General features: G+C 40.1%; 4 protein-coding genes across 8 annotated transcripts in view; 1 reads left to right on the top strand and 3 right to left on the bottom strand.

Annotated features, from left to right (window-relative positions):
- Positions 1–2,639: 2,639 nt before the first annotated feature.
- LOC115776420 (uncharacterized protein K02A2.6-like) lies at positions 2,640–8,105 on the bottom strand. Its single transcript, XM_030724087.1, has 2 exons — positions 5,080–8,105; positions 2,640–2,750 (listed from the first exon to the last, which is right to left on the bottom strand). Exons 1-2 carry the CDS (start codon positions 7,966–7,968, stop codon positions 2,640–2,642), a joined length of 3,000 nt encoding a protein of 999 aa, XP_030579947.1. The 5' UTR covers positions 7,969–8,105.
- Positions 8,106–19,062: 10,957 nt separating this feature from the next.
- On the bottom strand, positions 19,063–36,235 carry LOC115776464 (uncharacterized). Its single transcript, XM_030724179.1, has 13 exons — positions 36,099–36,235; positions 34,437–34,639; positions 30,814–30,951; positions 30,503–30,614; positions 29,026–29,212; positions 26,633–26,774; positions 26,363–26,518; positions 24,404–24,459; positions 22,402–22,577; positions 21,783–22,183; positions 21,405–21,501; positions 20,847–21,075; positions 19,063–20,749 (listed from the first exon to the last, which is right to left on the bottom strand). The coding sequence occupies exons 1-13, from the start codon at positions 36,219–36,221 to the stop codon at positions 20,541–20,543; spliced, it is 2,229 nt and encodes a 742-aa protein (XP_030580039.1). The 5' UTR covers positions 36,222–36,235; the 3' UTR covers positions 19,063–20,540.
- A 6,983-nt stretch (positions 36,236–43,218) lies between these two features.
- Positions 43,219–59,529, top strand: arfgap2 (ADP-ribosylation factor GTPase activating protein 2). 5 transcript variants are annotated; one of them, XM_030724152.1, is made up of 17 exons: positions 43,219–43,329; positions 46,078–46,196; positions 47,172–47,244; positions 47,355–47,486; positions 49,399–49,479; positions 50,612–50,717; positions 52,271–52,327; positions 53,807–53,860; positions 54,739–54,791; positions 54,992–55,128; positions 55,486–55,617; positions 56,147–56,293; positions 56,398–56,550; positions 56,670–56,787; positions 56,954–57,041; positions 58,011–58,135; positions 58,227–59,529. In XM_030724152.1, the coding sequence occupies exons 1-17, from the start codon at positions 43,225–43,227 to the stop codon at positions 58,245–58,247; spliced, it is 1,701 nt and encodes a 566-aa protein (XP_030580012.1). In that variant the 5' UTR covers positions 43,219–43,224; the 3' UTR covers positions 58,248–59,529. The 5 variants fall into 5 exon arrangements, with proteins under 5 accessions (XP_030580012.1, XP_030580013.1, XP_030580014.1 ...); XM_030724153.1 differs by having other exon boundaries at positions 56,673–56,787; XM_030724154.1 differs by having other exon boundaries at positions 56,147–56,275.
- A 2,530-nt stretch (positions 59,530–62,059) lies between these two features.
- Positions 62,060–71,256, bottom strand: part of pex16 (peroxisomal biogenesis factor 16) — a 10,658-nt gene continuing 1,461 nt past the window's right edge. Inside the window, exons 3-11 of the mRNA XM_030724181.1 lie at positions 70,633–70,709; positions 69,821–69,954; positions 69,472–69,572; positions 68,706–68,786; positions 68,047–68,193; positions 66,967–67,039; positions 66,487–66,606; positions 63,680–63,744; positions 62,060–62,606 (exon numbers count right to left, since the gene is read on the bottom strand). Of these exons, the coding sequence (XP_030580041.1) occupies positions 62,548–62,606; positions 63,680–63,744; positions 66,487–66,606; positions 66,967–67,039; positions 68,047–68,193; positions 68,706–68,786; positions 69,472–69,572; positions 69,821–69,954; positions 70,633–70,709 (857 nt within the window). The 3' untranslated portion in view covers positions 62,060–62,547. The remainder of the gene's footprint in view (positions 62,607–63,679; positions 63,745–66,486; positions 66,607–66,966; positions 67,040–68,046; positions 68,194–68,705; positions 68,787–69,471; positions 69,573–69,820; positions 69,955–70,632; positions 70,710–71,256) is intronic.

Consider the following 71,256-nt stretch of genomic DNA (forward strand, 5'->3'; position numbering starts at 1 on the left):
AGATATTTTTTTGTTGCCTAGGAGCAACGTTGTGCAACAATGGTATCAAACTACAGAGAAAATTATTAACTCATAGATCATAAGGCAACTGTTACAGAGCAATAAAAACACCAGAAGTGTTTCCAAAAATGTCAACAAATGATGAAACAAAGAACTAAAAAACACTTGAAACACATAGGCTCAGGTTTGTATGGCCCATTGTCATGCCATGTTGATACTCATGTTGTGAGACATTATTGTCATTCTGTGTGTGAAGCTTCACAAAACAGTTCTTGTATGCTGTAAAACAGGTGCACATTATATTTTATATACATTGCTTTTGGTGTTCCTGTGCACCCAGGAACTCTTCATCTTTCTTTGTGCAGTGAGAGTGGTCGTGGTAGGTGCTCACCTCGCAACCAGAGGGTTGCTGGTTCGAGTCCCTGTCTGAGCACATGCTGTGAAGAAAAATGGTTTTCACTTTTTACCCCAATTTACTTCTTTTCTGACTGCGCTCAGAGAAAGCCTGCATGTATCATCTTTTCCTGTGGATGTCGATTATGAGGTAAAATTAAATCATTAATAATTTTTGCTTGTACTATTATGGATGTGCAATGTAAGATGTCAATAACCTCTAAAAAGATATTAACATTTAAACTAGAGGGTGAGACATTTTGAAGAAGTTTTGCATTTTCTTTGAGTGAATGTAAAATTTACTCTAAATATTTAGATATTTGTTTTACTGCAAATGTAACATTATTTTTGACCATTAATTTATTTAAAGGTCACCTTTCATTGCAGCAGCGACCCCTGTCGAAGGCAAGAAAGAACTACAGCGTCTGGTGTTCCCAGGCGGTCTCCTGACCAAGATCAGGAAATTCCAAACACAAAATGCGGTCTCACAGAGCCAGGACCATGACACAATCATCTGCAACATTCACAGTTTGAATTTTGATATTTGTGGATCATGCTCAGGATCATAGAAAATACAATTTGTCATCATGTGCCCAAGCACAGCAGGCTCCCATGCTTTGCTTTTCATATGGTCACAGTTTTTCCATTGTTTTTTGACTTGAGCTGAAAAGTCTTATAGTAAACTTTGAATGTCTAAAATGAGAAGTGTGACAAACTAATAACAGAGGAAACTGGAAGGATAAAAGACAAGAATTACAGCAGACTGGTAAAGTTAAAGCTTGATAAAAGGTACGCGTCTGCATAACTTCTGTGCCACACACACACACACACACACACACACACACACACACACACACACACACACACACACACACACACACGTGAGAGGATCAGGAGGGAACATTTTCAGATTTGATTGATTTTATATGGAATGACACACTTGGAAACACACTGTGTAAAAACTGCAGTTGTGTGTGACTGAAATGTGCTTAGTGGATTCATTGGGGTTTAGTAGTACAGAAGTTATGAAGCAAGCAGCTGTTCACTTGCTCATTACTTTTATAGTGAATATCAAGTCAGACTACACTTCTGTACTCGTGTACTGTAGTAGTAGTTATAGTAATATAGTAATCATTTTTATAGTTATAGTAATCATTTTTAGTATCATTTATTAGTAATAATAGTGGTCATATATACAATGGATTGATGATCACTGTATGTTTTTGGTTAGTAGTTAAGGGTTGAGGCCTGTAATACTTACATTTATATTATGCATCAGGCCTCATATTCATTCATGTTCATGTTCACATTACATCATATCACCTCATATGTTTAATCTCACTCTGTGCCTATGTATCCTCTGGAATATGACTCAGCAGACTACCTATATTTGGATAATGTAAATTATTATGGGGATAAATTCTAATTAGGTGGCTTCTGTCTAAAAAAAGGCAGTGTAACAAAGACTTTAATTGGAGGAGGATTTATTATTTACTGTGCCTCTCAGATTTGTCATAGTGTAAGGGGTACTTTGGGGACAGGTGTATATTTTTTATTAGGCTTATTAGGCATTATTAGGCTTATTAGGCAACCCAGTGGCTGCCAAACATGAAATCCAGAATCACTTGATCAAACTCACAATAAATACCTGGTTAGACATCATGAAACAGTTTAACCTCCAAAACGAAATTTGTGTATTGAGGTGGCCAGCACATGATCCTGACTTTGAGCCAGCTCAAATGGACAGAAGTTTCACCCAATGGGAGAAGCAAGGGATCACTACGATATGCCTTCTAATTGATAATCTTGAGCTTACTGATTTTAAAACCATATGTGAAAGATACACTTTAAATCGTCAGCTCCAGCTCCGTCATTACTACGCTAAAGATATTAAAGGTTCTCTTAAAGAGAATAGCTCAACCATCACACAAATGTTTATTAAGGCTTATAAATCAAAACTGAACAAGAAAATAATTGGAGGACTTTACCAAAACATTATTAAGTTATGAGGCCACTCAACAAGTTATATTTAGGAGAAATGGGAGAAAGAATTGGACATTATAATCACATATGAGGATTGGGCCACTATAATTGACACACAAAACACTACAATAAATTCACAAGTGTGGAGAGACTTCTCCTGGAAAAACAGTGTCAGATACTTTATAACCCCAATACAAAAATCTAAACAGACTGACCTTCCACCTGAATGCTGGCGGGAGTGCGGCTACTGCCCGGCTGGCCACTCACACATCTTCTGGAGTTGTCCTGTTCTTAAATATTTCTGGGAAGGCATTTGCAGCTCTGTTAAAGAAATCTTGGGCTATGATATTGAATTCACCTGTCTGTCCTTCTACCTGGGAAGTATAGATCCATCATTATCAAAAAGTGATAGATACCTCTTAAAAATCTTTATGACGGTGAGCAAAAAGCCATAACAAAGCGGTGGCTTAGTAGGGACCCACCCACCATTAGCCAGTGGATTTCAGTTGTTAATAACATTCGATGCATGGAACGTCTGACTTTTAACCTAAGGCTGCAAAAAGAAAAGGGCGATGCCCTTTGGGAAAAATGGGACACATACCTTTCAGGAAAGGATGAATACTTTTGTAGCTGATTTTCTTTCCCCTTTTTCTTTTTTTTTCTCCTCTTTTCTCCTTTACTCCTTTCCTTTTCGCTCTCCTAACCCTTGCTGAATGGACATTTATATTGTTTGGTACCTCTCATCATTTGTTTAAAACCCCCAAACACTGTCCTGTTTGCATTCATATAAGATTCCTTATATTATGTAAAAGTTTGAATGAAAAAATAAAGTACAAAAAAAAAAAAAAAGGTTAGTTGTGCACTCTGTGCTGGTGACAAAGTGCTATTTAGCTTCAAAAACACTACATCAGATTTGAAGAAACATCTGGAGTCACAGCACGGCACAGTCACACTAACAGAGCGAGTCCCAGCAGGTGGTGAAGCAGAGCTGCGGCTAATGCAGGAGACCCCCAGCACCCAAACAACAAAAGCTGGACTTCGGTACAAACCAGTAAGTGTCGGAGAGCTGAAGAAGTTGGTCGGACAGTAGTAGAGGAAATGCTGCCCTTAAACACGGCTATCTTTATATCTTTATAGAACTGTGATGTTATATTTGTTGTGATTTCTCCACCCCTCTTAGACAGATTTGTGTTTAAAAAGACATTTTTAATGTCAATGACAGTTTTTACCTTGATAAAAACCAAATATATAAAAATCACTTTGCCAAAAACTGAGTGCAGCTTCTGTTATGTTTTCATTTCCTTTTGAGCTGTTTCTCGCTCAAAATGACCTGATATAATTCATGAGAGATATGTTTGACACGTGTCACAGATTATAGGTCAACACAGTGGCGGTCCTAGCCTGTTTGGCGCCCTGATCGAGCACCCCTCCCATAGCGATTGCCGCAGCAGCGCCTACTGCGCTACTCCACTTGGGAGGTAATGAGCGCCCTCTGCCTGCTGTGTGGTGCATGTAGCTTTCTGCCATGGTCTGAAGCCCCCCCCCCATCACAGGCACACTCAGAATTTCTTTTAAATTTTATTTTAAAAAACATGGGAGAAACTGAAATATTACTATAAACAAACTGTAATACTGGGTAAGTTCAAAGTATAACAACAACTAAAAAAATAAATAATGTAGAATCTGGCCCAATCGGGCAACACTGCACATCCACCAACATTTTGTCCGAACCGTCTAGATTCATATTTGTGTTATTTTTTCATCAGGTTCACACAAATACTGTGAATTAATGACCATATTTACAGTATTATAAATAGGGATGGGAATTGATAAGAATTTAGCAATTCCCATTCCATTATTGATATCACTTATCAATTCGATTCCTTATCCATTCTCTTATCGATTGGGTTAGTGAATAAAATATACCACAAATGGGTTGGTTTGCATTAACTCTTTTACATGTGTTATGTTATAGTGTCACTAAGTAAACATTATTACTCGACACACAGAGCATGGAGGACAACTTCTTGCTGGTTCACTCATTTGTTTATTATGCTACTGTTGCTATCAGAACCCCTGTATGCCCTAGTGGCGGTCTGCCCCCCTGTGGTAAGTATTGGTAGGACATCTCTAGGTTCATACATCACATATCTCCTCCCCACTAAGATTTGTTGTCAGTAACAAAAACATTTCTTCGTAAACAAACGTAAGACATTATATCCCCTTTTAAACTACATGAGATTATTTCTTTCTTTACTTCTCCACAACATTACCAGAAAATAGGAGAGTTATGTCACAGCTTATAATCACTTCAAATATCAAAACTCAGAACCATTTAACAACATTCTACAAAAGCAAACATTCTTAAACATTCTTCAACTTTTTCTTTTCTTTTTTTTTTTTTACATCTTGGAATGTCAACATTGTTCAACTCTTTTTTTTTTTTTTTTTTCGTGGTTGTTAAGTTTACTGATCCCTGTAACGTACCGGCGGACGTGTGATCCTCACAGGATATCGTCGTACAGTCCCTGTTGTCTCTGAATGTTCTGTGTGTGTCATTTCTGTGGACTGTGGTGTCTTGAGTGTTTTGGGTGTTTTTGGTGGTGCATGTGGTGTGTGTGGCACTGTATCAGTATCCTCCTTCTGTTGAGGTGTATTTGGGTCAGGTGTGGTTGTCTGAGGAAGTGACAGCGGACAACTCACAGGAAAACTCCCTGCAGTCTCTGGTGGGTCTGACTCGGGCCGAGTCAGCATCTGGTCCACATGACGCTTCCAGACCCCTTGTGTTCCCACATGTACCTTGTAGGACACTGGTCCGGTCTTCTCGATCACCACAGCTTGCGTCCACTTATCCTCCCCCCTCCTATAATCACGCACGAGCACTGGCTCACCAAGTTCAAACTGTCTCTGTTTAGAGTGTAGCTGGCGTCGTTGCTGTTGAGTCTCTTGTGACTGGTGCACTGTTCCAGCCATACTTGGTTTCAGGAAATCCAGTCGAGAACGCAGCTTGCGTCCGATGAACAGCATTGCAGGGCTTTCCTTGGTTGTTGCATGGGGGGTGTTACGGTAGGTCAGGAGGAACGTATCCAGACGCTGCTGCACTGGTGTAGTTCCTCTGGAAGATCTCAGAGCGTGCTTGAAGGTTTGCACAAATCGCTCTGCCAAGCCATTGGAGGCAGGGTGGTATGGTGCTGAGCGAATGTGTTTGACTCCATTGGCTTTCAGAAACGTGCTGAATTCTTCAGAGCAGAACTGAGGGCCGTTGTCGCTTACAAGACTGTGTGGAATGCCATAGCGACTAAAAAGTCCCCTAAGCACTTGGATGGTTTTGCTGGATGTGGTGCTATCCATGATGTGCACCTCAGGCCATTTGGAGTGTGCGTCCACTATGACCAGGTACATGTGCCCTTCAAATGGACCTGCAAAGTCCACATGAATCCGTTCCCAAGGACTGGATGGCCACATCCACGGGTGTAAGGGTGCTAGGCCAGGGTCTTTCTGCACTCGTTGACATGAGTGGCATGATTTTGCTTGGTGCTCGATCTGGGAGTCGATGCTGGGCCACCAAACGTAGCTACGAGCTAAGCTCTTCATCCTTACTACACCTGGGTGTGCTGAGTGTAGCTCTGTCAGCACCCGGGGGCGCAGTTTGGGTGGCACAATCACTCTCAACCCCCACATAAGGCATCCGTGCTGCACAGTGAGATCATGGCGGCGCTGGAGATAGGGAGACAGCTCACCTGCGTCCTTTGCAGCTGGAAAACGACCAGTTGTGACCATTTCCATGACACGGGACTGGGTGGAATCCGACATGGTGTGACGCTTGATCTCGGCGTTGCTGACTGGCAATGTGTCCAACTGTGACGTGTAGAACACCTCCACTGCACCTTGTTTCTCACTGGGGGCATGAGGGAGCGGTAACCTTGACAGTCCATCAGCGTTGGCATGTAGGGCCCCCTTTCGGTACTCAATGGTGTAATTGTGAGCGGAAAGCATGAGCGCCCAGCGTTGCATGCGAGCTGCAGCCATGGATGGTGTGCTTTTCACTGGACTGAAGATGGTTGCAAGCGGGCGATGGTCAGTGAGTAGCGTGAATGTATTGCCATACAGGTACTGGTGGAACTTGCGTACTCCAAAGACTATCGCTAACGCCTCCCTCTCAATCTGAGCGTAGTTTTGTTCTGCTTTGCTGAGAGTTCTGGATGCATAGGCGATGGGTTTTTCATCGCCATCCGGCATGACATGCGAGAGAACAGCTCCGACCCCATAGGGTGAAGCATCGCAAGCGAGACGGAGAGGCAACTCAGGGTTGTAGTGTGTGAGCACCTCTTGTGATACCAGGAGTGCTTTGGCTTTCTGGAACGCTGATGCACAGGCTGACGTCCACTGCCATTTCTTTTCTTTGTTCAGCAGTTCATTCAACGGCTTTAGCACAGTGGCCAGATCAGGGATAAAGCGTCCATAATAGTTAAGCATTCCTAGGAAAGATCGAAGTTTACTTACATCGCCTGGTGCTGGTGCTTCCACGATGGCACGTACCTTCTCCGGTGACTTGTGGAGCCCAGCAGCATTGATGATGTGGCCCAGGTATTCCACGGATTCCTGGAAGAAGAGACATTTCTCTTGCTTGAGGTGCAGGCCGTATTCCTCTAGCCTGCTGAGTACTGCATCCAGAGTTTTCAGGTGTGTCTGCTTGTCAGGACCACTGGACAGTATGTCGTCCAGGTAGCAGTGAGTGTGTGGCAGTCCGAGGAGCACCTGGTCCATTGCCTTCTGGAACAAGGCGGGCGATGACGCTACACCAAACGGCAAGCGGTTGAAGCAGAACAGTCCTTTCTGTGTTGAGATGGTCAGCAACTTCTTGGAGCTCTCTTCTACTTCCATCTGTAGATATGCATTAGATAGATCCAGTTTACTGAAGCGTTGACCTCCAGCGAGAGAAGCAAACAAGTCCTCAATACGTGGAATTGGGTACTTGTCGATGCAGAGAGCTGGGTTGATGGTGACTTTGAAGTCCCCGCAGAGTCTCACGGCGCCGTCCTTCTTGTTCACGGGCACCACTGGCGTAGCCCAGTCACTATGCGCCACAGGTGAGATGACGCCAAGCTCAGTGAGGCGTGTCAGCTCAGCTTCCACTCGCGGTCGAAGAGCATATGGCACATTGCGTGGTGGGCAGAATTTGGGTACACTGTTTGGTCTTAGAGTGAGCCTGGCTTTCACTCCTCTCATGGTGCCTAACTTATCGGAGAAAACAGCGGAGTGTCTCTTTAACACTGTCTCTAAGCTGTCTGTCTGTCTGTACTCAATTGCATGTACAGTCTTTAAGTCTCTCCAATTTAGTTGAATGGCTCTCAGCCACTCCCTGCCAAATAATGGTGGAGCATCCGCCTTCACCACATACAGTGGCAAGACAGCGTGTTGCTTGTTCAATGCCACTTGCACTTTAACAACTCCTTCTGGTGCCAAAGGCTCTCCTGTGTATGTCTTTAGTATGATATCAGTGGGTTGCAGAGGAAACTTATACAGCTTTCGTTTGTACAGTTCCCAAGGAATCAATGACACTGCAGCCCCTGTATCCAATTCCATCTCCATTTTCTTTCCGTTAACTGTTGGCACTACTGATATGCGTGAATATTTCCCTTTCTGAGACACTGCATACAGTCCCAAGTCACTGTCACTATCCGATTTCGTTCCTTCACTTTCACTTTCATTCGCCTCAACGTGATGGATCTTTTTCTTTCTATCTTTCACGCTGCGTTTGTGTGCATGGCTTTTCTGTTCAGGCTTAATATCTTTGTGTTTATGTTCTCTTTCATGACTGCTTTTTGATTTACTCCTGCACATTCGTTTCGTGTGGCCCTTCCTCCCGCACTGGTGACATTCGCGGTCTTTGTACCAGCAGTCATCATCACTATGATTTCCCTTCCCACAGCGGCGGCATTTTTCACCTTGCGAAAACACTGCGTTTACTTTCAGGGAATTACTTAACTGCTGTACGTCGCGTGCTGCTGTCTCTGCTGACACTGCATGTTCAACAGCTTTCTTGAACGTGAGGTTTTCCTCAGTCAGAAGGCGTTTCTGCACAGCTTCGCGTTTCAATCCGCAAACAAATCTGTCCCTCAGAGCGTCCTCTAGGTAAGCCCCGAACTCACAGTGTTCCGATAGCTTCTTGAGCACTGCTACATACTGTGCTACCGTTTCTCCTTCCCCCTGATTTCGCTTGTGGAACCTGAACCTCTCGGCTATAACGAGCGGTTTCGGTGTGAAGTGATCTTTAAGCACAGTCACAGCCTGTTTGTAAGTCATTGTGCCAGGTGCCACGGGAGCTACTAAGCTACGAAGCAGTCCATACGTTTTAGGTCCCATCACACTGAACAGTACTGAAACTTTCTTAGCCTCATGAATGTCATTAGCCACCACGTAATGCTCAAAACGTTCAATATACGTTGCCCATTGCTCACCAGACTCATCGAAAATGTCCATATGTCCATATATTCCAGCCATCATACTTCTTTCTGGGATTACGTGCACTGTAGATGAACTCGAAGCACTCGATGTCCTTGTATCCGCAGATGTAACACTAGCTGCACTCGGGTCCTCCGATGATGGTTGGCTCATAGTTGATCAGCACATTAGCTATCCAAAAACGCGGGTGTTCATTTCGGTCCAAAAACTTGCACAAAGCTGACTTAACTTTCACAGCCAGTCGATGAAAAGTATTCCGAAATACACGACTCGTCGCCAATTTATGTTATGTTGCTCCCTTATAGTGTCACTAAGTAAACATTATTACTCGACACACAGAGCATGGAGGACAACTTCTTGCTGGTTCACTCATTTGTTTATTATGCTACTGTTGCTATCAGAACCCCTGTATGCCCTAGTGGCGGTCTGCCCCCCTGTGGTAAGTATTGGTAGGACATCTCTAGGTTCATACATCACAACATGTAAAGTAGAACAAAATTAAAACTGGTATAAAAAACCCAAGAATTCCTCTTTCAAAATTAATACTAATAATATTTTAACATAAAATACAACTGCAAGGTGTGTGAGAACCTCTGAGCCAGCCAGACTCTAGCAGCTCACCAACTAAATGTTACATTATTCATACAGTATAGTATAGCAGTACAGCCAAATAGGGTTGCACCTATCGATTATTCCATTGATTGAGTGATCAGATTAGAAATACTTTTCCCGTATTAACAATTCATCTGCATATTTTAACTTCCATACTACAGTTTTTTTTTTTTTTTAGCGGTGGATGGAGCAGCTACAAAGTTCTCTGTTCTTCACTTACTGATCAGGTGATTGATGAAGGACCTCCAGCTGTTTCAAAGTAAAGGTTTTAACGGTGGTTACAGGAAAAAGCGCTGCTGCTTTGGACGCCGGAAAAAACGTTTCCTTTCGCTCATCGGTAAAGGCTCCGCCTTTTTGGCACTTGCTGCGTGTGCACAGACTGCACGTAAAACATAATTTTGTAATGCTTTTTATCTTGAGCTTCTGTTGAATATATTCCAAACCAAATAAGGCGCGTGTGTGACGTAATCACGCAAATGCGTCCTCATGTTAGTGGAATCGATGAGCGGAATCATTAAGCAAGCAGACTAACGATTTCAAGGAACTGAATTACTGGGAACCGGTTCTCGATTCCCATCCCTAATTATAAATGAAATGTGCTTTGTGTTCTATCAGTTCTATCAGCGAGAAAATAGTATTTGATGAAGCACTTTGTTTTTAACAGTCTCAGTATTTTTCTTACCTTTTTGTTTGAACTGGGATTTCTTCAAAAAATGTGACTGTAATTACTGATATTAGCTGTTACTGTTTGGAATTGTACAGGACCTTCTTGTCATGGTTTTACAGAATAACATCATCAAGACGTGGCGATAATCAAATTGGCCAGCAGGTGTCACTGTGGAGATGGGTTTCAGATTGTTTAGAAACTATGGTACAATTCCGGTGTTGTGCCAAAAAGTGATCGTCTGCCATTAAGTGATTTCCAATGTTTCTATGTGCTTTTATGCGTAATATCTTTGCTTATATTAGTAAAAAGAGTGCAGTCAACAGGATTTATGAATGACTTCTATATAAAATGAAGAAATGACCTGCTTTGCAAGTGTCTTTATGACTCTGTTATTGTACCTACATTATAATAAATCCAGTCCTTTTTGGGCACTTAAAATATCTTTATAGAACCAGCTTTGTCTTTAAAAATACATTTTCAATGTCAATGACAGTTTTTAACCCTTATAAATAAAAAATAAATGTTAGTCACTTTGCCAAAAAGTGAGTGCAGCTTCTACCTTGTGTCTGAAATGATGTTTCTCACTCAAAATGACCTGATATAATTCATGAGGGACATTTTTTACATGTTTCACAGATTACACTGGTCAACAAAAAAAACTTTTTGTCTGCTACCTGAGGAAAAACGACTGATCTTTACGAATGTGGGTACGCTGATTCCAAATATGCAAACAGAATTTCTCTAGCACATCAGGATCTTGAGTTATATAACTATGCCACTAAATGGCAATCGCCAGCTTCAACGGCAATGATTTTTTTTTTTTTTATAGAAAAGTTCACCATGAACGTACAACTGGTGAAAAAAAGACACAGATACCAAAATCAATCATATGAGGAATCTCAAACTAATGCAGTCCACAGTTAGTCTGCCTAAACAGGTGAAACGTGTGACAAACACTTGAGCTTGTGCTTCACAGAAGTTTCACGCTGTAGAAAGCAGCAGTAGTCACCCATCATGTTTACGTTATAGCGCCCCTGGTACCTGGTCTCCATTTCAGAGATATCTTGATGGAACCTTTCACCATGCTCATCGCTCACATCGCCCAAATTGGGTGGAAAGAAGTCAAGATGAGAGTGAAGGAAGTGAATCTTCAGGTGACATTCTGCAACCCATGAGTTTGAATGATATGAGCATGTCGTCAACTAGTTCTTCATAGTTTGTGGCTTTGTGGTTGCCCAAGAAATTCTGTACCAAAGGAGAGATGGCAAGCAATAACATTTTCTAGGCTTATCATTCTTTCCTTCCACTGAGGGGAGATTGTCTTTTGTCCGTTTCTCTGCAAAGTCAAGCAAGAACAAAATAAAATAAAAATAACCAATTCAAGTGATTATATTTACAATTATGAGGGCATTTTTTGGCCTAGGATGCACTCTTTCAATCTAGTTCAGCTCCATGCTGTCATATTAAATGTCCATGTAATCTTTCATATAAGATATAACAAAGTGTACAAGTGATCTCTTGCACACAGTGTGCTAAGAGAAATAATAATTAGGACAACTGTCATCTATAAAGACTTGCTGGAAATCTACAAGTGCAAACAAAGTAGAAGAACAATGCCAAGGAATATTTCTCATAACACAGCTTCTACAGACTGAAGTCACAACTAATCCAACATCACATGTAGGCTCAGCAGCAGCACTGCACAGGAAAACAATGAAAGACTCAGCAGGAGAGCAAAGTATGATTCAAGTTACAAAAACCAAACCAAAACCAAGAGAAACAAACAAAAACCCCTCAGCTAAACTCTGCATGCTCACTTTTGTCATCTATAGAGACTATCACGATCGTTGATGATTCTCTTTGTGTTAATATACAAGACCTGTTTATGTAGATACTTTACTGATGACATTAAAGAAACATGGATTGCTCTAAACCTGCATGTACAAAGAACAGTAACAAAGAATATTTCTTATAACAGGGTTGGGCTTAATAAAAGTGCACGTTCTACAGACTGAAGTCACACTTTCCATGTTGGCTCAGCAGCAGGATTGGCCATTAAAGCTACTGAAGACTCAACGAGAAACGAAAGTGTGATTCAAGCTCTAAAAGCAACACAAACAAAGAAAAAGCCCATCAGTACTGTATTTTCAACTTGATGTGAAGATCAAGAATTGTTGTCTTTGCATATTTACTTTTGCCATCCATAAAGGCTGTCGCCATAGTTGATGAATACCTTTGTGTGTTGTGTGAATATACAGAACCTCAGTACAGACTTTACTGAGGAGATTAAAGAAGTCAGGTGGTTCTCAGGCACCTGTGCGCATTGTTTATAGCTTCATGACAAAGACTCAGACATTCACACTCCCACGCTTCTCACTCACACACAAAACAGGAATGTTGGTTTTTGGATCCAAGTTTTATTTTTTTTCCAGGTGCTGTTTGTTTTCAGGGTGTTTTCTTTTTTTTGGTGAACCATTGTGCTTTTCTGATAGTGCTCTGCCCCCTTAATTTGATCTTTTCTTCTATTTTCTTCCCTTTTCTTTTCTTTTCTTTTTTTACACATGCACTTGTAAATGTACTAGCTCTTAGACAGCACTTTTTATGTAAAAATGTAAAATGAGTGCCACCTTGAAGGCCTGTGGTACGTAGCCCGTTAATGGAGATAGATTGATCATATTTAAGACTGACACATTAATTAATGATAGGACTTCTTTGAGCAGTCTAGTAGGAATGGGGTCTAATAGACATGTTGACAGTATGAAGAAGTAACAACTGAAGTTAACTCAGAAACATTAATCAGAGGGACAGTCTAAATACATATCAGTAGTACTGAAAGCAGCTATATGTAATGCTACGTCTCTGAGACGGTTGTCGAATTGTTTTTTCTTTAATAGTTAAAAGTTTATTTGAGAAGAAATCCATGAAGTCATTACTAGTTAAAGTTAAAGGATTATTCAGCTCTACAGAGCTCTGACTCTTTGTCAGCCTGGCTACAGTGCTGAAAACAAACCTGGGGTTTCTGATGAATAGTAAGGGCTTGAGAGTAAGATCTTCTAAATTTGTGGGGGTTCATTTCCTCTCCAGCTTATGGGTCATCTGCTTTAAGAGGAATACTGTTATATGTTTAGTTTATATGCTGCTCTTTCTCTATGGGATGGGGTTCTGGGGATGACAGGAAGAGAGAAACTGCAGAGAGGTTTACAAAGCTGCATTTCTGCTTCCTGGTCTGCACTTCAGATATTCATGTTTTTGGGGGTTTAGTAATTATTATTTTTTTTAAGCCTGTCATGTCTGGCAGTTTTCGCATTTGGAATGATGATCCGAATGCAGTGATGTACCAAACACATTTGCTTTTACATGAAGAGCTCTATAAGTTTTCTATAGGCTATTCTTGTTAATGTTTGTGTTTTTATTTTTTTATTTAGTTATTTATGCCAGGTCTGACAGGCAACAAGGAAGGGGATAGAAAAGAGGCATAAAAAAGAGAGAAACAAAGGGGAGAAAGGAAAAAAAAAATAATCAAAGAAAAGTAGATATACATACATGCATACATACACACATTCATATATCTATACATATGCATATACATATATAAATCAAGACTGAAAACTCTAATTAGTAGTCCACAAACAAATCCAGGTGAAAGCTGCTCTAAACAAAATATCTTATTACACATTGACCATGATGATTATCATGTGGATGGTTTAATGATTTTGTGTGATGATTCTTTACTGTGATTGATGTTTTTAATGCTTTTAATGATTTTACTGCACATTTGTTTGATACACTTATGATGCAAAGCACTTGCTTTGCCGCTGAAATGTGCTATACAAATAAATTTTTAACTTTACTTTTACTTTACATATACACACACACACACACACACACACACACACACACACACACACACACACACACACACACACACACACACACACACAGTTTTGCTGTTTGCAGTAATGTGTGTGTATACGCCTCTGTCATGGAATGTACTCAATAATGAAGGTAAGAAACTGCAACCCTGCCCTCCACGACCCAGAGGAGAATAAGGAAGGACCCAGGGGACCCAGGCCATCCACAGCCCACTAGGAGCTCAGAAGACCTGAGGCCACACATCCCGACGGCAACCGCGTGCACACCCCAGAGGAGGAAGGAGGGATACAGAGAGGCAGATGCAATGAGCAGCCCACCATCTCCTCAATAAGTTTGGCTAGAAATGAGAACTGCTCCATCCAAAGTGGAATGGATGCCATCTCAATCTAACAAGACCAGATTTTCCCAAGAAAGTTTGGGGTCCTGGGGTCAATGGCAGGCTTCCTCTTATTGTTGCAATTGATGGCACTGCAAAATCAAGCACCTTTGGTGGTCATTCTTGCAGACATTCAGGAAACATTCGGACACTCAGTACAAAACACAGTGAGCCTAAGGCCACGCAACAGACAAATACACGTGGCGGCCTCGTAGTCACATGATTTGCAGGGGCCACATCAAAGCATGCCTTGGTCAGCTTCCCTTAATCCTCTCTGGAAGGGACAACAGAAAAATAGCATAAAAATATGTAGGACTGCTTTCTAACATTTATGCATTAACTCTAAATTAGAAACATCCTGTCTCAGGGAGATGCTGAAAAACTAGTTCATGCATTTTTTTAAAAACTTTTTTTACCGGACTATTGTAATTATTATCATGTTGCCCCCCCCCCCCTTCCCCCCCCCTCCCTCGAAAAAAAAAACAAAAAAAAAACTGAAAAGCCTTCAGCTGATCCAAAGTGTTGCAGCTAGAGTGCTGTTCCTAGCCTATTTAAAAGTACAATAGGAGGCAGAGCCTTCAGCTATCAGGGCCCTCTTCTGTGGAACAAGTTTCCACTTTGGAATCAGGAGACAGACACCTTCTCTGTTTTTAAGAAGGGTTTAAAATGTTCCTTTTTGACAAAGCTTATAGTTAAGGCTGGATCAGGTGACCCTGAACCCTCCCACTACACTGCACAAGGCCTAGGCTGCTGGAGACTTCCCATGATCCACAGAGTGTTTCTGTGTCATTTGCCTCTTTTCGCTCTCTGTGTTTATACACCACTCTGTATTTTATCATTAGTTTTATTCAATTCTGGCTCTGGTCTTGACTCCCTTCAGCCCCAGCCAGTCACAGCAGATTGCTGCCCCTCCCTGAGCCTGGTTCTGCTGGAGGTTTCTTCTTGTTAAAACGGAGTTTTTCTTTCCCACTGTTGCTGGACGCTTGCTTATAAGGGTCATTTGATTGTTGGGGTTTATCTGATTATTGTAGGGCCTTTACCTTACAATATAAAGCACCTTGAGGTGAATGTTTGTTGTGATTTGGTGCTAAATAGATGAAACTGAATTGAACTGAAATCAAAGTATGATAACGGTTCAAAAAACAAACAAAGCAAAAGAAAGAAATAAAAAAGCCCTCTCAGTTAATGTATTTTCAACTAGATGTAAAGATTAATGACTGTTGACTGGGAAATACTATTTATTGTCATCTTTAAAAACTATCACTATGGTTGATGATCACCTTTGTGTTGATATACAAGACCTGTTTTTCTAGGAGATTAAAGGAACACATGACTTGCTGGAAGCCTGCATGCACAAATGAAGAGCAACAATGCCAAGGAATATTTCTCATAACACGGCTTGGCTTAAAAGAAGGCAGATTCCACTTTGGCTCACCCAGTATCACTTGTTGGCTCAGCAGCAGCACTGCACATCAAAACACTTAAAGACTCAACAAAAGTATGTGTTGTGGCTGAAGGGAGGGGTGTTGGGCTTCTGTAATAGCCTTTGCATTACAGTGTGATTTTTAAGTTCCAAAAACAAAACAAAACAAACAAGAAGCACTCAGAGAGTGCAAACCTCTGCCCAGTCAGCTTAGTCTCTGGGCAGTATTTATTTTAAAGGGAATAGTATTGTATTTTGTATACAGGTGCTGGTCATAAAATTAGAACATCATGAAAAATTTGATTTATTTCAGTAAATCCATTCAAAAAGTGAAACTTGTATATTATATTCATTGATTACACACAGACGGATATATTTTAAATGTTTTTTTCTTTTAATTTTGATGATTATAACTGACAACTAATGAAAACCCCAAATTCAGTATCTCAGAAAATTAGAATATTGTGAAAAGGTTCAATATTGAAGACACCTGGTGCCGCACTCTAATCAGCTAATTAACTCCAAACACCTGCAAAGGCCTTTAAATGGTCTCTCAGTCTAGATCTGTAGGCTACACAATCATGGGGAAGACTGCTGAGTTGACAGTTGTCCAAAAGATGACCTTTGACACCTTCCACAAGGAGAGGAAGACAAAAAAGGTCATTGGTAAAGAGGCTGCTGTTCACAGAGCTCTGTGTCCAAGCACATTAATAGAGAGGCGAAGGGAAGGAAAAGATGTGGTAGAAAAAAGTGTACAACAACAGGGATAACTGCACCCTGGAGAGGATTGTGAAACAAAACCCATTCAAAAATGTGGGGGAGATTCACAAAGAGTGGACTGCAGCTGGAGTCAGAGCTTCAAGAACCACCACACACAGACGTATGCAGACATGGTTTCAGCTGTCACAGTCCTCGTGTCGAGCCACTCTTGAACAGAGACGGTGTCAGAAGCGTCTCGCCTGGAGTAAAGACAAAAAGGACTGGACTGCTGCTGAGTGCTCCAAAGTTATGTTCTCTGATCAAAGTCAATGTTGCATTTCCTTTGGAAATCAAGGTCCCAGAGTCTGGAGGAAGAGAGGAGAGGCACAGAATCCACGCTGGCTGAGGTCCAGTGTAAAGTTTCCACAGTCAGTGATGGTTTGGGGTGCCATGTCATCTGCTGGTGTTGGTCCACTGTGTTTTCTGAGGTCCAAGGTCAACGCGGCCGTCTACCAGGAAGTTTTAGAGCACTTCAAGCTTCCTGCTGCTGACCAACTTTATGGCGATGCAGATTTCATTTTCCAACAGGACTTGGCACCTGCACACAGTGCCAAAGCTACCAGTACCTGCTTTAAGGACCATGGTATCCCTGTTCTTCATTGGCCAGCAAACTCACCTGACCTTTAACCCCATAGAAAATCTATGGGCTATTGTGAAGAGGAAGATGTGATACACCAGACCCAACAATTCAGAAGAGCTGAAGGCCACTATCAGAGCAACCTGGGCTCTCATAACACCTGAGCAGTGCCACAGACTGATCGACTCCATGCCACGCCGCATTACTGCAGTAATCCAGGGAAAAGGAGCCTCAACTAAGTACTGAGTGCTGTACATGCTCATACTTTGTATACTCATACTTTTCTGTTGGCCAACATTTCTAAAAATCCTTTTTTTGTATTGGTCTTAAGTAATATTCTAATTTTTTGAGATACTGAATTTGGGGTTTTCATTAGTTGTCAGTTATAATCATCAAAATTAAAAGAAACAAACATTTGAAATATATCAGTCTGTGTGTAATGACTGAATATAATATACAAGTTTCACTTTTTGAATGGAATTACTGAAATAAATCAACTTTTTCATGATATTCTAATTTTATGACCAGCACCTGGTCAGCAGTCTTCACAACGATCTTCAACCTTTCCTTGACACACGCCACAGTCCCACCCTGCCTCAAGACAGCCACCTAATCCCCATCCCAAAAAACTTACGCGCCAAACATCTAAGTGACTACAGGCCTATTGCATTAACACCAATGATTACAAAATGCTTTGAGAGGCTTGTGTTACAACATATCAAAGCTTGCCTTCCTCCTGACTTTGACCCCCATAAATTTGCATTCAGAGCAAACAGATCCACTGATGATGCCATATCCATTGCCCTCCATTCCACACTAAACCACCCAGAGCTCCCAGGAACCTCAGCCAGAATGCTCTTCATTGACTATAGCTCCACATTTAATATGATCGTCCCTGACATCCTTATAAACATGATGGCTGCTCTAGACACCGTCCCCCTCCCATACTGTTTTTCTTCTTTTTTATTTTGGGTGGTGGTGGTGGGGTATGTACTAAGCTTACCAGCTCTTCCAATACCATTGTATGCCTGTGCCTACAATGACACTAAATTTTATCTTATCTTCATTCACCCTTTCATCCAAGCACTTTTTTCTACACCTAAATGCTTTCTACCTAACATCTATCTATCCACCCCATCTGTGCTATCGTTCAGTCCAGCTACATCCAGCCATTTGTAGGATTTTTTTGAGGGGCCTGTCCTTCCGTGATGGTTCCTGTTCTTGCTCCTTTTCTTTCTCAGGTACTCACTAAACGTGATAATTTGTGGCCATCTTCCTGATGTACTCATGGCTCATCCTGGATAGTGGTTCTGACACTCACTAGCCCTCGGCCTCCTCGGCTTCTATCTCCTCCTTTGGCCATCTTATTATCTCAGTAGGGTATCTTCTTCTTCTTCCCATTCAGGCGACTCCTCAGAACTTGCCTTACTCTCTGCAGGTACTTGCAGCTTTCCTAGCAGCTTCTTTATAGTTCCCATTTGCCCATTTGTAGCTGTCCTCATTGTCTGCAATGTTGCCTTCTGGTAGTGCAATCCCCTCAGTTCTGACTACCTTCCCTCTGTTTGATAATATTCAACTGCACTTCTCCAGTTTGAATGACATTCTTTGATGTCACTGCTGTAGATCTTAATTGCGTGGATCAGTGAATCGATGTCCCTTTCACTCCTGGCATACAGCTTGATGTCATCCATATGGAGGAGGTGGCTGATGTTCACTGCATATTAAGTATCTGTAACCTGTCTTGTTAATGATCTGGCTGAGGGCCTGTGCAGAGTAGCAGTGGGGACAGAGCATCTCCGTGGTAAATCCGGCACTTTTTTTTTAATTAATTTGATGGTAACTTGGGCAGTTGACTTGAAGTTGGCCTCGAGTGTTGTTCTCCAACAAAAATCCAAAAAGTAAAAGGAAGTAAAGAAATTTTAATATACCATGCATTTCCTTTATTTTAAATAAATCCCATTTAAATTACAGAATTAGAGTTTAAAACATTACAGACATTGATATGTTGGGGTTGAGTTCCACTCCATCCTTGGTGTATATAATTTTCTTGAAAAAGCTATTGGGATACATGTTTTTGGACTTTTGTAAGGCCACCACCTCTTAAAACAGAATCTGAGACTGATATTACTCTCTGTGTTTTAACTTATGGAAAATATGTCTACATTGAAGTGAATCAAAGCTAAATAAAATAACAACAACAAGTAAAAACCATTGATAACCTAAAACTATATCTTCCTAAACCAAGAATAGTTTGTAAAAAGAAAATTTAAGAAAATAAAAGTGTATGAACAAAGCTCCTACAAAGGACAAAAATTGATATAGTTGAGTTGTCAAAGGACTGAGATGCAAGCAGTTTAATTGCTGGGAACCTATTTCCTAGAAGCTGATCACATAAGGAGCATTAAAAAACCCCCCAGCAAAACTGAACTGAAGGAAATGCTGTTTTGAAGTTCTCACTGACCTGGTGCCAGTTAGATGAGCTTTGAACTGTAGGTCATGAATTGTTATAAATAGTTTTTTGTCAGAAAAGAAAATCGTTTTTTTCCACACCTGTGGACAATGGACTTCATCTCAGTATTGGTTCATATTACTTTAAAGCCTTTGAGTTGCTAAGTGCAAAGATATTAGTGATGTTGACTTGCAACCTCTGTCAGAACTCATCATTTTGCCTGGAGTCCTAAACCACAATGACAACTAACACAGATTTATCATCCTTGGAAAAAAAAAGAAGAAGACAAAAACACTGAAAAATAGTTAAGCAAGTGTGTTTTTCAAATCCCACCATCCACCAGCTTTCTGTGTTTCTCCCACTTGGTGAAACCACCTTCCAAACTGCATTCTGGCTGTACCACCTGCCCACATTCCAAAAATATTAGCAGTGTGATTCAGATCAAGTGAGTATCTTCTAAATTAATCCTTTTCCTCTCCATGTTACTATCCCACCAAAGATATCCTATACTGTAGTTGCTCATCTGTCTTCACGCACATATGAACTTGGGTGACATCCCATTCTTAATCAATAGATTTAATATAAAGCTGCTCCACCCATTGTAGCTATAACAACTTCAATTTTTCTGGGAAGGCTCTTCACAAACTTTGAGTGTGTTTATTGGAATTTTTGACTATTCTTCCAGAAGCACATTTGTGAGCTCAGACACTGATGTTAGACTGACTCTGACTTGCAGTCTCTGCAGACCAGTCATGTTCTTCCACACCAAACTTGCTCACATGTCTTTATGGTCCTTGCTTTCTGCTTGATGTTATACACCTGTGGCCATGGAAGTGGAGTACATGAATTCAATGTTAACTTTAGAAGATACTCACTAGATCAGACTATGTCCAACTAAAGAAGAAAGTGATCATTTGAGAAAATAAAACAAGCAAAAGGGTGAGAAAACGGAGACACCTTCATTTAGTTCTCCCATTCTGAAACGATGAGAACATTGCATTCTTCTGCTTTTTGTTTTCTCTTCTTGTGATGAATCACAACAGCCAACAGCACCACCGATACTAAGAAGGCACTGGCAAAGACCACAGTGGAGATGTTGGAGCTGAAGAGGTTCTTGATTTCCCAACTTTCGAGAGCTGATTTGGTGTCTGGAGAAGCTGGTTGAGGACTCACTGAAAGATATCAATTCATGGTAGTTAGACAAGTTGGCAAGCCAGTAAACAGGCAGAGAAGCAGGCAAGGAGGTAGGTTGATGAGTGATATATAAACCTGCTGCAGGTATGCCACTCCTGTCCATCAGAACATCTTGACTGTCCTTAGCTGCACTGGGAACAGGCTGCCCAACAAACTGCAGAGGACCCTGGGTAATGTAGTGGCTAACCGTCTCACTGCTCAGGTCTCGCCTGCGTCTGCGTGATGGATCTTTCAGACATCCCTGAGCACATCTGGAAAAGGGACTCCCTGACTCACACAGGATGACAGAGCAAGTGATGTACACCTGTAATGTGGTAGGGTAAAGACTTTTGATTAACCAGTATTCAACAAAGTCCTTAGAGAAGCAAGTCTAGCCACAGGTCTGCCATCTTGAAATGTCTCTAAGTGCTTAATTGCAATGGTCACCACTGTGTATATGCAGTAATTATCAGTCAAAATGTATCAAAACAATAAAACAAAAGATTTTAAAGGTTTGCTGATTTTGCCTCAAAATCATTTAAAAAAAAAGTTTTTCCCCACTTAAGAATATAGATAATAAACACCTGAAATGCAGCGATATCAAGATCGCCTAACGTCTGTTAAAAGTTTGTATTTGGTATTATTCAAAGTTACCTGGTCATAGTTTCCAGTAAATTTAAAGGCTTGAACTCCAAAGTTGAATATAGTTTGATCAGATGGGTAAACCACTACTGTCTTATCTTCTAGACACCTGAAAGGAGTTGTAGGTTACTTGCAGTACACAATGTAAATGAGAGATGACAGTTCACAAATACGCTTCTTATAATTTATGTTGTTGTTTTCCTACTGTCACTCCATTTCAAGAAACATTCCATATGATAGATAAGGCAGAACAAGTATCCTTGATATCCTTGATTTTTTTTTTTTTAGCTAAAATATACTCTCCTTGAAATATCATTCAAAATACAATTTAGTTCAAAGGAACATAATTTAAGCAACAAATTTACCCATGCAGAAATCGTCAGTGCTTACCCATTCCTGATGATGTAGTATGAGAGGGTGTTTTCAGGGTTGTTATCAGGAGTGGCTTTGCATGATTCAACAAACAAAGTCACATTTGGTAAGTCTGCACTAGCATGAATGCCCATGAAAATAGTCTGCAGCAGATTGACTTGTACTGGATAAGCACTGGCTTCTACTTTATTTGTAAAGTTGCTGTTGCGGAAAATCTCAAACGTGTAGCCAAAGCTGCCAAAGCTGGACTCAGTGAAGATGTAGTCAGCATTCTGGAGATTGTAGTAATTGGAGATGCTGATGGCTTTGGGAAACTGGCACGAGAAATTGATCTTAACTGTCCTTCTTCGAGTTATAACCTCATTAGCCAGCTCAAAGGAGTTGATCCCATTCTTGAAAATGATAAAATCGCCTTTCTCCTATATTTAAGACAAATAAAAGAAAACCCATTAGTGGTTGTGAGGATAACACTAATTGTGAGGTCACTGACTACAAAATTATTGATCACCGGTGGAGACAGTGTTCTTCTCTTCGCTATGTATAATAGGCTGATTTTACACAATCAATGTTTGCATTTCATCAGAGAAAAAAACCAGCAAACTTTGATTTGCATAAAAATGTAAATGTTTTTCCACACCTCAACTTTTGTCCCACAGGTGCTGAACGACATTGCCCCCATGATGTGAGTGCTGTTGGAGGTCAGAGAGCATGACGGATCGCTCAGTTTGAGGAAGTTCTCATCAATGCCAGCGATGGAAGCTTTTTCAACAGCCACCGTCATCTTATTGGGTGAACACTGAACAGTCACTTTGCCTGTAAATCAGAATCTATGTTAGCTACCTACTAGGAATGTACTATGTTTTCATACTACTACTACAAATTTGTACTCAAACTCGTGCAGACAAAAAAACACTGCAAGACATACATGTAAAAATGTTAAACTTTATTAAACTATTAATCATTACACTATCGTAACTGTTAAATCAGAAAAAATGCTATCATAAAAAGAAAACATATCAGGAGTACATTTGAGTTCATGTATTAATAGTTATAGTAAATAAATAGTTTTAATGTTGTAATAGTCAATTTAAACCAAAATAAAAGCTATGACTAAATGTGAAATAAATGACAAATAAAAATGAAAATTTGACTAAACAAGACTTAAATAACTGAAACCTAATGAAACAATATTGTGTTTCAGTTAGTTACAAATCTACGTAAAACAGAAGTGTACAGGAAATGTCTTTGGGTTTATTTTTGTAACTTTATGTCGATTTGTCAAGAGAACTGACAGGAAGAGGTTTTTGGAGCATGTCTTTAATGAAACTGAGATGTCAATTTAACATCTTTATTAAAATATTTAAAAGACATTTCAAACTCATTTAAATTGACAGTAAAAATATTAAACACTAAACTGAATTGAAAACAAAAATGTAAACGTAAATGCATATAAAAACTCTGAAAAATGTCAGCAATGTGTACTGTGTACTTAGAATAGATTATACTTTAAGAACATTTTAGTGCAACAAAAACAAGTGCAAAATGCATAATTTTTTGGATATTTTTCCATTTTATCATACTTGACTGAAAGTCCATCTACCCTTCTACATAGATACCGCTGCACAGTTCTGAGTGTTATGGAAGCTCCACTGTGGCTGAAAGGAAGGCCTTTCAAAAGGTGGTTAAAACCACTCAGTGCATCATAGGTGCACAATTACGTGCCATCAGCGACCTTCACCACCAACGCTGTTTGCAGAGAGCACACAGCATCATCAGGGACTCTTCACACCCAAGTCACACACTGTATAACCTCCTGCCCTCTGGGAGGAGATACAGGAGCACCCGTGCCAGAACCACTCGGTTCAGGAATAGCTGTTTCCCATTATCTGTTACATTACTGAAGTCCTCAATTCACTCATAACTACCCACTACATCAGGACAACTACTACCCACATTACACACACTGGACTAACCTTACATTCTGTTCACTGGACATTGTAAATATTATAACTCATGATTCTATATATTTATTCTTATTATTATATATGTCCATAGAACATAAATATATATTCTTATTTAGCACATCTACATCATATTTATCACACTCTGTTATAATTGCACTATCCACCTGCACTTTATTCATAATTGCACAATACATTTTAGTTTTTGCACTCTGTCTGTAAGTGCACAGTTTTCATATTTGCACTCGTACAACTTTGCGCAGTGCTCCCATTTGCACTCCTTGTAGATGCTAAGTGATTTCATTGATTTGTACTTGTACTGAGCAATGATAATAAAGTTGAGTTTATCTTTATATCTATCTTTAGATTTTAACTCAATGTCCCAACCTTTTTGGAACTGGGGTATAAGGAAATACAAACAAACAAATTTAAAGATTCGCGTATTTAATAGACAGACACAAAAGAAAAGAACTTTCTAAAGATTTGTTTTGCTTTGTTTTTTAGAGAAAGAGAGAGCACTTTATGACTTTATAAGGTTTTATGGTTTAAAAAAAGGGAGAGATACAAAATGCAACCATAAGTGTTTGAAGAAATGGCCAGTAGTGTTTTGTGCAGTTGCTATTATAGTCTCAGTTATTGCTCATTTGTTTCAAGATAGATAACAGATGATTTACAAACCTTGTGTAGTAGATGCTTGGGTCACCAAGACAACAACACACCTCATCTCTGATTGGCTTAATGATGAAGAAAGAAAGAAAGAATGAAATACTTCAGTGCAAATATGGAAAAAGAAAGCTAAATGATCATTTTAACATAAGCAACTGCCAACAATCAGTCTCACAGCAAAATGTGTAATGGCTCCATTGATCCACAGTGTAAAAAGTTTTTTTTTTTCACAATAAATGGTCTGAAAATAGAGGACTTTTTTTTTTTTGATTGTCAAAGGCAGCACATAAAAAGGCAAAGGAGGCTGGCGGTAGTGTAAGTTGCAGAACTACCCACAAAGACTTACTTTTCTTATTTCAGTTTTTCTTATTTTTCTTGTTTCATTTTCATTTACTCATTGGTTCATTTCAAGAGACAAAAAGGAGAAAATAACATACGAGAGAACAAATTTGACTTTTTAACTGAGTGAGCAGGAAATTATAATGTGTATTTTTCCAGTACAGGGTCATGGCAACATGAAAATATACCATCTGTCGATTCTAAGGTTTTATGATTTGGTTCTTTCAAGGTTTTAAAATTAGATGAATACTTTTTTTAATTTAAAAAAATAGATGAATGCATCCTAAGACGAACAACAGCACATAACATATTACACCTTATCATTATTTAACATAAACAAAGCAAAAGGCAGAAGGGGTGTGTGGAAAATTAAGTACACCCTATTATTCAGTAGCTTGCAAGACCATCTTTAGCAGCCTTGACTTGAAGTAATTATTTTCTTAAAATCTTTATTGGTCTTTATCAGTAATTGTTATGGAGGAGTTTTGGGCCACTCATCACTGGGGGGTTCACATAATGCACTGTTTCTTTTCATTCACCTTATTTACTTTGTTTATACTCCACTCTGCATTTAATCATTAATTGATATTAATCTCTGGCTCTCTTCCACAGCATGTCTTTTTTTTCTCTCCCCTCAGCCCAGCTCAGATGACCCCCCCTCCCTGAGCCTGGTTCTGCTGGAGGTTTCTTCCTGTTAAAAGGGAGTTTTTTCTTCCCACTGTTGCTCATAGGGGGTCGTTTTGACTGTTGGGTTTTCTCTGTATTATTGTAGGGTCTTTACCTACAATACAAAGCAGCTTGAGGCGACTGTTTGTTGTGATTTGGCGCTATATAAATAAAATTGAATTGAATTGAATCATCTTTGGTTGCTTCAGTTCATTGAGGTGTTCATTTAGGTCCAGCTCTCTTAAGGTCCCACCACAGCATTTCAGTTGAGTTGAGGTCTGGATTTTGACTGGGCCAACACTTTGAGTGCTCAGACAGAGTAGAAAAGCACTATATAAGAACTAGTCCATTTATCATTTACCAATCCTTTAGCTATTCTGTTGTAGATTTGTTGGTGTGCCTAGGACCATTGTCTTGTTACATCACCCAGCTTTCACCAAGCTTTAGCTGTCTGAAAGACAGTGCCACGCTTGATTCTAGAATACTTTGGTACACAGAAGAGTTCATGGTTGAGTCTATGACTACAAGGTGTCCAGGTCCTGTGGCTGCAAAACCAGCCAAAACCATCAGCTCTATTTGACCATGCTTGATGGTTGCTATGATTGTATTTGGGTTTAGAAAATTGTAGCACTGTTCATTATGGCTTCACATCTCCACTTTGGGCTCATCTGTCGGCAGGACTTTGTTCCAGAAGTCTTATGGCTTGATCAGATGCAACTTTGCAAACCTAAGCTGTGCTACTATATTCATAGTAGCACAGCTTAGGGAGAAGGGAGAAGAAGCTTTATCTTGGCAGTCCTTCCAAATAAGTCATAATTGTTCATTTTTTTCTAATTTTACTGTGATGATTTATGAGCACCTGACTGCTAAAATATACAGTAAAATATAATGTAAAACCTTAGAATTGACAGCGGGTGTACTTTTTTTTTTTTTTGCATGATTATACATGTACACAAAAGCACTCACGTGTGATTTGTCTCTGCAGTAAAGCAGACTGGGACACTTCTGTACAGGTCAGTGTACTGTGGTGTCCAGCTCAGAGTGACTTCTGCTTTCCCCAGTGCATCATCTTTAAACACTTTGGTCATGTTCTCGGGACCACTGACCTGGAAGTCGAAGATGCTTCAGGGAAATGAATAAACATTACATAAAGATTAAAAAAAGTAAAAAGTAATTCTCTGAGTAAATTCTTTGAGAAAGCTAGTGCCATAATTAACAGCTGTAAGAAATAAACACCTGGCATCTTGAGCTTGTGCTTGAGCATAAAGCTGGAATGTCTGACCCACAGTGGCATGAAGAATATCACCATGCAAAGGGGTTCTGTACAGGAATTTGGGCTGGACAAAACCGGCGTCACAGTTTGGTATTGGCAGAAGGACTAAAACACAAACATAGATTATCAAGGTGGAAAAACGTTTACATTTTCATACAATAGCCTCTTTGAGTTTGATCTGGTTGGTCAGTCATCATTTCAGAGACTGTGAGACTATCTACAAGGTGGTGGTTTATAGCTTAAATTGTAATATTCAGTAACTCAGCCAAACTTTGCTGTCAAGTGTGTCTTTCCTTATCAATTGTTCTTGTTTTTGTCAGCATCAAGAAGAGGAAAAAGATCAGACTTTCACCTGTCTTTTTCAGAGGTTATTTATGTCAAAGTCTAACTTTGCCTTGAATATTACTGTTTTATAGTAAACTTATATCTACTTTACTACATTTCAGATGGAAATGTCAACATATTAGATTCCTCGAACAGCTAGAATATTTGTTAGATTAGACTTGTTGTTGGTATTTTCAGATAAAAGGTCAGAATACAGTAGGCATTTCTTTCTCTTCTTTCTCTGGTTTCTGCTGCTTGAGTATTGTTGTTTCATCCTGGATGGTGGTTTTGAGACTCAATAGGCCTTGTTCTCTTTCCTTCTGCTTAGCACACAGTCTGAGGGTGCTGGGACTTGTGATGAAAACCTCCATGCATGATAAGAACCTTTCTTGTCTTGATGCCAGTGGATTATATCTCCTCCTTTGACCAGCTTATTATCCCAGCAGGGTATCTGATTACCAGCAGGGCGTAGGTGTTAATTGTTCAGCTGCCTTCTCAGGACTTGGCTTGCTCTCTGCAGGTACTTGGTGGTTGCAGCTTTCCTAGCAGCTTCTTCATGGATCCCATTTGCCAATGGGACTCCATGGTACTTGTAGCTGTCCTCAATGTCTACAATGTTGCCTTCTGGTAGTGCAATCCCCTCAGTTCTGACTACCTTCCCTCTCTTAGTTACCAGCTGACTACACTTCTCCAGTCTGAATGACATGTTGTTGTTGTAGATCCTACAGTTGTGGATCAGTGAAATAGTGTCTTGTTCACGTACAGCTTGATGCCATCCCTGTAGAGGAGGTGACTGATGTTTGTGAGATTTTGTAGTCAGTATCTGTAGCCAGTTCATGTTAATGATCTGGCTGAGGGGATTCAGACTTATGCAGAACAGCAGTGGAGACAGAGCATCTCCTTGATAAATCCCATTCTTGTAACTTATGCAGTTGGCTTGAAGTTGGTCTCTAGTGTTGTTTTCCACATCCACTTCGAGCTCCTGATGAAGGCACTTAGGGTCCTGTTGATCTTGTACAGCTCTAGGCATTCCTGGATCCATGTGAGGCATTGAGACAGGATTTTCTTGTCCAGACAGTGCACAGGTTGGGCAGTCTGGTGTTACAGTTTTAAGTGACTGCTCTATCTACCAGTAGCTGGTGTTTTTGCTCCTCTGGTATTTCTGTCCATTCCTTTCTGGGTCCTGCTCATGTATTGAGCCATGTACCTGTTCAGCTTAGCTGCTATGGAGCCTGACAGGAGCTTCCATGTTGTACTGAGGCAGGTTATTGATTGTAGTTGGATCGGACCAGTCCCTTCTGTTATCTTTGGGAATCAGGACTGTCCAGCCTTCGGTCAGCCATTCTGGGTGCATCTTAGCCATTATAGCAGCTGGTTCATTTGTGCTACCAACTACTTATGATGTGCAGTTAGATTCTTTAGCCAGTAGGTGCGACATAGGGCATGTCCAACTCTTCATATTTGAGACTCTTTCTTGGATGTCTGCCTCTGTGATGGTTACTGATGCTTCTCCCATGAGCTCTGCCACTGAGAGTACAGCTTGGATGGCTCAGTGGAGAAGATCTGGTTTATTCTACTGGCTTCTATCTCTTTGGTATACCTCTTCAAGGGGTTAGACAAGGCTGTGATTCTTTGGCAGTTTCTAAGGGCTCAGGTATGGACAGTGTGTTGTTCTTCTTAAACACACCAAGATTAACAGGTTTGCATCAGGTGTTGAATAACCAGGACATACTAATGAGAACATGGCTACTGGAACAAGGATACAGCATAAGTGGACAAAAGACAAGAATAGGTAACTGTTGAATTGCTACTATGTATGTAACTCCAGAGAAAGGAGTTACATCAAGAGGATGTGGGTCCTGTGGCTTCTTTGACACCCAACATCTAGATTAAGACCAAAACAACTTGTAGCCCACTGTTCTAATGTTCACAAGAGGCAGGGAGGCTGAGAGGGAGACATACGGGATGAGACATTCAGCATGTTTGTGTCAGTCAGCCAATCAGATTGACTACATACTTTTGAATGACTTACCCTCCACAGAGAACTGTAGTTTTACTTTGCAGAGAGGGGGTGAGCTCATGTTGTAGGCCTTTTGAAACACTGATGTTCCATCTGAGTAGGTCAAAGTGATGTTTTTTGTGGAGAAGTCCTCTATCATCAGCTCAAAAACATGGATTCCAGTTTGAATGTCACCTGTACTTGTCAGTGTGCATGCAGTCTAAAAGGATGTGAAGCACAAATGGATATGATACTGATGCTGTTTTCTCTCTCAGTAGTGAGCTTAGTAATTGAAAGCTGTATAAAGCAGAGTAGAAAAGCACTATGTAAGAACTAGTCCGTTTACATTTGAACATGAGAGCTAAAGACAGGATTCTGAACATAGTTACACTGTCACAGTTTTGCTTTTGATTTTGTTCATTTCATTCACTGAGTTCCAGCCACTCCTGCATGCTGCATCACCTGATCTCCTGTGTTTCCTGCTCACCCATTCCTCCCCTGCTCATTAGTCTCTCAGTGTATGTGCAGCACAGTAACACTCAGATTCTCACTCCTAACGTCATGCCAGTACTTCAAAGTGTCCATGTGTTTTGTATTTTAGCAGTCTTCTGACTATATCTGATAATCAGCAGTTTTCTTTTCTTTTTTCCTTTCCTTTTCCCCTTTTACCATTTACCTAGTTCTCACAAATAAATCTATTTTCTATTTCTGCTAACTGATATTTGAGTGTTGCTTTCGGTCCCTGCTCTGTTCAGTTTCTTAATGTATAAAAACAGGCTTATAATAAATGCAAAGACATACTAATATAGTTGATCTTGTGATTTAAAAAAAAAGACCTGAAAAACATAGCAATAATCTTTTTAGATTTCCAGTTGAAAAGGTAGATTGTTTTTCTTGTTTAAATATTTTTTCTCTCCTTCTCTTTTCAAGTGTTGGATGCATGCAAATGATTTGGGGATTATTAGTCTAGTGGTGTACGAGAAGATAACCCTGATGGACAAAATTGGCCAAAGGTCGTCTAATTTATTATTATCTTTTTTAATGGGTGGAATTCTGGTATGGGTTTTTTGTAAATTTGTAACAAGGACACAAACACCAACTCTTACTGAGCGATGAAATGTGCCACAACAAGCCCAACAGGACCCAAAGTATCTGCTCACAGCATCCAGTGTCAGACACTAATTGAAACCCTTTGGGGTCTCATATCCTTTCTCTAAAGAGCCAGAACAGTTTTAACAACACAAGGAGAGGTTGCATAAAATTAAATGATAAATGGTATTCATAATAGTACTCTTGTAGTCTTCCTGGCTACTCAAAGACTTTTCACAGTAGAAGCCACATTCGCTCAGTCATTCACGTTATTCTTAGCATTTTAAGAACTGAGTTTTGCATTTGGCCAGATCAAACCGTCAGCATTCTGATCAATGGATGACCTATACATCCCTAAATTTAGTGAGTTAGACTGTATTATTGTAGGGTCTTTATGTCACAATATAAAGGATTGGATTACCTCATCTAGAGTGAAGTTTGTGGGATTAGATGCAGCGAAGCGGCATTTCACTTCATCTCCATCTGGATCATATGCCAGAATATGTATCCTTGAAAAACAGTTCTGAGGCACCCTGCATGAACAGGCATCATATATTAGTATGTATCACAGTAATTTAACAACAAATTTTCATGTGATATTAACATTTCATGTGATATTGTTTTCAGGATTATGGTTTTATGTTTGATTTATTTGGAAAAACTGTTATTTTTTAAGAACACAAAAGATTGTCAAAGTTGCATGTGGCAAAAAAAAAAAAAAAAGGTTTGTACCGCAAATAAGATACTGTTGCTGTTACGGGACAGCTGTTGAGGGAGTGTGTATCAGATCGAGTTCCCAGGTCCAGTTCAGTGTGTGTTGTCCAGTTGGTTTTTCCTTCAACATTAGGCACCCAGCAGCAGCCGGAGTCCCTAAAAAAGAAGTGAAACATTTTATTATTCATAATGATTTTCATCACAATAACCAACAATCTAAGGAGTGAAAAAATATACACCAGGTCCACATATAAAGCACTCCCCTGTCTAGTCTGTGTTTCTGTTTTCCTGTATACAAACTTCCTGCTTTGTTTTTCCAGTCCTTTGTTTCATGTGTATCGTGCTCAATTTTGCTTCACCTTGTCTTGTTAGGCTGACTGTTACTGCCACTGACCTCTTGGCCTCTTCTAGAAAGAGCGCTGCTCTCCTCCCACCCTCCCTCTCTGCTCAAGGTCTTTCTACACGATTGCCATAGCTGAACAGCATTGTAGTTTGGGAGACTGCATATATGGCTCCAGCAGCAAGTGGTCACTGCTATTTGACTTAGATGTGTGTGGTTGCTGCAGTGGCGCAAAAAGGGGGTATGCACTATATGCAATGCATAGGGGCGCCGCACGAGGGGGGGCGCCACAGCGATGTGTGGAAATTATTTCTCTAGTTGCTTTTTTCTGTATTTAACAGCTGTGCATATGACATGATCAATAACAGAGGCGCGGCACTGATTAGGTACCCCTGTGCTACTTCTTGTTTTTTGTTTTGTTGGTTCTGCTGTTTTTTGTTTTATTGTGATGGAGTTATTTTTCATTTGTGCACCTTTTTTTTCCTGTTTTGTGGCCGGCTGGGGAGCATCGTATTCTATTTTGTTTTTACCTTTTAGCGTAGCTCTGCTTTTTGTTTCTAGGATGAATGGGAGGTTTTTGTTTATTTTGGCCTTGGAGAACCTGACGTTTGAGTTTTCCTCCCTTTTTGTTTTGATGATATTAAGTTGATTATAAATATTGTGAATAAATTAAGTGCACATGAGACTCAGTTTGTGTTTTCCCAGAATATCTGTGACCCCTAGACCTTGCAGGTAGGGGGTTTTGTAACTCTAATTCTGTTCACCTGAGCTTCTCAGCTGTTCCATCTTGTCATGTTATCCTGGTCTGTATTTATGCCTCTCTGCCTGTTGTTTGCTCTCCCATCTGTCTGTGTCTTGGATAAAGAAATCTTCCTGATTTGTGCTTCTGGCCCCCCACCCAGCCTTGTGAGTGTTTGAACAAGATGCTCACTAATGCACAAGTCACTAAAAGACAGATCTGCATTTATTTATGGTTTGTTGGCGTTTCTAAGATATGAGGCAATGGTACAGAATGAATGTGGCTCAGGTGGCAGCGCAGGTCATCTACCAACCACAAGCTTGGTGGCTTTCTCCTCCTGTCTATGTCAAACTATCCTTGGGCAAGATGCTGAACCCCAAGTGCCCCCCCCCCCCCCATGAACATTAGATAAGTGTCTAGTTATAGATAAAAGTGCTGTGTGTGTAAAACTGGGTGAATGAGACATGTAGTAGAAAGTGCTGAGAGCTTAAATTGAGCAGAAAGGTGCTATATAAGTGCCTGTCCATTTATAATTTTAATGCTACAGATAACTTCATGTACTGTCTCTGTGCTTTGTTCTCTTATTTGTTCACACCCTGATGTTTCTCACCAAAGGCTGGTTTGTCATTCCAGCAAAAACATTCCAGTTGTGATACTAAAAACATTCCAAATGCAGCACTGTCTGCATTCTGTTCAAGCGTGTCAGTGACAATCAGCCAGCATAGAGGAGCAAGAAGCTAAATGTCACTTCTCAAAATAAGATTGATAGATACTGTGTTCTGGAGAATGTAGTGTGTGTGTGGTATGTACTTAGGCCCAGCTGTGTTAAAAAGTACTTTCATATTCATACTTTCATTTTCAGCCTCTGTTAATGGAGATCAGTTTTTAGATGTAAAGATTAAAAAAAGCTGCACAACAAATTAGAATGTCTAATTTAGCCTAATACTTTGTTTTTGTACAACACTATCGCAGAACTCATCAGATCTCAGATTGATTCATGATATCACTCAGAGCACTTTCTACTACAAATCTCTTTCACCCAATCACAAATACAGTGCTTTTATCTATACTTAAGCACTTTTATCTAACATTCACACTCCAATACATGAGTCGGGGGCAACTCAGGGTTCAATATCTTGCCCAGTGATACTTCGACACATGGACTGGAGGAGCCGGGGATCAACACATCAACCTTGTGATGGGTAGAGGACCTGCTTCCCACCTGAGCCACAGCCACCTCAACATCAGTTCAAATGTCAGTAATGGCTGACTCTGCCTCCTTAACCACAGCTGTCCTCAAATCAAAATGCTTCTGAGCAGAACTTTGCCTAAGAGATATCTGAGCCACCAATTTAACTCTTTTTAAATTTTAAAGAAGGCAAAATTAACTCCATATCATTCCCAAATTTCCACTAAAAGTGTCCACATTCCCAAATTCATTATCTTTTTTGGGGTGACTGTGGTTCAGGAGGTAGAGCAGACAATCTACTAATCGGAAAGTTGGCAGTTTGGTTCCTGGCTGCTCCGGTCTGCATGCCAAAGTATCCTTGGGCAAGATGTTGAACCCTGAGTTGCACCTGAGGTATTCATCGGAGGATGAATGTGTGCACAAATGTCAGCTAGAAAGCACTTAGATATAGAAAAAAAAAATGCTTTTATGAATTTTTGTGTGAATGGGTGAATTCATTCATCAGGTTTTTTTTTTTCATTATTCCAGCTCTTTCAGCTACACTGAATTTAAATTAATTTTTTTCTGTCATACATTATTAGTCTTTTCTAGCTGTAAAGTCAGATGTAACTTTATTGTGAAGTCTTGAAAAGTAAAGAATATTTTATTTTTCTTATATGATGTTTAGTTTTTGTAATAACATACAACTTTGTTTAGCTATTTGCAATAAAACAATAAAACAAGCCTTCAGATTTCATGTCATAGCTGCACTGTTACACTGTAAACACTGTGACTCACATTTCTTTGGGGAAAATAACTGTTCCAAGTTTTAAGGTGCTAAAAGGATAAACTTTTTATAGTTTAATTTTCAAATATGATCACGTGAAGTTCAGTCCATTCACACTCCAATGAATCCATCAGAGAGCAACTTGGGGTTCAGTATCTTGCCCAAAGACACTTTGGCATGCAGACTTGAGTAGCCAGGAGTCAAACCACCAACTTTCCAATTAGTAGGTGACCCGCTCTATCTCCTGAGCTACAGCCACCCCATAATCTTAGCTTTTAGAATTAAATGCATATAAAATCTTTTATAAAATATACACTAAAGAATTTTATTGTCACCCTCTAAGTTGACCCTTTGGAGTCCAATTGAATGAAAATAGTTACAGAACTTACTTTACACTTTCAGTAAGTCAACAAAGGTGTAAACACTTACATTTCTCAACTTCTTCATTTTTAGGTTATGCTAGATAATGCTTGTTAAGTCTAAATATAGTTTTCTCTTCAATCTATGAGATGCACCAGAGTTTCATTCTACCTGCACCCCAAATGCAGTTATTATTTAATTAGCAAAAGACAAACAAGCAAGCTGTCTCACTGTGACTGTGACTTACCTCAGAAAAAAGGAGGTTTTATTTGTTAGGACGGTTGCTGTTGTGTTTCCTTCAGACTGGCACCAGAGCCCTTGGCCTGTGTTGTCCTGGTCTGTTTGCAGGACACTCGACTTGTCAAAGCTTGTACATACACCACTCTCACATGCGAAGGATGACTGATCTTGACAGTTACTTCTGCCATTCTGTCTGTGATAAAAGGTCACCTGGAGGATTTGAGAAACTACTCGTAATTCTTATTAATGCACATGGAAAAACCAGATGAGAAATCGTTCCTTTATTGTGTAAGCGCTTTGAGTGCTCATATCTGAGTAGAAAAGCACTATATAAGAACTAGTCCATTTACCATACCTTATAGTTCCTGTATAATTGGTTCAGTGTTTTAGCTGGGTCAGCTGGAGGGCACACAGACATCTGTTCACCTTTTGATGGCTAAATCTGACCCAAACTATAACATCTGTGTTAGCCAGTAATTTTTTTAGGCCCACAGAAATGTCTGGGTCAAGACATTACACAAATATAAGTTACAGCCCACAGAACCATCTGGCCAAAAGTTGTGAAATTTGGCACAATTTCTCGGGATAGTCTCATCATTTTCACCAAGTTATGTGCCACTTGGATTTCCAACCACAACTTGTGACCCCTGTGACAGATTTTTGAAATTAAGATACCTTATATGTATGAATCCTTAGATGTAGGGAGTGGCTGTGGCTCAGGAGGTAGAGCATATCATCTACTAAGTGGAAGGTTGGTGGTAAGATTTCCAGCTACTCCAGTCTGCATGCCAAAGTATTCTTGGGCAAGATATTGAACCCCAAGTTGATCCCGATGTATCCATTGGCACGTGAATGTGTTTGAATGTTAGACAGAAAGCACTTTAATGTAGAAAAAAGTGCCTGTGTGAATAGTAAATGCAGACGTGTTTGTATAAAATGCTTTGAGTGCTCAACTAGAGTAGAAAGCGCTATATAAGAACTAATCCATTTAACACCTCCACGTAGCCGAGTTCACCACAGCCATATTGGACTTTCTGCCATACTGGATTTTATAGAAATCCTTTACAAAATTTTCACAGATCACAAAGTTTGTCCAGTGTTCATCAAAAATGACTGAGATAAAATTAAAAAAATTCCAAAGTGCTTGCCAGTCAGAGATAATGAAAATTGATGAAAAGTTGCCAAACAGGAACTGAACTCAAAGTGAAACTAATTTTTCATGGGTCACAGATTTTGTCAGATTTTAACTAAACTTGGTATATATGATCTTCAGAGCAACCTCACAAAAGTTATTCTGGTTTCCAGAAGCATTTGCCCACAAAATTTATCAAATTTGATGAAAAAGAAGCCAAAAAGGAAGTGAGCTTATATCTTGTCTTTGACATTAGGCAGTATGGATTGTATGCAAATGTTTTGCATGTCGTTGAGACTTCTTAAGAATTGGCTACATGCTTGTATGGTTCCTTAAGTAAAAAATGGGACTGGCTATTAATCTGATATGCCAAAATTTTAAAAAATCTGCATTATTACAGTCAATTAACTATTCTGTTTTTCTTCAATGTTGTGATTTATATTGCCCCTTTTACAGATATTTATTATCAATTATGATAAATCTGAACACTGACAGAATATAATGAAAGCTTCAGCATACATAATCAAATTCTATTACCTTAAATGTCCCATCCGTTTTCTTCTGCAGAGGCACAAAACTTATGCTGTCTCCATAAAAGCTGAGACTTGAAGCAATCCCCAATAATGAGAACAGCAGCAGAAGAACTACACCTGCCTCCATGATGTCCTACAGACTCTGTTCATGCAAAAGCTTGTTCAGCCAGTTTCAGTCTCAGAGACGGAAAAGGCAGGAAACCATCTAACAGGAATAACCCGTTCTCATCTCAACCTTTAGAAATGTTTTTATGTATGTATGCTTGTATGTATGTTTGTAAAAAGAGTTTTATAGGTTAGAATGACAAAGACACTTTCTGTGTTTGACCCATTGATCAAAATTATCAATTCAAGTAATTTATTTTCTTCTGTGTAAATTTTTATGGGTGCACATTGTGTAAACCAATAAATTATGCAGCTGAAATCGCAAAACTAATATAACAAATCTGTTGGAGATACAGTAATCCCTCACTACTTCGCGGTTCACAGGTTTTCAATCAATATTAGTGTAAAATATTTATTGTGGTATTTTTGCTATTTTGCGGGTTTTTACAGTACTTGTTCTTCACATGCGTAGTACGTGTTGTACAGTAATGTATATATTTGGTGTATAAGTGTGTGGGGAGGGTTTATAAAAACTTAAAATAGTGTATAACTACTAAAATAACGTATAAGTATTAAAATAAATATAGCATCCCTACCTCGTGGATTTTCACTTATTGCGGGTGGTCCTGGAACGTAACACCCGCGATAAGAGAGGGATTACTGTAGTTTCCTTGATTGAGTCAGTGTCTGTGTTCCCCCTGCCACTGAGAGTACACCTTGGATAGTTCAGTGGAGAACATCTGGTATATTCTCCTGGAGTCTACATGTCTGGCATACCTTTTCAAGCAGTTAGCCAAGGTTGTGACTGTGAGCCTTTGCTTGGCTGTTTCTAAGGCCTCATGGATGAACAGCTTGTTGTACATTTTCTGCACCCATTTCTTCAGTTCTTGACAGTTGGCTAACCTTCCTTCGTGCTGCCTTGATCTTGGCCTCCAGTCTTCTCCTTGGAATGTAGTGTTCCTTGTGGGTGTGATTCATTTTATAGCCAACCATCTCTTTCAGGTCTCATATTCAACACAACAATAGTTCTTGGAGCTTGGTGGCCAGTCTCAGAGTGTGGGGAAGGATGATATCTCCCCCCTGGCCTGAAGTCCTGGTTCAAAACATTTGTGTTGTACCTCATCAGCTAGTAGAATAGCAGTTGCTTCTTGCACATGTTGCACATGCAATTTTGAAGAATCCATAGGTTCCACAGCCTCTTTGTGTAACTCCCAATGAAAGTGGGTTAAATGAAAAAGTTTTAGCATAGAAGCATTTCAACAGTTCCCTATTCTTATCTCATGTCCACTTTTTCAATGGGTCAAGGGTTTGAATCCCTGCCAGAGAATGCATCCAGTAAGAGCCACCAGGATAGACACCCCAACCCCCCACCCTCAGTCCTACCTAAAGTGTACCTCAGAATATGAGCGAGAGATATATGATTGAAGCCATACCTGCTTGGACATTACCCGGATTAACAAGGTCCATGTCAGGTACTGAGGAACCAGGACGTACTGACAATAAGTTGGCTACTGGAACAAGGAAATGGCATAACTGGACATAAGATAAGAATTGGGAACTGTTGGTCATGCTACTACACATGAAATCCCAGTGAAAGGGGTTACATAAAGAGGATATGGGACTTATAGATTCTTTGACACATAACATCCAGACTGACATTGAAACAACTAGTAGCTCAGTGTTCCAACATTCGCAAGAAGCAACTGCTTCTTAGTGGCAGTGGTGCAGTGGGTAGGTGCTCGCCTTGCAGCTGGAAGGTTGCAGGTTCAAGCCCCTGTCCCTGCACTGCATTGTGTCCTTGGGCAAGACACTTAAACCACATTGCCTAACGGTAGTGCCAGTCTCTGGCTGCATAACCGCAGATGCTGGTCTCTGGATGAGTGATCTGGAACCATCATTTCGTTGTGTGCCTTGTGCCCACAATGACAAATAAGTTGAATCTAATCTAATCTCAACTAGGGGGGTGATATCATCCACACACTCCAAGATTGGGTACCAAGTCCCAGTAACAACTAGAACGTTGAATGGCACTGCAGATGACCTAAAAGAGAAGATCACGATTAAACTGGAAACTACTAAACTAAAAACTAAGACTACAATGCAAATGCAGAACTAAGGACAATCCACCACAGCAAGGGTGATACTTGAGATGCTTGGCTATAATATGAACAACCACAAAGGAGCAGTATCCTCCATGACGGCTGAGTTCAAGGCAGCACCAAGGGAAGCTATCAGAACTGGAGAAAGATGTGATAAAGAAAGGGGTGCCTACAGTAAGCTGTCCATACCTGAGGTCTTAGAAACTGCCAAGCAAAGACTCACAACCTTGGCTAACTGCCAGAAGAGGTAGAGAAAGAAGAAGAGAGAGAGAAACCAGGAGAATATTCCAGATGCTCTTCACTGATCCATCCAAGGTGTACTCTCAGTGGCAAGGGAACAATATGAGAACAGCACCCCCACCAAGACTGGAGACAGAGCAGTACTGGAAGAGCATATGGGAGAAGGAGCAGGGTCCAGAAAGTAACTGGGAAAGATACCAGGGGAGCAAAACACTAGCTAGTGGTAGACAGAAAAGTCACTTGAGACTGTAAAGCCAGACTGACCAACCTGAGCACTGACTGGATTTATTACTAGAAAGCCTATGACTCAGTGCCTCACCTGGATCCAGGAGTGCCCGGAGCTATACAAGATAAACAGGACCCTAAGAGCCTTCATCAGGAACTCAAGGAGAATGTGGAAAACAACACTAGAGGCCGTCTCTGGAGCTTGAAAAAGAGTGACTGGACCTCTTTTTGTTTTTTGAAGACTTTTTAAATCTCATCCAAAAGGCTTCTACAGTTCTCAAACCAAAAGATGCAGAGACCCAGGTTTAAACCCCAGCGTGCACAGTCCACTGGAAGTGGTTGTAACCCACTATTGTTCATGTGCGTAATCACATGCGCCAAGGTGTGAAAGGAAGCGTGGGTCATTACAATCAGTGGTTTTGCGTGAAACCAATTTGGCACTTTGCACCATTCTATCAAATGACCTATTGAGGTCACCTGAACAAAGGTGTGAATGGGGGCGCCTGGACAGGGAGTTCAGGACAGCATTGTAGACTGGGGAGAATCAAGCCGTATGCCAGAAGTGAACAAGACATTGTTTCACTGATCCACACCACTAGGATCTACAGCAATGACATCAGAATGTCATTCAGACTTGGAGAAGTGTAGTCAGATGGTAACAAAGACAGGGAAGGTAGTCAGAACTGAGGGGATTGCACCACCAGAAGGAACATTGCAGAAATTGAGGACAACTACCAGTACCTTGGAATCCCACACGCAAATGGGAACTGTGAAGAGCCCGCTAGGAAAGCTGGAACCACCAAGTACCTGAAATGCATAAGAACGGGCCCGCGTTTCTGTGAACTGCTCCTTTACGTATGAGTGTGGGCGGGTCCTCGTCTGGACACGGAAGCCGAAGCGCACAAACGTGGAAGAACACGCTCTCCTTTCTGTGCTGCAAATACGTTTTACAGTCCAAACCAAACTACTGCAGCATCTGTGTGCAGCACAGAGGTAAACACAGACAGCGATTAGAGCAAGATGACAAGTACGCACTTTGTGTCCTTTTATCTGTTATATGAACTGACACAAAGCAGCAAGTTCAACCTTAGAGCCCAACCTAATTCACAGCAGTGAAAATCGCTTCGCTTTTCCCATGTAATACACATGTAATATGGTAGAAAACTTGATGTTGAGATGGCAGAGTCACAGCCTTCTGCCGCTTTCATCACGCATTCTTGGTTCGAGACCAACTAGTTTGTGGGCTGGAGTTGAACTCGTTTTTCGGCCGAGCACCAAGTGCTTCCACGGTGGAAAACCTGCCTAACGGTTCAAATAAAGGCACCCTGTTGGTGGGAAAGAGGCTCTAGAGAGTAAGTCAAGTCCTGAGGAGTCAGTTGAGTGGGAAGAACAAGATCTGGGCAATCAACACCTATGCCCTGCCAGTTATTAGACAACCTGCTGGGATAATAAGATGACCAAAAAAGGAGATAGAAGCCACTGACATCAAGACAAGAAAGCCCCTTACCATGCATGGAGCATTTTACCCCAGATCCAACACCGAGATTGTATGATCTACAAGTTCATCAGGAAGATCATGTGCTTAGTGAGTACCTCAGGCAGCAGAAACCAGAGAAAGAAGAGGAGGAAGAACAGTAACCATCTTGGAAGGACAGGTCCCTGCACGGCATGTACCAGCGGCAGATAGAAGAAGTGGCTGATAGCGAAAAAATCCAACTAATGGCTGGACAAAGTTGTACTGAAAGACAGCACAAACATGTAGCATCCCCTGGCTAAATGATGGTCTCTTAAACTGATGGTTCACAGAAACTTTACTGAAGATTTGATTTGTTGAACCTTTCAGTGAACACACTGTAAGAGTGTTTTTATTTTACTGGCACATAAACATCATTTGCACATCCGGTATGAGCTCTATCTCACATATCATAAGCAGACCTTCTTTTGTAGCTTAACATATTAAAAGACTCCTATATAACGCATTCAATCGAGGCTGCCGATACTTTTACTGGTAAATTAAAATACAATTATGACGAAACTACAGCACCCCTATTCACTCTAATAGGTTACTAACTTACAGCTTCTCATTACTCTACACACAGACAAGTAATAATATGATTCTACATAACTTATTACAGGAAATATACAAAAACAAACCTTGGGCCACTGTCAGCCAGGTACTCATTAAGAGTACCTTAAGGCACACTTTATTACTGTCTTAAATCCGACGTTACTACTGAGTCCTCTTACTGTTTTTCGCCATAGTTTTTCTTTCAAAATAAGAGTATGAACTTCAAAACAAACTTTCAGGTTCAACCATATATTAAACTTCTAACCATTTGAAGGTCATTTACAAGAGACACTGATCATGGCAGCACAGGAACAAGCTCTAAGTACAAGATCGACAGAGGCTGGGTTCTACCACACAAGGCAAGACCCCAGGTGCAGACTGTCCAGAGATGCCCCTGAGACATTCCAGCACATAACAGCAGTATGAAAGATGCTAGCAGGCAGGGCATACATTACATAGACTGCCTTAACCAAGTGGCTGGCATAGTATACAGGAGCATCTGTGCTGAGTATGACCTTGAAGTCCCGAGTTCAAAATGGTATAGGCCCCCACAGGTGGTCAAGAGTGACAGGGCTAAGATCCTGTGCGATCCTGTTGGATTCAGACAAACTTGTGATGGCTAACCAACCGGACATAGTGGTGGACCAGCAGAGGAAGAAAGCCGTAGTGATAGATGTTGCAATACCAAGTGATGGCAATCAAGAAGAAAGAAACATGAGAAGTGAAATAAATACCAAGGGTTCAGTGAAGAGCTGGAAAGGATGTGGGAGGTTAAAGTAATGTGGTAATTGGAACACTAGGTGCAGTACCCTCCAAACTGAGAGAGTGGCTCCAGCAGATTCCAGAAATGACAGAAGGACAAAGACCGCCCACAGGGTGAGTGGTGAATTTTTTTCAAATTGACCACCTTGTTAAATAGAAAGTTCTGTGAATGGGAGCTCTATTTAGAAATTCAGTGCAGTAAGAGTGACTGACAGAAGCCTCGCATTATGACATCATAAATATTCCAGCAACAGTAAATACCCGGTTGACTTTATACAGTTATGTATATAGAGTCTTTTGCCTAACAAAAAATTATATTGTTAGCCTCATGGCATAATTGCCTAAGTCAAATTTTGGACAAATTGAGATGTCTGCCTAACTCTACTTTGCTAAAACTGTAGAAAAAAATTGTTTTTTTTCCTCAAAACTTAAAAAAATTAGTTAGTATAATTGAGTACATAGGATAGTATATAGTACAAATGAGTATAATTCTACTATATATTCTTTGGCTCTCCTCCGCAGCATCTATTTTCCTGTCTCCTTCCCCTCAGCCCCAAAAGGTCACAACAGATTGCTGCCCCTCCCTGAGCCTGGTTCTGCTTCTCTTTCTGTTAAAAGGAGTTTTTCCTTTCCACTGTCACCAAGTACTTGCTCACAGGGGGTCTTTACCTTACAGTATAAAGCACCCAGAGGCAACTGTTTGGTGTGATTTGGTGCTATATAAATAATAATAAAATGTAATTGAATTGAAGTGAATCAAGATACTTAAGGTTTTGTGTTCAGCAGCATAATGCAGGGTGTATGGAGGTCTACCTACTTTTTCAATCACCATTATGTATGACAGTTTCTTCTGAAGTTTATTTTGCTTCACTGAGCTGTTTGTAGAAGCCTTTCCTTTTAATGCCTGGAGTGTCATATGGTAGCAGGATCCACGCATCCATAAAGGGAGCAAGCTCAGCAAATTTATGTGTATGGAACAATCACAGTAACTTTATCATATACACATAATTCTTAATAATTTCTGACATAGAAACAGGGTTGATCTGAACTTAAAGAAAATTCAGCTAGGACTTCTGCACACGTCAAAAGACCAACTGTCCCACAGACAATTTAAAAATTTATTTATGAAATCATTAAATTACATGTTCTCTTCAGGCCTCAGCTCCATTACAGCTGTTGGTAGATGTATTTTGGCTGTTAGTAAAAATCTGATCTGTTTCCTAAAGTCAAAATGTATTTTGTTTTCAAGTTTATTGTTGTTGTTATTCTTTATTTCTCATATTTGTTTATGTTTCTTGTAGTTATTACTGTGTCATTATTGGGTGCATATAAGTTTCTCATAACTGCAGTCTTCATGACCACTGATATTTAACAACAAGTGGCCCAGAAAGTAAAACGTGCTTAAAGTAAAACTGCTCACTTTTCCAAGAACCAAAAGTGTGTGTATTGAGTCATTTATGAGCTTAATGCTGATTGTGGCGTGTAATTGAAAATTGATTAAATAGTTTCAGAAAATGAGATAAATAATCTGCAGGCCACTCATCGATAATTTTATTTTGTGTATCGCCCCCCACCCCCCAAGAACGACTTTTGCTTCAGCTAGATTTTGGGACACACTGCTTCCCGTAGTGATGTCAGCATATGGAAATCATCAGAGTGGCAAGATGGCTACGGAACCAAATAAGACCGAAATCCTTACCATTTTCAAAAGATTAAGATCTATTCCCACCAACAAGGTAACCGTATACTTCACCATCACTGCTTGTCTGCTACTTTATTAAGTCGTTTGTTACTAGCACTCCTCGGTTCAGCTCGTGCTCTAGCACCTAGCTAGGCCCGGCAACACGGTCAGACAGCTAGCATGAGCTAACGACTGCTAGCCTGCCGGTAAAGTCAAACACAAAGGCCACGTAAACGATATGTGTATGCTGAGGAGGCTAACTTGTTCCGCTGTGCCAAGTCGGGAAAGTTAAGGGAGAATCATTAAACTAATCAGACTAAACTCTCGATTTATCCAAAAATAGGGACGAATTTAGCAGAGCTAGTTAGGTACACATTGATTGAAAGTCGTGAAATTTTACTCTATTTATCATATAGCTGGTAGTGCTTAGCAGTGGCTGATGTGTTGGCACTACAATAATTTGTTAGACTAGCGTTTGAGCTTACGATTTACATATAATTTAAAATTGTAATTAAAAAATGATTAACGACGATTATACTGCGAAGTCATTAATTGTGAATTATAAATTACAGTGATACAAAAAGTAAAATAAGATGTAAAGGCTCGTTCATCTGTGTATACCAGGCTACAAGTAATGATTTTTTTCATTATTATCTGTTCAGTAATTTCCTAATCTATTACTGTTACTGCTGCTAACAGTAATAGTCTATAAAATGACTAACACATGCCAGTTTCCTCCAATATATGTATGATGATTGACTGTCTACTGTTGCTTATAGGTTCCTCTCATGTAGGGTTATAGAGACCTACAGTAGAACCTAGTTTTAGGGTTGTAAACGTACAAAATTACATGGTTCGGTTAATATTGGGTGCAGAAGCCACAGTTCGGTGAATTTAGTTGATTTGCATATATTAAATGGTTATTTTTGGATAAAATAATAGTTTATGTGACTAAAACAATCAAATTACTAAGAACTTCTTTATTCCTTGCAAACTATAACAAAAAATAACTTTAGATGAACGTAAAAGTCACATTTGACTGGAAAACGAAACGAGTAAAAAAAATTACTGATCAATTGATCATAGTCTTCTACATATCACCTGAGAGGTCTGTGATTGTTTCACCACTAAAACACAATAAAACACAACATTCCTCAGAAAATAAAGCTGACCAAAATAGACTCTTCTGATGAGATTCATGAGAACAAAATTAATCAGTATTTACACATCACCTGAGAGGTCTATCTACAATAGGGCTGCAACATCGATTGTTTTAGTAATCGGGTATTCTATCGATTATTTCATTGATCGTAATCGGATAAGAAATACTTTTGTCTTATTAACAGTTCATCTGCATATTTTAACTTTAGTAGCTTAACTGCAGATTTTTTTTGCTGTGTGAAACAAACAGCGGTGGATGGAGCAGCTACAGAGTTCTCATTTCTTGATGTTAACACTTTTGCTGATCAGGTGGTTGATGAAGGACCTCCAGATGTTTCCCAGTAGGTTTATAATAAAGCGCCACTGCTTTGGATGCTAGAAAAACCTTTCCCTCCTCTCCACCTGAGCTCACTGTCTCGATAACGGCTCCGCCTCTGTGCGTTTGCTGCACATGTTGAGACAGACTGCACGTAAAACAACTGCAGCTGTTGTGTTATCAGCATTTTTGTTGAAAAACTGGGGGCTGCATCCACGCAATGGTTTGTATGCACACCTGTACTCCTAAATACGTTCCTATTGCAGGTCTATTTTTAGTCGCTAATAAGGGATTAAAGCATAAAAAAAATTTTGACGGTGCCCCTTGATACCGGGGGAAAGGGGTGTCCCATTGTTCCCAAACAATCACTAGTGCTAATGGCAGTGCCTATTAGCAAACTGTGGTGATAGCGATCAGTTCCGCTAGCTAACAACTGAGATTCTCAGCACAGCGAGCACAAAACACACACGGGTATAGAGAGCAGTGTAGCTGTGGAAAAACGTGTCAGTGATGATCCACTCGGTGTTAAATGGTTGTCCGTTGCAGCGACGGACAAATTTAATGCGGCTATTGTGGGTGAAATGCTCCGCTTACACTGAGCATTGCAGAGTTTAACGAACCATCAAAGCCACAAATTTGTGTCAAAGATTTCTTTTTATAATCAAATCAAATGAAATCGTTGCAGCCCTAATCAACATATTACTTTAATGTTATATTTGAATGTCCTAAAAATAACACTTTCCCCTGATAAATAGTTTGATTAAATTCTCACATCATATGAGAATTTATTTGCAAAGTGTCCGAGTCGTCCACAACATTAGATCCACCTCGAAGGAAGTTTCAGCAACATAACAGTGGTCAAAACAGCAGCGCTTCCTAAAATAGCAGCGGCTACCAACAAAGAAATCTTGGAAATCCTTGAAATCCTCAACACCTCACCTCAGTATCACTGTCATCAGACAGAAAAAGCTTTTATTTTGACATTTTTAAATATTAATACAATTTAATTATTCTTTTGTTTATGTTTACATTAATTGAAATCAGTAGAAAATGTCACTAAAGTAAAAAATGTCACCTTGAAATAAATATGGTCTCATACAGCCCATGCCCCTCTTTAGATGGGACCCTGTTTTTTGCAGGTAGCAGGCAGCTGATGAGCAGACTGTTTCTTATTGACAGCATAATTATCTGGTGAAGGTTGCTGTTTCTCTTGCTTATGTTGCACCATTAGCAGCAGCATGCAGCTGAAAAACACCATTGACTGTGACCTCACAGGTTGTCCAGGTAGAAATAGTTCATTAAAATGTTGATGCTCTTTCTGCATAGGTATGTTTTGACTGTGCTGCCAAAAACCCCAGCTGGGCAAGTATTCCATATGGTGTCTTCTTGTGCATTGACTGCTCTGGCATCCACCGCTCACTGGGAGTGCATCTCAGCTTCATCAGGTAAACTTCACTGTGCCCCAGCTGTGGTCATCAACAGTTATCATGTATGGTATAGTTTTTTTCTTTAGTGTTTTGGTCAGTGCTTGGGGGCAAATTTACTAAGCAGGGCAAATTAGTGTGACGCCGCAGTCACAAAAAAGTGCAAAGTTTTGAGGCTGATCCTCTAAAAATGTGTCCGTTTATGAAAACAGCAGCCAGTTCATTTCAGTAATGGCCAAAAGCAGCAGATGAACAGGCCTGATTGCAACGCGAGTGCTCTACTGACAACACAATCAGAGCTGGTCTCTTGTAAAGTAACAAACCGTACAGTATAAATGTAGATTTTCTTCATATGTTTATATCTAAAAACAACATGACAATTCAGACCAGGGAGAGGCAATGGAAGAAGAATTGTGTGTGGAGATTCTGATATTCTGTCATCATCTGTATGGCATTAATAGTTATATTTTAATAGCCATTTCATTGTTATGTAACAGATGAAACTAATGAAAGAAATGTCTGGTTAAATGTGAGGAGGGTGAAGAGGACTACAAAAATCACACTGCTCTCATAGCTGTGAAAGTGCATCTGTTCTGATAACAGCTATAGTAGCCATTAAAGTGTAAATGAGTAAAAACAAGCTTTGTTATAGGTTAAATAATACTGAAAAAAGCAGTGAATTATTTGACGCATAAATGATAAATGTAGACATTACTAGGATGATGATGTTTACACACACTTCTGCACAACTTTTCCCTATTTTTGAAAAAAGGGAACTTCTGCTAAAACATATACAGTAAGGACCGCCCCAAAATAACTGTCTACACCTTCAGTCACTGCTTTACACTGTGACTGTTTTTAACACAAGAAGTAGGTTTTGTTCTGGCGCAGACTCTTAGTAAAATCTGGCCCATAGTGACCCATAGTGCCATTCTCAGATCTATTTCACATACCAGACTGTGATGATTTCTGACATGGTTCCCTTTTACTCCTCAGATCCACTGAGTTAGACTCCAACTGGAACTGGTTTCAACTTAGGTGTATGCAAGTTGGAGGTAATGCCAATGCGGTAAGTTCAAACCTGAGTGCCTAGTCTGAAGAAAGTGAAGGACCAGCTTAAATTAAACTCTAAAAGATTTATCTTTCACCTGAATGACGCATGTCTTCTTTTATCTGCAGACGGCGTTCTTCCGCCAGCACGGCTGCTCTACAAATGACACCAACACCAAGTACAACAGTCGTGCAGCCCAGATGTACAGAGAGAAGATTCGACAGCTAGCAAATGCTGCGTTGTCTAAATATGGCACAGATGTGAGTATCAATCAAATGATGAAGTTTTGGAAATTTTGAGAATTCTGACAAATTTTTACTTCACTGCAGATATTTTTGCATTAATGCATAGAATAGAGCAGGGATTCAAGGATTCATCAAGTAACTCGACTATAAAACATCCTTGACACAAATTTTTGTTTTGATGTTTTGTTTAATAGAGCTCAGGTGTCACCGCGAGTGTTTCACCCACATTTGTGATTAAAAATAGATCTGCAAATTAAGAAACATATCTAGGAGCATGCCTGTGTATTAAAGGTATTCCATCATTAAGCGCATGCAGGCCTCAGTTTTTCAACAAAAAGACCAATATCACTTCAGCAGCAGTGAAGATGACGCTGTCATAGTTTAATGTGGAGACAGTCTGTCTGCACACTCAGTGAAGAGCAAAGAGGTGGAGCTGTTACAGAAATTAGCTCATGTGGAGTGAAAGAAGATATTTTTCTAGCATCCCAAACAGCAGCACCTGTATCTGTAATCGCCATAAAAGCCTTTACTAGGAAAAAGCTGGCGGGAGTTCATCAGTCCAGCAACAAACTCCAACGTGAAGAAAAGCAAACTTTGTAGCTGTTCCCATCCAACACTGTTTGTTGCACACTGCAAAAAAAAAAAAAACTACAGTAAAGCTACAGAAGTTAAAATAAAGGATGCAGGTAAACTGTTACCATCGGCTGATATGATGTTTACTGGGGTTAGGTTAATTGGTTACTCTAAATTGCCCATAGGTGTGGATGTGAGTGTGAACGGTTGTCTGTCTCTCTGTGTTGGCTCTGCGACAGGCTGGCGACCTGTTCAGGGTGTACCCTGCCTCTCGCCCTGTGACAGCTGGGATAGGCTCCAGCCCCCCCGCAACCCTGAACAGGATAAGCGGAAGAGAATGGATGGATGGATTTAAAAATAAAAGGTTTTTTTGTATAGTATATGGGCCAGTAAAACTGTGTGCCACTGAGCTGGGGTTGTTGGGTTGGACACAGAATTACTGTTAATATTAATTATTAAAAATTAAAGAACATTTTGTTTTCTTTAGCAGGAAATGTTGCGTCAAAGCACAGGACAAACGTCATATCTGTGAATGTTGATATACTCGTTCTTCTTCATGCTCCTTTAAAGGCTAACAACAATACATACTGAGTCATTCGCTAGCACACTTAAACATGTAGACACATGTACACACACGCACTTTTTAATTACACATTTCTCTTTTAATGAATCACCGTCATCTGACGTCACAGGCCTTGATTTTATTATTTCTAACTGAAGAAATAACCAGTTAGTTTAGTTTTCACCTGATTACAAGCTCAGACTTAATGAACCCTTCAATCACTCTGAAACATTCGGTATGTTCAGTATGTGTGCTTTCTAACCTCACTGCATAAACATCCATCTCTTCAATTCTGCCTGTCAGATAAAATGTGAGTGTGAATGGTTGTCTGTCTCTCTGCGACAGGCTGGCGACCTGTACAGGTGTACCCTGCCTCTCACCCTATGACAGCTAGGATAGGCTCCAGCCCCCCCAAAACCCTGAACAGGATAAGTGGAAGAGAATGGATGGATGGATGGATGGATGATTTTTAATTAATTTACTCTCACCCATCACATCTGTGATCTGGTTAAAATAACTTGTTGGTGCATTGAGGCTCAATAAAATCTTACATAAGAATGATAAGAGGATTATCAGTGTCTGAGCCATGTGGCAGTTCTAGTTCAGAGTACACGGTAAAAGTTAAATGGAGTGGTACTTTCAATAGTCCACACTTCAACAAAAAAAATGAAAAAAATTAGAATGGCTTGTGAAGATCACAGACCTGCCATTATAAATTGAATCATAAATATAGTTTTCAAAAATGCATATGAAAAATTTCAAAAGTTATAGTTTTCCTTTTTCTTGTTGCAGCTTTGGATTGACTCTACTGCAGGAGGCACCCCTGCAGTTTTGGACAAGAAAGAGACAGACTTTTTTGCTGAACTCACACAGGTTTGGTTTCTGAAAATCTAACTGAAGTAAAATAACTTCATATTATATCTAATCATTTCTGCAGTATTAGAAAGACACTAATACTGTGTTGCCATTAGTACTTCCTCAGTGCGACTTGAGGGTTTTCCCTCCTAGTCCTGGTACCATTTACTTTTTTAGTACCCACTCAGCCGGGGTTCCAAGCAATCCGAGGTGATCCGAAAATATGACATTGAAAAACAGCATGCCACTGATTGACCAGGGAGTGTCACCACTATATGAGTCATGAGAGCGACCCCTTAACCAGAATCAAATGCTCCATTTTTTAAACCCGAAAGCAAAGGAAATGGAGACCCGTGAAAAACACCGTGATCCAACAACGAGGTGCAGACGTTTCTGTGCTTGGCCATAGATGAGAGATGAGAAAGTGTATCATGAGGTCTGCAAACTAGTAGCCGCATTTGAGTAACATATAAATTACATCAAGTGACTTCTGCTCACATTGCTATATCGCAAAGTGTTGTAAGTGTGCTGCTACTGGACTCTCACACAGTGGAGACGTGTTCTCTGGAGTGATGATCACACTTATCCATCTGGCAATCCAATGGATGAGTCCGGGTTTGGCGCTTGCCAGGTGAACGGTACTTGTCAGACTGCATTACGCCAAGTGTAAAGTTTGGTGGAGGGAGGATCACTGTGTGGGGTTGTTTCACTGGAGTTGGGCTCGGCCCATTTGTTCCAGTGAAAGGAACTCTTAATGCTGAGGATAACAAGTCATTTTGGGCAATTTCATACTCCCAACTTTGTGGGAAAAGTTTGGGGATGGCTTCTTCCTGTTCCAACATAACTGCACACCAGTGCACAAAGCAAGCAACCTCAACCCAATTGAACACGTTGTGGAAGAATTAAAGTGAGCCACATCTGTGAGCCCGGCCTTCTCATTTAAGTCTGACCTCACAAATGTGCTTCTGGGAGAATGTTCAAAAATTCCAGTAAACACATTCCTAAACTGCTATAGCTACAAACTCACTCAAGTTCATATGTATGTGAAGGCAGACAAGCAAATACTTTTGGCCATATAGTGTAGATAGAATGAAATTTACAGACTTGTAGTTGCTTCCATGTTTTCCATTTAATTGGATTTATTTTTTAGCCTACTAATGACTGGAACGTGGTGCCATCCTCTGAGCCAGAGCAAAATGGAGCCACTCTCACCCAGCAGCTGATGAACATAACAGCTAAAGGCCAGGATGACAACCGTAAGTAAAATTAGCTTTTCTCTGCTACCTTTCTGTTTAACTTAGATTTAAGCAGCAACACCTTTACTTGTTACCCCTACGCAGCACGTGGAGCTGTTATTCTGCTGGGCAGCGTCCACTGAAGTGTCCGCTCAATAAGTCGAGAACCGTTCGGCCTACACTTATCAAACTTCATGGGTAGATAGCTTATGACCAAAGCAAGGTTGAGATTGTATATGGGGTCACGGTCATATGGTTACATCTTTTTTTTTTTCTTTTCATGTCCATTTTATATCTGAGAAGTAGTTTGGGGGATTTTGATGAAACCTTGCATAATTATTCTCCATGTCAAGACATTATGCAGAGAACAACTCCTGGAGGTCAAGGTCGAAAGTCAAGGACACACAGTTGTTAAATCACAGTTGTTTTCATCTGACAGTGAACAGGGTTAATACAGTGCGACGGGTGTATTTTGCCCTGCTAGGAGGAGAAATCCGATATGCTGTCCTCCCAGGTTTTTAGTTCCAATTACAATCAACACAAAAATTCACAAAACAGAGCAGAATTGTTGCCTTTTTTTTTTTTTAATTGAACAAAGAGTTCAATGAAGCCCAAAAAGATAAAAAGAAAAGGGAGCGGCCCCGGGGGGGGTGTTGCTGTGAGCAGGTTAACAGGTGAGAGAAGCAGGCAAAGATGAAGACTCTCAGGGCTTCTGAGAGCTCCATATTCATCAGTCAGAGGGTGTTCTAATCACTTCCTTTTTTTATTATGTCATGTCTCTTGATTTTGGTCCTAATTGCATTTTATTTTAACTTTAAGCACCAAATATTTCTCAACTTTGGTCCAAATCTTTGATTAAAAAATACCTACATAGTTTGAAAATGCTTACCCTCTTTTATCTATGATTTTATCTATGATCTTACAGTTTTTATTCCACTTTATCAAAGTGTCCTTTGATTTGTGACCTGCAGCTGTTCCAGCTGCACCCTAATCGCTCGGGCCAACAACCACAGAGTGAGATACAGTAAAATCTGATACATGACACTTCTTTCAATAACTGGAATCAAATGACATAAAAATAATTTGGATCAAGTATAAATCAATCAAACAATACTTTTAACCAAAAGAAATATAAAAAAAAAGACATTCATAAATCGCACCGTCTAAATCAATAGTTTTCACTCAGTATAATCAAAATAAGTCAAAAAATATAATCAAAAAACAAATCAAATCAATCAGTAGTCCATACAAATCTGTAGTGGCTTTCATTAATTCAGTAATCAATAATTTCAATAACCCAGTGTATTGTTATGATCATTATTAGTGAAAACCATCTTGATTGAGAGTCATTAAAAGTAGTATAAAAACATCAAAAATAGTATCTAAATCACAGAAAAATGAGTATAAAAACATACAGAAAATATCCCAGGGTGTACTTTTTATTTTGAATATGGCAAGTAAATTCTAGTAATAACACCATAATGTATTTGGTCTGAAATACTTTTTTTGTTGCATCAACTGACCCCCCCCCCCCCCCTTTTTTTTTTTTTTTTTTTAAATGTGTTTCTGCTCAGAGCCAGAGGAAGGACCTAGCATCGATGGTTTGAGCACATCACCCAAAGCTTCCACTGGTGAGTGCACGAGCTTCAGGCGGCCTCTGCTGTTCTGTAACTGCAGAGCTTGTTCTGGTATTTGTGTTTTATAGTTCAGTTCAGTTCAGTCATACATACTTCCCTTAATCTGCTTCCACTGTGTTTCTGTCTCTGCATCCATGCATCCTTTTGTCTGTGCGTTCCTGTAAAGACAATTCTGTTTTCTACATAATTGATGATTCTGTTGATTATTTTTTTGATTAATCAGTGAATCAGAACACAGGGACAGGATACTGCCTCTTCACCCATGGGTGTTTGTGTTAATGGCAGTCTTCGTTTCCTTGAAAGTCTCTTCATATTTTCTCTCCATGAACATTGTAAAATGTGTCCTTGAGGGAAGTGTAACCTGGATCAAAGGTGTGGATCGTTTTAGTGAAGCCTTTGTCTTCAACCATCAACAAAGGCCTCCTGTCAGTGATGATCATGTTGAGGATGATTTCAGCTGCTTGCTGTTGTGTGCATATCTTTCCCATCATGAAGCCTGTCACTGTTTGCTGTTTTTTTCTGGAATGAGAGATGTTACAGGATGAACATGTATTATAGCACAATAAACAGCTCAAAAATTCTACGGTTTATTTGCAGGTTAAGGCAAGTTAAGTAGCCCAAAGAACAATTAAACAGAAGATGCACACACATATTAGCATAAGTAAAAATCATACAGCACACTGTCTTCACTCATACTTTGTCAGAAAATTAAAACTTGAAGCTTAATCGTTACATGATTACCATTATTGTGTACAAATTAGATTTATTTATAAAACACATTTAAACAAAGCTTAAGCTAAGAGAAATTAAATATAAAGTAACACTCACACTCACTCACACACATACACACACACACACACACACACACTGTCATTATCCCACTAACGAGCAAACACAGCATCAGGCGAGCTACCGGAGAGACTAACATGTTGTTTCGTCACCTCAGAATGGGACAAACTCAGGATATTGTAGTGTTCATCCTCATCAGTGACTCCAGCACGTTTCAGTTTCAGGTGTATCATCACTCCCGCTCCAGGTCAAATCACTTACATGTTACACATTTGTTAGTTATGTGAAGCGTGAAGTGCTCCCACACTTTGTCGACTGGAGTCGAATGTTTTCCTCTCTGTCGGGCAGTTGTAGCATTCGTTTCTTTCTCTTTTAATTTCCTTTGAAGTCACCGTCTCCGCCACACTGCGTTCATCTCGCGTTGCAGGTTGAGTTAGCCAGCATTTATAAAGCTCTGCAGGTGACATACACAGCCCTGCGACATGGCGAGTGACACATAAATTGTACAACACAGCAAATCGATAGTGAAATTCATTGTCAACACTTCGGTTTCTGTCGATTCGTTGTTGCAGCCCTGATATGCGTATATCCATCAGTGTGTAAAGTAGCCCAGTCTGGACTCAAGGTGAAAGATGACTATGTTCTGGATTCTGATTGTTGTGATTGGTTTGTTCTGTGCTGTAGAAGACTCCATGCGTTTGTCATCAGGAGCAGGATGGGCACTACAAGGTGATAAGGGTGGGTGTAGTTTGCACTGGCAGCTTTCTTGCTCAGATGCATGGTTTTGTTGCTTGATTGACACTCCTCAGCCACCTCCCGTTTTTCATAAGCATAGCTGCTCACTGATGTTGTTTGTGCTGCTGTTCATCGAGATGCTCTTTAACAAGCTAAAGCTCTGTACTGTCAGGCATCAAAACGTAAGTCAAAGTACTACGCTGTGTAAAAAGAGAACATACTTTGTCAAGCTGTTTACATTCTCTGTAACATTTCACTGACAAACAGGATTCTAATAATAGTGTTTGACACAACAGTGAGATGTCTGAATGATTTCTAAATGTCTGTAATGAATAATTACAGTTGCTCCCTCCTTTTTCTGAAAACATTCCCACCAGGTAAAATTCCTTTTGAGAGCAAAGTGGCTGACTAACATGAGTGTTATTGAACACTCTGCATTCCACCACAGTTCCTGCTGGTTTTGTGAAACTGAGGTCAAAGTGCTGTGGGTTGGTGCCTTTACCTGAGTGTAATGCTAGTAACCTGATCAGCATGCCTGTAGGGAAACCCCGGGAAGGGCCAGAGTTAGCTGGACTTTGAAAATAAGAGTAATCCATTGAGTAAATCAATCCTGTTGATGTCTGAGACATGGAAAGATGGAAGGAAGAAAGATAAACTCAGTATATACCTGGATGGCCTGCCTAAGCGATGTCTGCATGGGAAAGTAGTTTTTTATCCAGGTAGCTTCCTCCTGTGAGCAAAAATGAATATTTCCCCGAGAACGCTGACAATGCCCTGCCCTAATCTGCTGACATTGTCTGGAGTTCAAGGGTGAAAACAGCGTGAAAGATAAAAAAATATCTTGTAGATTTTCTTAACAGATTGCCCCATGTGTTATACAGATATGAAGCCTTCTATCATTGGGAAAAAGAAGCCAATGGCAGCCAAAAAAGGGGTGAGTCATACTGCCAAACCACAAAAATTTCAAAAACTAAAGCACAGGATTATTCAATTACTAAAATGACCTCAAGTACGTAGAAACATTTCAAATGTTTTGACAGCTGGACACAAAACTTACTTCACTGTAAATTTCTTCCCACTTTGTAATGATTTATATCTAATTGTATGTACCACATTTTTCCCACGCTGATGCAGCTTGGTGCAAAGAAAGGTCTTGGTGCCCAGAAGGTGAGCAGTAAGAGTTTCTCAGAGGTGGAGAAGCAGGCGCAAGTGGCTGAGAAGCTGAGAGAGGAGCAGGCAGCTGAGGCTAAGAAACAAGCTGAAGAATCCATGTAAGAATTCTGCATTTTCTCATTTTCTTTCATCTCTTTTTTTAAGGCTAAAGTGGGTCCACTGTACTCATTTCTAGCTCCAATATTTTTTGCTTAGACCTTACTAGAGTAGCTTTGAGTCACCCTGAGATCATCATGATAGGGAAATCCCCTCTCAACGGCATCAGACACAAAAAACTCAATCAATGTTTACGGCACTCTGAAGCTTGAACCTTTGGCTCTTAGGGTTTACTTGTACATGCACTCATGTTATTATTTGAAACTGTTGAAATATTTTATGAGCCTCTACCACTGTAAAAAGAAAGCCTATCAACAGCTGAAAATGTGATATTTAAACTGCTGTTCTGACTGTTGCAGTGTAGCATCGATGCGTTTGGCATACAAAGAGCTGGAGATCGACAGGAAAATGGAGGAGAAGAAGTTTCAGAGTCTGGAAGGCAAGAAGAAGGAACAGGCTGAGAGACTGGGCATGGGATTTGGCAACAGGAGGTAACAACTCAACACAAACGTTAATGTCAGTTTAGAATTTAGTTGAAGTTTCTCTACAGATCATCAGTTTAGTTTATTATTTATTACCATTACTAATATCGTAACAATGGCACATCACTACTGGTGATGAAATTCTTTGGCCCAGGCCCCTCAATATTTCACATATAAACCAAAAGCAATATTGCACATGAAATAACTCTCTCCGATGCAGCTGTTGAAGTATGAATGTGTGTGAATGTTAGACAGAAAGCACACCTGAAATAGGAAACAGTGCTTGTATGAATTTGTGTGTGAATTCAGACCTGTTCTATAAAGTGCTTTGAGTGCTCAGGTAGAGCAGAAAAGTGCTATATGAGAACTACTCCATTTACCATACATATACACACACAGACATATATATATATATAAAAATAAGATATTGTAGCAAGCTTTCATCACATGTAACTGTAATATTTTTGCTAATAAGTACTAAGAGTCATGTCAAGTGTTAGTTGGGTCTGTATATGTGAGCATTTGTTTCCTGTTGCAGTGCTGTGTCGCACTCAGTGATGTCAGAGATGCAGGTCATTGAGCAGGAAACACCCGTGGGCGCCAAGTCCTCTTCTCGATCCAAACTGGAGATGTTTGACGAGCCTGGCTTCACCTCTGGACCCCCAAAGTACACACAGCACCCAATGTATCTCCCTGGGTTAAAATAAACCCGATTCAGTGACTTTACCACAGGACAAAGAGGAGAGGGCTGGGCAGACTCTCTTAATAACGCACTGTTTTGTTTCTTAGATACAAAGACAACCCATTTACAGTGGGAGACAGTTTTGGATCGCGGTGGGATACTGAAGGAGGAACCGCCTCTTTCACTACTTCTTGGGTACTGGAGAAAGGTGACCCGAAGGAGGAGGTCACCATCTCTAGTATTCAACCAACTGGAGAGCGGTATGTACAGATCCATTCACGCACACTTTCCCGAACACACACACACACATCCTCCAGCTTTCGTCTAAATCCCTGCGGCTCTTATATCTGATGCGTGCTCTTGATGATTAAATTCCCAGCAGAAGAAAAGCTGAGGTGTCAGCTCCCGTCTCTGAGTCAAGTGAGGCCAGGCAGAAGTTTGCCAATGCAAAGGCCATCTCTTCAGACATGTTCTTTGGTCGGGAGAGCAGTGCTGAGGTGAGAACCCTTCTCATCTTCATTTCAGTATAAAAAAAGAGCGAAAAGCTAAGGCTTCATTAGGCTTATCATTCACATTTTGCCTGCTGTTGCTTTAATATATTTACCTGTAAAACTATGTTCTGTTATTACCCCATTGTTGACTTTTGTTTCTTGTTTTTCTCAGTATGATGCAAAGACAAAGCTGGAGAGCATGTCTGGAAGTACTTCCATCAGTTCAGCTGACCTGTTTGGAGATGGCAGTGACCACAAAGGTAAATGTCCCAGCGTGGTAGTATGTTGGTACTCCATAGGTGGTAAAGGCAAAGCTTTGCACGACATGTTGTGTGATGTTATCTCGACAATGGAAAAACATGTTTCTAAATGTTGTAGGTTTTTTTTACTATTTAGGAACCACGTTGCTGGTTTGAACATCTTGTAGACTCTAAAGAGCCAACAGCCAAGTTCCTATAATATCAGGGCTCAGTTACTCCTTCAGTGCTAGGCTTCACCTTTGACCTTCCTCTTCTAATCTGTGTTTACAAGACTGAGAGCTTTGGGTAATTCATTTTAGCACAGTTGGCAGATATGTGGGTCAAGTGTGCATAATGTAATCAAAATGTCACTTACCCACCTTACAGTGACACTGGGTCATTGTGTTAAATCTATGTAAAAGCTCTACATCCTGCATGACGTGCACCTCCCCAGAAATGTAACTACATGTGCCAGTGATGCTCTCCTCAACAACTGTGAGCTGTGTTTGTTAGTAATATTTACTAGCTCAAGGCTGATACCTATGTATTAGATATTAGCCTTTATGCTTAAACTAAAGGCTTGAGGCATCAGCACACATGTAGAAACACAAATGAACACAAATGCAAACATTGGTGGCAGGGATTAAAGCAGGACTTTTTTTTCAGTCCCAAATTGCCACCCGGTTCTTACTGAAGATGTTAAACTTGAAAAATAGTTCGGCTGTTATGTTTTTGCTAATAAATAAGAGTCAGTTGTGTTTAAAAAGTTCGAAATAGCACTTTCATTATTGACCAGCTTGAGGTGTGGATTACTACACGCACGGTGCTCGAGTGTTGGCCTGCAGCGCGGCACTGACACTTGTTGATACACTGCTAAAATATTGGTTTTAAATTCTTCGTTACTCTATGATCTGTAGTGTAAAACCACCCTAACGGATTTGAATGTGTGTGATAAAGTGCTGTATGAGCAAACATCTCTGCTTCTCTCAGGGAGAGCCTCAGGCTTTGACAGCGTGCTCCCCTCCGGCCCGGACATCGCTCAGTTCAAACAGGGAGTGAAGACCGTCGCGGGAAAGATGGCTGTCCTCGCCAATGGTGTCATGAACACGATCCAGGTGAGACTGGGCTGTGAGACAGGTAGTTTTTTTTAAACTTCTATCCATACATTTTGCTCATACGTCTGCTTTTTCCTTTTTTTCCTCTCAGGATCGCTACGGATCCTACTGAGCAGCACCGACCTATCAGAAGACACACTTACTAACACCTGTGTAGAGCCAACCAGCCTCCTGACTGTGCATTTGGACAGAGAAGATGGGATGAAACATGGGAAGCAGAAAGCATTGCATGGGGAAAGAAATGTCGTCCTTCTCGCCCATCCACCACTATTGACAGTTTTCTAGGTGTGAGACATTCTCATTAGCAGAGTCTTGAGTTTAATTTTCACGAACAGACCGAGCATAAAGGGTGTAGTCATTTCTAAACCGGTTTTGTTGTAATTTACTGTTTGGACTACACTGGTCTTAGATTTTCAAAATTATGTCAGAGTTAATTCTACTATATTTTATTCTTTTACAACGGTTGTTGATTTTTATTCATGTTATCAAATGCTTCATGCTTGTTTTTGTTTTACTGTGACATTAAAAAGGTGCAGTGTATATTTTTAGTGTTAATCTGAACAAGATTAACACTAAAAAAAAATCATTTGCATAAAGCACTGACTGATTTTTCAGCAGTTTGAGAGTTTGGAGTTGTGCATTTCTGTCTGGGGTGAAACATGGGAGCATCAGATATTCTAGCTGCTGTGGATATCTGTGTACTTGAAACAGGCGGTGCAGCATTAAAATTCCCTACAACAAACTTCCAGAGACCAATATTCAGAATTAAGTGACGATTAAATCCAGACAACTCTGCTGCAGATAGAATATGATAAGCTCCAGCTCAAAACTATGATACTGTGTTGACTATGCATCTCCTCTCTGCAACCTTAATCCGAGTTTCACTTCAGTGTTTCTGCTTGAATCTTCAGTCTGCCAGGATGTACCTCAGCTCTTTGATTTTGGAAGGCTTCAGTTTACATTGACGTTCAGTTTAAATGGAAAAATGATCCTCACATTAACGGTGTCAATCTGACAATCCTGGACAATAGTATTTGGCTCAAGGCAAGGAATTCTCCAGGAGTTTTCCAGTATTTAAATTTCACTGACATGTACAATGCAGTTAAATACAATGAACTCTTGAGACGATCTGCAGTCAAATCTCACATTCACCACTTTTATCAGTGTCCTAGCTTCTCTCAGTCCGTTGAGGGCAGTCTACATTCAACAAGGAAATTGGATATGGTCTGGAAAATAGTTATTTTATTTTGTTTCATACATCAAAGTATCATTTTATCATGCCTGTGTGTGCGCCCTTCTCACGATTAAAATGTGGACTGAATGGATGAAACGTTAAAACTATTTATTTGTAGGCTACAAAAAGAAACAGTATGTTAATAAAGATCAAAAACCTTTGCTGTGTTTTCACTGGCTTCAGCATTCTCGCGCACATCCACACCTAAGACTGCTTATTTTCATCATCCTCTTTCAGATAAAAAAAAAATTTAGTTATTTTAACTCTACATGAAAATTAACCAAAAGTAAATCAAAGTTTGAAAGTTTGAGCCTTGGTGGTGGAAATCTATGGACACTCTTTTGTGACACCATCTGTCTTCCCGGTCCAAGATGTGAAAGTTGGCATCCTTAAAAGAGTGCGCTTTCTCCTTTAGATGCAGATGTAGTGCTGAGTCTCTTCCTGTCGGGATGACTCTTCTAGTTAAAACTCCCTTTAACAGGAAGAAACCTCCAGCAGAACCAGGCTCAGGGAGGGGCAGTCATCTACTGTGATGGGGCTGAGGGGGGAGAGACAGGACAAAAGACACTGTGGAAGAGAGCCAGAGATTAATAACAATGATTAAATGCAGAGTGGAGTATAAACAAAGTAAATAAGGTGAATTAAAAGAAACAGTGCATTATGGGACCCCCCCCCCAGCAGCCTAGGCCTATAGCAGCATAACTAAGGGATGGTTCAGGGTCACCTGATCCAGCCCTAACTATAGAAGAAGAAGAAGAAGAAGAAACAGCCTTTATTGTCCCACAGAGGGGAAATTTGATCATAAAGGAAAGTTTTAAGCCTAATCTTAAAAATAGAGAGGGTGTCTGTCTCCTGAATCCAAGCTGGGAGCTGGATCCACAGAAGAGGGGCCTGAAAGCTGAAGGCTCTGCCTCCCATTCTACTCTTAAGTATCCTAGGAACCACAAGTAAGCCAGCAGTCTGAGAGTGAAGTGCTCTGTTGGGGTGATATGGTACTATGAGGTCTTTGAGATAAGATGGGGCCTGATTATTCAAGACAAGGAGGAGAAATAGGAGTAATAGAAGCATCTATGACCACTGAATAACCATCACTGAACAGAGGAGGTGGATGACATCACCAACTTTCCCCCACTTACAACGCTGTCCTGAGCTCCCTCCCCAGGTGCCTCACCCCTCATTCACACCTTTGTTCAGGTGACCTCAATAGGTCATTTGATACAAATCGGTTTCACCTGAAACCGATGATTGTAATGACCCACACCTCCTTTCACACCTTGGTGCATGTGCTTATGCACACGAACAATAGTATGTTACACCAGGGGACTACGCCCACTGGGGTGTAAATACCCCAGTCTCTCCACCTTTTGGTTTGAGAACTGAAGAAGCCTTTTGGATGAGCGGTGAAGAATCTTCAAGAAACAAAAACAAGTCCAGTCACCTGTTTTCAAGCTCCAGTGTCTCTTTTTCCTCTCACCCCCAGCTGGTTGCAGGATCCACTGTGACCAGCTGGGGCCCCTCCCTGAGCCTGTTTCTGCTTGAGGTTTTTTTCCAGGATTCAGTGGGAAGGAAAAGGGAGTTTTCCCTTCCCACTGTCACAAAGTGCCATCGTGTGATTGTAGGGTCTTTACCTTACAATATAAAGTGCTTTGAGGCGACTGCTGTTAATTTGATTTTATATAAATTGAATTTAATTGGTTTCTGGCACGGAAAATTTGGCTCAATCTTTCTGCTTGGTGGGAGTATGATTACTATATTGTGAATAGCTTTTAATGTGTAACCACAACATATGGAATCTGTTCATGGATAAATGTGAAAAATGACCAGGACAGGTGTCTGTTTAATGGAAGGTTTATGATAGTGTATTACAAGCACTGGGGCTTTTTTTTTCTTCCCCGTTTTAAAAAACCTGATACATTAGCTTACATTAGTGTATCGTATTAGCTAATCACACTAGTTGAATCAACAAACCTTATATAAAGAATTAAGGTTCACTCTGATATCTGTCCATGTAATTAGTGGACATAATTACAACTGGTTAAACCAGTGTAATTTCACAAGAGGTTATTACCTGGTCTCACTGGCACTTATGTGTGTGAAAATTCAAGTGCAGAAGCAAAATTACTGTTGGGTTTATGATGTGCGAACTGCCTATTTTATTCTTACAACCAAAGAACTGAACCAGCAGGCTTGTATAATAATGATAACAATAGCAATAACAATATTATTATATTTGTACATACACATTGTGAGTAAAATGAGGGCCAGTGTGAGGGCCACAGATTCCATGTCTTTGTTTCTATGAAGACGGGTTTGTCTTAACTTGTGGCCTCAATGTACTATTTACATCTATCCACCTCTCCAGTCCTCTCTGCAGCTAGCTGCTGAAAAAGATCAGTACTGTATCACCCCAATAGAGCACTTCCCTGATAAAGGTTATAGTTAGGGCTGGATCAGGTGACCCTGAACCCTCCCTTAGTTATGCTGCTGTAGGCCTAGGCTGCTGGGGGGTTCGATGAACTATTTCTTCTTCACTCACCTCTTTTCACTTTCTGTGTGTTTATACCCCACTCTGTATCTAATCATTGATTATTATTAATCTCTGTCTCTCTCCCCGCTCTCAGCAGATGACCCCCCCTCCCTGAGCCTGGTTCTGCTGGAGGTTTCTTCCTGTTAAAAGGGAGGTTTTCCTTCCCACTGTCACAAAGTGCTGCTCATAGGGGGTCATCTGATTGTTGGGGTTTTCTCTGTATTATTGTAGGGCCTTGAGGCAACTGTTGTGAATTGGAACTATATAAATTAAATGGAATTATAATGAATTTAATTGACAGATAAAGCAGTGCAATGATGGAAGGAGTTCAGAAAGATATCTCAGACTCAGTGTATGTTTAAATCACAAAAAAATAAGTTTTCAAATGTGCCTCTGAGGCGCATGTTTTGTCTCATAGTTTGTCTATCCAGAAAACCTCTTGCTAAGTGCTGGGGATTTTATTATGATGATTGTATTGAATTCAGTCCTGAAATGTCCCTCGCTGAAGGCAAGTCATTTCCAATCATTTAATCTGATTTCTGGGCCATTATGGCACGAGTCTTTGTGTTCCTGCTGCCTCACGGCGCCTGACACTTCTGTTGGACAGTTTCTCCAGCTGACTTGCCAATATTAAAGCGTGTCCAGCAGGTTTTATCCCCAGTTGTAGAAGTAGATCTTCTGCCAGGTAGGGAGGTAATCCATCAGAGGACCTGAACACAGGCAGACAACACAATCAAACCCAGCTTAAACAGACTGTGAACTCATGCGTTAAATGGGAACAATAGTACAACAGAAAAAATAGAATTCGTTTTCCCAGGATATACATGACCTGGGAGAACTTCAGTCATCATTCTGACTGTCCTCAATTTGTTTGAAGCTAACTATATTTAGGCCAGAATTATTATATTTAAAAGTTTTTACATTTTTTTCATAGATTGCACACTTGGCAAGCAGAAGGCAACAAGTGGCTAACGTCATGGCTTGAATTTTGTTGCCCCTTTGAGCGATCCACAAACACAGTGAAAGTACAGGTTTTATTACATCACAGATTATAATAACAACTTTAATATTTTTGGATACAATACAATATTCTGGTTGACCTGAACTCTACCTGTGGTAAGTGGTGACTCTCTGTATGGTTTTAGAGAAAAAAAAAAAAAAATTAAAAATCCACTGAAATGACTATCATATTTATAATACACTTTTGAAATGTAATTACAGGTATTCTGTGTTGAGGTTTACCTCAACACTACCTGTGAATAGTGGTGTTTCTTAAAGGCTCAAATTACATTTTCATATGTATAATAGTCCCATATTTAAACTATAATCCCATTAGAGGTGTTACAACCAATTTCACTGGATTCCTACTCAGGCTAACGCATGATTTGCCTGAGGTGAGTCTCGTCTCATAGAACTATATGGTTCAATAATTATATGGTTGGTTTGACCCCATTTTTGTCATCAGGAACATAAAAACAAACAACAACAAGAACAACAACAACACACAAGCTTATAGTAGGTCTTGAATTACTAATCTGAAATGAACTGCATTTCATTTCCAAAAAACAGTATATTTTAATCCACAATTCAAGTCTTTCAGCTCTTTATGGCTGAGACTTTCCATCAAAGGTATAATTTCATGACCTTTTTTTCTTCTGTGGACACACTTCAGCTTTCAGTTGTTGTACAAACAGCTTCAGCAAGTTTAACTAAGTTTTTAACAGTAAGAGCAGCGCAGGGCAGAAGCAACTGTACATCTCACGAGCAGAACTGTTGTACTTACGCGCCACGAGCCCGACTCCTGGAACATGATCAGCCAAAAGTCTCAGCAGGAAGAGAATCTTTTCCCTGTATATGACGGGGTCAAAGTTAACACTTTTAAAAGATCAGCAAAGGAACAGGAATTACAGTAATGTACAAAGGTTTTGAGCCGCTCCTTATTTCTTTATATTTTGACAGGAAACGTTGTTGAAACCTGTGCAAAAACAGAGTTTGTGCAATTCTAACGAGCGTGAGACTCAACATTTGGTACGACTTCATTTACTCTTCAACACAGCCTGAACTCTAGTAGCTCTTCTTGAAGCACTTTCCAAAGCTCTTCTTTGGCAGCTGTTTGTTCTGTTGTCCATCAAGATGATCCCACACTGGCCAATACTACTGGCTTAAAAACAGCCCCAAACCATGATAGAGCCTCCACTGTATTTTGCAGATGCTTATAGACACTTAGTGTTGTATAGTGGGAGAAATAATTAGTTAATCCCCTGCTGAATTTGTAAGTTTGCTCAATTACAAAGAACAGTCTCTAATTTTTATGGTAGTTTCATTTTAATGGAGACAGAATATTTTTGGTCATTCTAGTTCCCTGTGTTTATGTGCTGCATCTCCCTTGTTCCAGGCTTACTTACCATCTCTGCTGGAGTGCTGACTTTCTCCTCCTCCATAGCAGTCACAGACTCCTTTTCTTTGGATATAATCTGCTTGCTGATCTTCCTGCCTGCCTATCTGCCTACTCGCCCTCCTTCTCCTGGAAACTTGTGGAATTCCTGCAGCACCCTACTCATCCCCCTCCCTTTCAAGAATTACCAAGTGGATCATAAAGTAAGCGCCCTACAATTCAGCCCTAGTCACAATCTGGTATTTGAGAGCTCATGTGAAAGACATTAATTCTCCTCTTTCTCTCTGTCCCCAGTGGCCCCATGCTCAGAACTTCTCCCAACTCATTTTCCTTGCAAATTTATCTCTGCCCAGTGTTGTTATTAAATAAAGATTATTTTATTGCAGAGGTGTTTTTCTGTGGCCTTGCATTGTTGGGTCCTTTTAGTGGCTAGCTCACAAGCCGTGATAAAGAGAGACAGAGATTAATAATAACCAATGACTAAATGCAGAGCAGGGTATAAACACGGAAAGTGAAAAGAGGTGAATGAAGAAAAAACACTCAGTGCCTCATGGGAACCCCCCAGCAGCCTAGGCCTATAGCAGCATAACTAAGGGATGGTTCAGGGTCACCTGATCCAGCCCTAACTATAAGCTTGATCATAAAGGAAAGTTTTAAGCCTAATCTTAAAAATAGAGAGGGTGTCTGTCTCCTGAATCCAAGCTGGGAGCTGGTTCCACAGAAGAGGGGCCTGAAAGCTGAAGGCTCTGCCTCCCATTCTACTCTTAAGTATCCTAGGAACCACAAGTAAGCCAGCAGTCTGAGAGAGAAGTGCTCTGTTGGGGTGATATGGTACTATGAGGTCTTTAAGATAAGATGGTGCCTGATTATTCAAGACCTTGTAGGTGAGGAGAAGGATTTTAAATTCTATTGTAGATTTAACAGGGAGCCAATGAAGAGAAGCCAATATGGGAGAAATCTGCTCTCTCTTTCTAGTCCCTGTCAGTACTCTAGCTGCAGCATTTTGGATCAGCTGAAGGCTTTTCAGGGAGCTTTTAGGACAGCCTGATAATAATGAATTACAATAGTCCAGCCGGGAAGTAATAAATGCATGAATGAGCTTTTCAGCATCACTCTGAGAAAGGATGTTTCTAATTTTAGAAATATTGCACAAATGCAAAAAAGCGTTCCTACATATTTGTTTAATATGTGCATTGAAGGACATATCCTGGTCAAAAATGACTCCAAGATTTCTCACAGTGTTACTGGAGGCCAAAGTAATGCCATCCAGAGTAAGTATCTGGTTTGACACCATGTTTCTGAGATTTTTAGGACCTAGTACAATAATCTGTTTATTAGAGGTCATCCAGGTCTTTATGTTTTTAAGACATTCCTGCAGTTCAACTAATTAAGTGTGTTACCTGGCTTCATGGACAGATAAAAGCTGGATCGATCCATCCATCCATCCATCCACCTCCCTCCATTGTAATCATTTCTGACGAGGTTTCACCAAACAGTAGATGGAACAGTTAAAGGACCAGCTGCATTTCTCGGGTCTTTGCTGGATTTCTTTTTCATAAAAAAGGGGATGACTTTCAGATACTGTTTATATACTGTAGATAGATTTTTTTTGGTCCGCCAGATACTTCTTTTGTTCTCCACTTGTTCAATTTCCTCCAACTTTTTTAATAGTACACTGTACACCATGCCGAGTTTTCAGCTAATGGTTCTGGGGGGACTCAACTTGTTGGTGCAAAAATACTGTTACATGTGTTTTAGCAACAAGCTGCTAGTAACACAGTGCCTAAAGGTAAAATCTGAAATTAGTTCATTGCTAAGTTATATATAGACAACACTGATTCAAGTGCCTATTTATGCTTGAATAATTTGTTGTTTTACAAACAACAAAATATTCCTCTGGAAAAGGTCAGGAACAATTAAAAAAAGCAGCCGATTTCCAAAGAAAGACTTTCATAAAGCCTGGAGAACTATTACTCAGGACCACTTTAAAATAATTATGTCTGGCTCCTTGGAAGCAAAATATAAAGAATTAGGGGGCGGCTCAAGACTTTTGCACAGTACTGTATGAAAAATGTATAATTATTTGTCACAGTCTTAGCAGTTTGTGCTCTTCAGAAGTCAGATAGACAATACAAACCTGAGTCTATCCTCTTGAAAACAAAGCACTACTAAAGCATTGGTCCACAGATACTTACTCAGAGTATTTGTCATAGAAAGGGGAACGCAGAAGGTAGTAGAACAGGAGGAACCCTCTCCTCCTCATCTCAGCCCTCTCCCATCGATTTTGAAACTTGAGGTCACTGAGCACAGAAAAGCTAGAGGAAACAGGACAAACAGCTGAAATTACTTCACTCCCTCTTGTCACACTTCGTGCCTCACAATGAGGTACAAAAGAGGACAATGACATATACACACACACACACACTCACTTTTTTGTTGTGGTTTATTCAATATAGAGTGATGGGAGGACAACTCTAACCATAAATCTAAACCTAAATTCAAGACGTTACATCCGTGTTAACAAATGCATAACTCATTGTTACAGCTTTGCCTGACTTGAACCCATGTCATTGTTTAACAGTAAATTTGATAAATGATCAGAGAACATAATTAATAATTTTATATTTGATAATTAAGTATCTGACAGGAGTATTGCAGAAGAGGACCTTGCTTACCTGGATAACTCCAGGACTCCAGAGATGAGCCATGGCTTCCAGGACTGTTTTCCAAAAAGGCCAAGGCAGAGTACTGCAGTCGGGAAGGGCTGATTTAAGGAAGACTACAATAACTTCCCCCACGAAGAAAAAGTGCAACAAAATGTGGACATTTTCAAATGTGTATTTTCTGAGATTGTCAGAAAGTCAATTGTTTCCAAGATACTTTGTGGTTTTAGATGGAGGCAGATTGTGATGTGAACATCTTAAAAGGAACACTTCAAACTGATTCTCACACACTCCTGGTCATGTAGCAACAGATCTTTAGCTGACTGTAGTTTGCCATCTAGAGGTAGACATTAACGCAGCTTCCAATCCACAGTCAGTGCGGTTTTGTCAATGCTGTGGTGATTCATCAGTCAAGTGCAGTTTTGAATATGTCCTGAACTGTTTATTACTGGGCAACAAAAAAGACTCCTGCAGGGTTTTCCTCGATACCCGCCCAACTTGATCTATTGAAATATTCTGCTTCATCCATTTAAAAAAAACAAAACTGCAATTGAGAGAGAACAGATTTTCTAGCAGGTTAACTTCAGTTTGCAGATTTGTTTCGATTAAAGTGATATAACAGTGAACATGATAAATATAAATGGACATTAAAGATGAAAAGGAAAAAAAAGAAAGTTGTACAATTGTTACAATAATAAAACTGAAATGTTCAGATAGAAGTGGCCAAACTTTTACTGCAAACAAGAAACCAGATGGTATTTTTGACTCTGGATAAATAATATTGGTAATAATAATATTGGTGCTACCACGCCTGTTTATCATCTAAAAAATATAATTAATGCACTGCAATTGGTGACAAAATATCTGGTCTTTCCCTCAGTGAAGTACACACCAACTTTAAACTCCACACACAGCTTTCTATTCTTGAGTGTTACCAGTGGTTTGTTTGAGGTAAATGCTTTCTTTATAGATGCTATCCCCCTCGTCCTCAGGAGTGTTCTTCACTTGCCTCAATGTAATTCAAGAAATTCAAGAAAATTGCAATTATTGCTAAACATTTATAGCAACATAGAGAGAGGAAGGTGAGGATACAGTGTGCTAGGGGCCGTCCAATGTACACGGACTCAGCAATCATCTCTTGAAGCCCCAGATGTGTTGGCTGGCTGTTCAGTGTCTCCTTTAAGCTGCTTCTCTTCTTTTGATTCGGTGCTCCCCACAGTCGGGTCTGCAGCGAGGACGCTGCCAAATCACCAAGAGGAGACAGATCACAAAGTGCACAAGCAAAGTTATTTTTCAGATGGATGCATTTTATTCAGCTTTTAAAATATTTGGCTGATTTTCCTGCCAGCAGTGTAAACAAATAAATGAACAAAACAGTGATGGCAATGTGGCATGTACATTATTTTATAGCATAGAGCTGAGTTCATAAAAAGTTTTAACTGTAGGCCAAAGAAGTGATCACATCTTTGTTCTAAATGCAAATTTAAATGAAAATTATTTATTAAAGAAAGAAGCAAACAACATTTGAAAAATAGAAGTGGAAGTGATACGAGCTGTCAAAAGAAGCACAACTACAACCTGGCAGTCAGTTAGCATGAAGCATTTCTGTGCATTTCTCACAAGCAGGCTTTTATTCAGACAGAAAGTGGATATTCAACAGGTGAGTCACACAAACGTTTAAACTGGGTCTGTCTAATTTTCAGGCAGCTGAACCTTAAAATGATATTACATCTGAAGAATCTTAAACTTACCACTGCCAAGTGGTCTAATGACTCGTCCTGACCGCTGGCCCACAAAGCAGGTGTCGTCTTGCTGCTGTCTGTTATTTTCATCTAAAAGTGTGAAGTGAGAAATGAGATATGTTTGTGCACTTTAAGGCCGGACTAATTACTTTTGAGGGGGTACTTGAGCTTTAAGACGAAACACTGTTAGCATTTGTTTAGATCAGGGGTGCCCAAATACATTTTGGCCCTTTAAGTTACTTTTTTGACACTTCACTTAACCCCCTTAATTGGAGGAGAAGCCAAAATGTCAAAAAAGTAACTTAAAGGGCCAAAATGTATGTTATTTTTGACATCAATTCACGGACCGGAAGTAGGGGCGGGGCCGGAAGTGGCCCGCAGGACGGGAGTATGGGCACCCTTGGTTTAGATTATCAGTCTATTGTCATTATGTTACCAGTTATTAGTAACGTAAACAAAAAATGGTTGCTTTCAAATGCAACATGGCATGCTCCATTTTGTTGATGTAGATGCTGCTATGCCAACTGCCAGCTGGCAAACACATCACATTAGAGTTAAAGGGTATGTAGCTCGGGGAGAGACCCCCAGTAGAAGGCTCATCAATGTTTTGGGCTGAATGCTAACTGCTGCTCTCTAACACGCTCACAGTGGCAATGCTAATAGTGAGGTGAGAAGTTTGTGGATGGAGTCATTATGAACTCACTTCTATTTTCATAATTAAAACAAATAAAATGGCTCCTTGTCAACTGTCAAAGACAACCAGTGGATAACTGACCTTCACCAGCAAAGTCTCCACCTCTGTCAAGGGGAATTATGGGAGGTGAAGTCTGGATGCCAGATTTGTACCACAGAAGCAGCACAATCCGAAAAACTGCCCTGGGAAAGAGTCCACAGGAAATGTTCAAGAGGCTTTTAAAAAGTACCAAACATATGCTAAAACTGGAAACAAATCACAAATGAGGCTAGGCCGTGTATAAAGGAGAGCTCACATACTTTTGCACAGCAGTAGATTTTTACTGGTTCATTTAACAAACAGTGAAATCAATTTGTATTCTGTGCAAAATCAGTATTAATGTTTTTATATTTTCAAATACAAGTCAAGGTCCAAGAGTAGGAAGCCATACTTAAAAATCTGAATGAGTCCGATGACCAGCCAGCGGCCAACTTCACCCCACAGCTTACAGGCCCCCATCTCCAGGAAGACCTCCACATACTCCAGCACAGACAGCCAAGTCAGGAGCCTCTGCTGAGAGATGGACTGGAAACAGCAAAATACAAACCATGAACACAAGTTAGCACGTAAAATCTCTGCATAACAAAAGATATTTGAAGTGAAACCTCTACAATAACACTATATTTAAATGAAAGCAGCACAAAGACACATCAAACGTGTCCACCTCTCCACTTTTTTTTACATCCTCTTCAGCCATGAAAGCTTTCCCCTCCATCCCACAAACATCATCAGTTTGTGGACAACATGAGTGTGTCTGGTTTCATCTAAGGTGGAGAAAAAGCTCGTACTCATCACCGGGAAAACAGCAGATCTATTAACTGACTTATTAGATGATGGAAAAATGATGAAGTGCATCTCTCCTTTAACAAGGACTTCCAAAAAAACATCCTACCCACAAAGTCTGTGTCATCTTTTATTGTACAGCATCTTTCAATAAAGAAAAGATGACATCACCCACTGTAACACAGTTTCTGGTAAGTGCTACGGTGTCATTAAATCCTGTGATTTAATTTTATTATGTTGTTCACACATTAATGTAGCATCTGTTTAGAATTTCTAGTTTTTAAAAAGTATTAGCTATTTACATGTCATTGCACAGTTCTGCAGTGACAGTAAAGACTATTCTATTCTATTTTATTGTGAGAACTGATTTTTCTATGATTGATAGCTGAATTTATAGGACCACTGCACAGCAGTGCTCACCACAGGAAAGGCACATCGCAGCCCTTTGCGCAGAATATGGTCATTGAACAGCACCAGGAGGTTGGAGGCAGAGTACACTGAAAAAGACAGAAAGTGATGAGGATAATATTTTAATAGTACATGGTTTAAATATCACCAACATGTACTATGTTCATCTGTGGAAACACAAAGCTGGCAAATCTGCAAGCAACATATACTGATCATATAACCTATACAGTTTCCTCACAGCTCAGAACATTAATGTCAGAACAAACCCATTATTATTACACCTTGAAGACCCAGTAAATGTACAACCCTGTTCCCAGAAAGTTGAGATAATGTATAAAATATAATTAAAAGAAGCACAACGCAATGAAATTATCTGCAACCAATTCATGCTCTATATTAAAATGAAAAAAAACAAAAACATATTGCAAAAAATTGTATAGTGCTAAAAAAACAAACACTATATTGGTAAAATTATTCACACACCATCCAAATAATTGAATTCAGGTGTTCCAGTCACTTCCATGGCCACAGGTGTATAAACCAGCACCTGGGCATGCAGACTGCTTCTACAAACATCTGTGAAAAAATGGGTCGCTCTCAGTGACAGGATGCCACTAAATGTTCCACAGTCAGTTA

Source organism: Archocentrus centrarchus, unplaced genomic scaffold (genome assembly GCF_007364275.1).
Source record: "Archocentrus centrarchus isolate MPI-CPG fArcCen1 unplaced genomic scaffold, fArcCen1 scaffold_32_ctg1, whole genome shotgun sequence".
Taxonomy (NCBI): domain Eukaryota; kingdom Metazoa; phylum Chordata; class Actinopteri; order Cichliformes; family Cichlidae; genus Archocentrus; species Archocentrus centrarchus.

Bases quoted from the DNA above. Each gene is read 5' to 3' on its own strand.
- LOC115776420 (XM_030724087.1), bottom strand. From the start codon at position 7,968: ATGGAGATGGAATTGGATACAGGGGCTGCAGTGTCATTGATTCCTTGG. The intron at 2,751-5,079 runs GTGAGTTGTCCG...TATACTTCCCAG, and splicing joins AGACTGCAGGGAGTTTTCCT to GTAGAAGGACAGACAGGTGA.
- LOC115776464 (XM_030724179.1), bottom strand. From the start codon at position 36,221: ATGGAGGCAGGTGTAGTTCTTCTGCTGCTGTTCTCATTATTGGGGATT. The intron at 29,213-30,502 runs GTAATCCAATCC...ACATCCTTTTAG, and splicing joins CAAACTTCACTCTAGATGAG to ACTGCATGCACACTGACAAG. The intron at 20,750-20,846 runs GTTTATATATCA...GATATCTTTCAG, and splicing joins GAGTGGCATACCTGCAGCAG to TGAGTCCTCAACCAGCTTCT.
- arfgap2 (XM_030724152.1), top strand. From the start codon at position 43,225: ATGTCAGCATATGGAAATCATCAGAGTGGCAAGATGGCTACGGAACCA. The intron at 50,718-52,270 runs GTAAGTAAAATT...GTTTCTGCTCAG, and splicing joins TAAAGGCCAGGATGACAACC to AGCCAGAGGAAGGACCTAGC. The intron at 55,618-56,146 runs GTAACAACTCAA...TTCCTGTTGCAG, and splicing joins ATGGGATTTGGCAACAGGAG to TGCTGTGTCGCACTCAGTGA.